The 60,948-nt window shown below is 41.9% G+C and overlaps 5 protein-coding genes across 7 annotated transcripts in view; 2 read left to right on the top strand and 3 right to left on the bottom strand.

The window, feature by feature from the left end:
* Positions 1-3,053: 3,053 nt before the first annotated feature.
* Positions 3,054-5,507, bottom strand: LOC311054136 (lymphoid-specific helicase-like; the record flags this gene model as incomplete). Its single annotated transcript, XM_084070015.1, has 1 exon — positions 3,054-5,507. The coding sequence occupies one exon, from the start codon at positions 5,505-5,507 to the stop codon at positions 3,054-3,056; it is 2,454 nt and encodes an 817-aa protein (XP_083926141.1).
* A 15,569-nt stretch (positions 5,508-21,076) lies between these two features.
* On the top strand, positions 21,077-39,639 carry LOC311054135 (cytosolic 5'-nucleotidase 1A-like; the record flags this gene model as incomplete). The annotated part of the gene is made up of 2 exons (XM_084070014.1): positions 21,077-21,312; positions 38,484-39,639. 2 exons carry the CDS (start codon positions 21,077-21,079, stop codon positions 39,637-39,639), a joined length of 1,392 nt encoding a protein of 463 aa, XP_083926140.1.
* Positions 39,640-45,180: 5,541 nt separating this feature from the next.
* Positions 45,181-46,176, bottom strand: LOC311054134 (cytosolic 5'-nucleotidase 1A-like; the record flags this gene model as incomplete). The annotated part of the gene is made up of 1 exon (XM_084070013.1): positions 45,181-46,176. The coding sequence occupies one exon, from the start codon at positions 46,174-46,176 to the stop codon at positions 45,181-45,183; it is 996 nt and encodes a 331-aa protein (XP_083926139.1).
* A 6,773-nt stretch (positions 46,177-52,949) lies between these two features.
* Positions 52,950-53,936, top strand: LOC311054133 (3-dehydrosphinganine reductase-like; the record flags this gene model as incomplete). The annotated part of the gene is made up of 1 exon (XM_084070012.1): positions 52,950-53,936. The coding sequence occupies one exon, from the start codon at positions 52,950-52,952 to the stop codon at positions 53,934-53,936; it is 987 nt and encodes a 328-aa protein (XP_083926138.1).
* A 2,939-nt stretch (positions 53,937-56,875) lies between these two features.
* Positions 56,876-60,948, bottom strand: part of brpf3b (bromodomain and PHD finger containing, 3b) — a 15,919-nt gene continuing 11,846 nt past the window's right edge. For all 3 annotated transcript variants that reach the window (XM_084069232.1, XM_084069234.1, XM_084069233.1), the window contains exons 11-13: positions 60,546-60,643; positions 59,775-59,929; positions 56,876-58,223 (exon numbers count right to left, since the gene is read on the bottom strand). In XM_084069232.1, coding sequence (XP_083925358.1) covers positions 58,040-58,223; positions 59,775-59,929; positions 60,546-60,643 — 437 coding nt within the window. In that variant the 3' untranslated portion in view covers positions 56,876-58,039. The remainder of the gene's footprint in view (positions 58,224-59,774; positions 59,930-60,545; positions 60,644-60,948) is intronic.

Raw genomic sequence — 60,948 nt, 5'->3', positions numbered from 1 at the left:
TTAAATATCTTAATATCATTACAAGTGTATATTAATACCGTAATCGTAATCATTAAACCAAAACTTATGCCATTTGTGTTACATTAGAAACATTAGAATATAATATAAACTACAAATGCATCTTGAACTCTGCTAAAACTGTGAGCCTGCGTCTCGTGCAAGGAATATGAAATGACAAGTTGTGATAATAATCATCACAACTTGAATCAATGAGTGAGTAATTCTTGATTGTAAGCAACTCTGATGCATGGAGAATATTTAAGGCATGATATCCATACCAGTTTCACTTTCATAAAAGTCTTAAGTGATTGGTCAACTAGATAGATTACACATAAGTCTACTTTTGTTTTTTAAATACATTCCTAAAGTGTGCTACTTTTCTCTTGCCTTATGACTCTGTTTGCACTTCTGGGTTTACTTGTAGTTGTTTCTGTTTATGTGAATGTTTGTTTATGTTTTATGTTGTGTATGTTGCAACTTTGTACTGCTGATCGTAAACGAGATCTTGTATCTCAATGGAAATTTCTCCTGTATAAATAAAGGTTAAATAAAAAATCATACCCTGTGTGAAGGTAGCGGCGCCTTTGATACATTATGTCATCGATATGTGTTTATAATGTGTTTATAGCCATGTGTCACGTGAAGCTTGACCAATCACTTTGTTGACGGGTCTGACCAATCAGAACGTTGACGGGTCTGACCAATCAGAACGTTGACGGGTCTGACCAATCAGAACGTTGACGGTGAACACGGACAAAGTCAGGTATAGAGCAGGATCCGCTCTATACCTAAAGGTATAGAGCGGCTAGCGCCGCTAAAAATGATAAGTAAAAAAAAAGATCCTCCTTGCCTTTCAGGTTATATCTTTATATCTTTATCAATCTTTTCCATTGGAGGACATTTCTTTTAAGCATTGTCCAATTTTAGGGCTGGTTATATTTTTCGGAGAGTCAAGTCATGTCCAATTTATAGCACATTTTATACGACAAGTGCAGACTCAGAGAACTGCTGATGCGATCGGCTTCACGGCGAGTTTGAAGTCAATCAGTCAGTCTGCATGCTTTTATTGACTACTATGCCCGTTGGGAACGATGCCCCCCTCTGGTTATGCAGTAGTCGTCGTACCTGTTGAGTACTTAGTGCATCTCCATACACATTCCCATATATGGCCATATTTATGAGAGGGGAAATATGCCCATATAAGGGCATAGGCCTAATGGATTATGTGCCCATATATGGGCATGTAGAATGGGAAGAGCGGTTCTGGACAACCGCCGATCTGACCGACTTCACACTGGCCAACGCACTCCCGTGGTCCTCACGATACGCAGTCCGAGTTTGAAGTTGATTGGTCAGACGGTTCTTGAGATACGCGAAGGACACACCATAACACGCACAGAGATTTGCATAATTTATAACGAACGATGGAAGTTGGAAATGCATGCCCCACCTGGTTATGCAATACCTATTGTATCCATTGTCACAGATTGGTACAGCGGGTACGCTGTACCAATCTGTCTGTCTGTGTCCCTTCTATGGCCATATATGGAGATCGTAATTGTCTGTCTCTGCCTGTTTCCTTTTATGCCCATATATGGAGAACCTGACGTCATCAGTATATGCCGATACATGGGAATGCCCATATATAGGCATATTGGGCGGTGGTTCAGGATTACTGGATCTCATATATGCCTATTGCCTATACTGTACATGGGCATAATGATCGGATCAGTGGTTCTGGACAACCGCATATCTGACTAACTTGACACCGGACACTACAGTCCCTCTAGTCCTCTGTGCTGAGTTTGAAGTTGATTGGTCGGACCGTTCTCAAGATATGTGAAGGACGGATACACTCACATAAACACACATACGCAGAGATTCCACACATAGTATATAGGGCAAATTTAAGTCTTATTCTAGTGGATTAGCTTGTTTACTTACAACAATAAGAATATTACTATAATTAGACTGCAGTTATATAGCAATAATAGTATTACAATTTTAAGATGGGACATTTTTAGAAGTACTGACGTATTGTGAGTTTGTAGACCGGCAGATTTGGGCAAAGATATTTGGTGCGGAGGGAAGAAATGAGAGGGACAAGTACAGACCCCGGTCAACAAGTACAGTGTTGAAAACGTTAAGGTACAGAATTAGGAAAATAAAATCTTACCAACAAGTTTAGTTCACAAACAGCAGTAGTTTCAGGACATTTCCACAACAAGCTTTATTATACATGCAGAACTACAGTCTTTATTACCAGTGCAATTGATCCAGCCTGAGGTTTAATTTCCTTTGTTCTGTAAGTGAATGTTCTCAGGAGCACTGTGGGGGCTGAGCTGTCTATAGGGTCTGTGTGCCTGTGAATCAGTGGATCCCCACATGAAGGCATACCGTTATTAGATCCCGTTTCAGGTGTTTTTCTCTGCCCCTGTTTTGTCGTCTTGCCTTGTATTAGTGGTTCTCAACCTTTTTAGGCTCCAGTATCCCCTTTCCCTGACTGCTGAATCCAAGTACCCCCTTTAAATGACTACACTTTGCAAGGAAACCTGGGAAACCATAGCTGGCATATGATGCTATGAATGAGAACCCACTTCTTGACAAACATTACAAACAACAAATGGAGTTCCAATTACTGCCACCTGAGCAGATTTATTCAGAACTGTGGCCATAACATTTCACTAAGTCCAGTCAACATGTTCAGATTATGAATGAATACTTCAATAGGTATTGCTTCTATTCAATAACAGTTGTGCTGGTCAAGTCTTCTATAAAATACATTTTTACATTTTCCACTTCCTGTCTCGTACAGTTACACATACCTTCATTTGAGAAACACGAAGTAAGCAATGTACATATACATACCACTCACATAGTACTCTCACTGTACAGGGCTCACAGAGACCCAACCCCACCTCTGTCAGAGACAACACCTTTTGCTAATTGAGGGGAGGTGGAGGGCTGCACTGTATTTTCTTCTTTCACTGTTCTAAACCAGAAACCAGAAACCTGTTCTAAACCAGAGACCTGAGCAGAAACATCTGCTCAGGTCAAACCGATATCTCTGATGTCTCGTTGGACTCGATCACTCTGAAGACTCCCACCCTCTCCAGCTTTGAGGTCCTTTTCTCGTCCAGCAAGTCACTTCGATCCAGTAGGGTCTCCAGGTCCTTGTCACTAATCACCTTCCCCTCTATACTTTTCATCTCCTTTGCAGTGTCCCTGTTTTTTAACATTTCCATCAGCTCATCCAGATCAATACAGCTCTTAGGCTGGTTCAGTTCTGTCCGTGCTCCTTTGAACTTGTTCCTGTGGATGATCATCTGTTCCAGCTTTCTCTTGGCCGAGGCACGCTCCAGAATGGTCTGGTCAACGGTGCCGGCTGTCACCAAGCGGTACACTACAACCGGCTTGGTCTGTCCTATGCGGTGGCAACGATCCTGGGCCTGCAGGTCCGCTTGTGGGTTCCAGTCACTGTCAAAGATGATAACGGTGTCTGCAGCTGTGAGATTGATGCCCAGGCCTCCTGCTCTGGTACTCAGCAGGAACAGGAACACCTCTGGGTCTGTGGAAAACTTGGTCATGTTCTGATCTCTCTCTGCGTAGGACATGCTGCCATCCAGTCGGCTGTACTGGAATCCTCTCAGGTAGCAGTAATCCACCAGGAGGTCCAAGATGGATATCATCTGACTGAAGACCAGTACCTTGTGGCCTCTTTTCTTCAGCTCAGGCATCAGTCTGTCCAGGATGAGAAACTTCCCTGAACTCGTAACCAGCTCTTCATCAATCTTGAACTCATGCGTAGTGGGGTCCAGTGGATACTCCAGCAGGTAAGGGTGGTTGCAGCACTTTCTCAGCAACATGAGGATGTTATTAAGCTTCAGGTTAATCTCGGCATCCAAAGGGGTCTGCACCTCCACAACAGTGCTAAAGCTTTCCTCGTACTCGTTGCAGGCCTTCTCCAGGTAATTCTCCATATTGCCGTTTGCCATCTGGTTGCTGTAGTTCACCAACTTCCGTGTTTGGCGACGTGATCTGCCAATACTCGTCAGCTCCACTGGTTTCTCCTTCTCCTGTCCGAGCATCTTGGCGATAGTCTTGTTGACCACTGCTGTGTAGAAGGTGTCCTGTTTGACTGTCAGAGGAGCATAGACAATGATCTCCTTCTTGGGAGGAACATCCAGCGTCACGTCTGACTTCAACCTCCTCAGGAGGAATGGAGTCAGGATCTGATGGAGCATGCTCAGTATGTTCTGCTCCCGCTCATTGGCCACTACATTCTCCGCCTCTGCACGAATAGTGTCGATGTCGAACCACGACTCAAAACTCTTTAGGTCATCAAAGACCTCAGGCAGGAGGAAGTTGAGGAGGGACCAGAGCTCAGCCAAGTTGTTCTGCAGTGGTGTCCCCGTCAATAGCAGTTTGTTGCTGGTGGGGAGAGACTTCAGCTCACGCACCAGACGGCAGTTCAAGTTCTTGATCCGATGACCCTCGTCTATGATCAGGTACTTCCAGGGGTAACACTGTAGCATCTTATTGTCAATCATGGCGATTTCGAAAGAGGTGATGACAACTGGACACATTTGGAGGGGGCCCTGAGGCCTGCCAATTTGCTTGAGGAGTTGAGCCCTGTCCTTCGGGTTGCCATGGTAGAGCTGTACAGTCACCTCTGGTGTGAACCGCTTGAACTCGTTGACCCAGTTGGGCAGGGTGGAGAGTGGGGCCACCACCAGGAAAGGCCCCTTCACCATGTTCTCGATCATCATGGCGATGTGGCCGATGCATTGGATGGTCTTTCCCAGTCCCATCTCATCAGCAAGTATCCCATTGATACCGTTCTGCCATAGCATTCTCAGCCATTCGATGCCCTCTATCTGGTACCACCTCATCACCCCTCCAGAAAAGAGTGTGGGCTGTTGGGCAGGAACTGGCTGGCCGTTCACCTTCCTGACGGAGTCCAGGAAATGCTTGGTGTTGTCCTGCATGGTCTCAGAGAGACGGGCCTTCATGTCATTGTTAGAGTCTGTTAGCTTCTTGGTGTCATTCACATTCAGTGACCTGGATGCAGCAGACTGCTCCTTGTCCTCCGTTTTAATTATCTTTGCCTTGGACATGATTTCTTCTTTAGACATGACACCAGCAATTTTATAGCTGTCATCTCTTTTCCTTTTCTTATTGTCAACGTCCTTGGCTACTGTTCCGTCAGTGCTCTGTAACTTGATACCTTTCTTCTCAAGCCTCTTCTTCTTGCGTTTCTCCTCCTGCTGTTGCTGTTCCATTTTGGTCAGCAGGTAATTGGAATAGATGTTGCTCTTCTCCAGAAGGTGCTGCAACCTCTTGAAACGCAACTCATGAGACTCACCCTGCAAGGATTCCTTCGCCTTGCCCATGAACTCCTTCTCCTTTCTCTCACTTTCCTTCATTAACTTCTCCTCTTCCATTTCCATTTGCTTGGTGATAACTTCTGTCCCCTCAGATTTCACAGCGTCATTAAGTCTCTCCATAGAACTTATATTTCCTGTCACAACACTGGCACTGTGGCTCTGAACCTTGCACTCTTCCACATTGTCAGGTTGTAGGCATTGGGTGAATGCACTTTGAGATTCATGCTTTACAAAGCTCATGATTGCTGCCATGTCCCAAAGTCAACAATATGAAGGCTAATTTGTTTCTTTTTCAGTAAAATTAATTCAGGGTGCCGTTCTCCTTGCGCAAAATAGCACTGCTCTCCCCCGTTGTGCAATGTAAACTATTTTATGTTAGTGGTGATCTTAGTTCCGACCTCAATTGTGATTGGCTGAAAGACATTGCCAATGTCTCCAACTTTGGAAATATATAGCTTGTTTATTCCTTTCCTGATGTCAGTACCCGTTGTCAGAGTACTTACTCTATGATGTCAGTTCATCTCACAGCTGTGGTGCATCAACTTGGAGGCCAAGTCTATGATGTCATCTATCCTATATTAAAATTGCTTAAGGGAGGGCCGGTCGGATGGCCGGCGGACCTCTGACACCACGTTCATGTTACCGTGACTCAGCCATAACCATATAAGGAGTTCCCAATGCAGCTACACACAAATATGGAGTGTGTTGTCTAACCTCGATGTGTCGTCATGGCATCAGGCACAAACAAATCAGTCAGCTCCATATATGGGCACAAAAGGGGGAATGCCCATATATGGGCATATACTGATGACATTAGGGATCTCCATATATGGGCATAAAAGGGACAAGGACTGACAGATACAGAGATCTCCATATATGGGCATAAAAGGGACAAGGACTGACAGATACAGAGATCTCCATATATGGGCATAAAAGGGACATAGACTGACAGACACAGAGATCTCCATATATGGGCATATCAGTCGGATCGGCGGTGCAACGTAGGTGTGAGGGCCACTATGCGGCCTGAACCTCTAGTGATTTAAATTCTATGACGTCCGACACCCAGCGCTACCCTGGTTATTGCACAGGTGAAATAGTCACAAATGTCCCTGAGGCCAGTCTATGACGTCAGTTATGTGACGTCAGGTGTGTCCAGACAGACAGACTGACTGGCTAACCCCCTCAGTACCATGGAGTAAAAACAACAAAGAGGGTCATATACTAGTATCCATCAGTTTCTTTATCGAAGCACAAGACCTTGACCCTTTTTCAACGTTATCTTATAATACCTATAATTGGTCCTTACTAATGCACATAAGATGGTACCATCTGGGATGTGGACCGTTCATAAACCTGCACCTGTACTGCAAGACAGCATCTCTTTTCAGAAGGATGCTATTATTTAATGAACAATAATGTCTGATTTTTTTTTCTCAGTTGGAGTTGCTCTTTATTGATTTTGCACAGAGTAGCAGACATTTGAAGTTGATGCTTACACAATTATGTTATCTAAAACCCAAATACCCCCGCCCCATCCCTACTCATACTCCATTTCCCACCTACACCAAAACTTGAAAGTTCCCACGCGGCGCTTACCCAGAAATCAAACTCACACACGCCTGTACTGTATACCACCAGTACAAGCTGGGTATTAAGCAATCTCGGAACCCAGCGACACACTAAAAAGGAAAAACAGCGACCTCTGCTGTTCTTCCTCCTGAGTGTGACTCTGGGACAATGGCGACGCAGCACATGTGCGCAAGGAAACAGGGTTTAAGTCTGCCTTCACCGCTCCACTTCCGGTGGTGAGCTTGCGTTTTCATTCCGACTAGATAACATTTCTACACGGAATACTAACACCACTTCTCCCAGAGAACATGGATGGTTTTGGTTATAAGCCCACTTGTTTCTATGATGAAACAGTAAGTTCAAATGTGAATATCTTTCCGTGGTTGTCTGCTCCGCGGACGCTATTGTTAAATTAGTTTCGGTTTAAGTTTCGAGTCGGGAAGGATGACGGACACGTGAATCCCGCCCACTACATTTGATTGGATAAAGCGCGGCCTCTGAAGCCACGCCCACTCCCACACAGTGTGTACACGTTCTGACGAACCTTCAAGACAGATTCCAACGCAGTGCAGAATCTGTTCTTGAGAGATTAGGTATTAAGTGATAAAAACAAGTGAAACATCTAGAATCTAGAGGACAATTTGGAAATTGGGGTAATGATGTTTCACGAAGCACCTAATCTTAAACAAGTGAAACAAGTGAAAATTTGGACAGTTAAATTAATTGATAAATCTGTAAAAAATAAATAAAACACCAACATAAAGGACATTAAAGGAGTAGTTCACCCCAAAGATGACTTATTTTCTATCAATTACACACCCCATGAAGCCTTGAATTCATGGATTTTTTTCCCCCCGCATTACCTAAGCCAATAATTTGATGACCGGGTGTATTTCCGGTAGGAGACACACTCTACTTTGTGTCTCATACCGGATACATGACCATCTTCTGGCCGGTAATTACATTATTGGCTTAAGAATGTGACCCAAAAAAAAAAATGAATTCAAGGCTTCATGGGGTGTGCAATTGATATAAAAGCTCTCTGCAGCTCACTGCTCAGCCTGTCCTCTACCACAGATTTGTCTGAGTGTGCGACCATCAAGACAGAGTCATCCACGTACAAAAAGAGATCACATGTAACAGCAGCTTAAACATCAATAAATAAATGACAAATAAAGTAAGGGACCAAGTATACTTCCTTCCATGGTGTCCCCATGCGGGACACCAAAGCAAGTCTTTTCATTACATCACATTACAGTCATTTAGCAGACACTTTTATCCAAAGCGACTTACAATAAGTGCATTCAACATAGGTAGGGAACAAAAACTACTAATCACCAGAAGCATTTAGTGCATTCTCTTCTAAAACAAGCAACCAAGAGTATACCTAGCGCTAAAGTAAAAGTGCAATATATCAGCTACCTACTTTCATAAACAGATGAGACAAAGTAGGAAAATCAAATGAGCAAGAGCTAAAACAATAAGTGTATTGAATTAACAAGATCCAATAAAACAATAAAACAAGAGTTCGTACAACTAGTTAACAACAAGTAGGCAAGGCGAAGAGGAAGCGTAGTGTTTCCTGAAGAGGTGGGTTTTCAGCCTGCGGTGAAAGATGGGCAGTGACTCTGCTGTCCTGACATCAGTGGGGAGTTCATTCCACCACTGTGGGGCCAGAACAGAAAAAAGTTGTGACGGTGTAGATCGGCCAGAAGGACCCTTGAGCGACGAGGCAATCAGTCGCCCTGAGGTGGCCGACCGAAGTGGTCGGGCAGGGTTGTAAGCATCGACCATAGCCCGGAGGTAAGAAGGAGCTGTTCCTTTCACTGCCCTATAGGCTAGCACCAGGGTTTTAAACTGGATGCGAGCTGCTACGGGGAGCCAGTGTAGAGAACGGAGAAGGATAGCTGTGTGGGAGAACTTGGGGCGGTTGAACACCAGACGAGCCGCAGCTTTCTGAATAAGCTCCAGAGGTCTGATGGCAGATGCCGGGGCACCAGCAAGGAGGGAGTTGCAGTAGTCCAGGCGGGAGATGACAAGAGCCTGGATGAGCACTGGGCTGCCTTCTCCGTGAGGAAGGGGCGAATCCTCCTGATGTTGTAGAGGAGGAATCTGAAGGACCGTGTCACTGATGCGATGTTTGCCGAGAACGACAGTTGATCGTCCAGGGTCACACCCAGATTCTTCACAGTCCGAGTTGACGTCACCACAGCATTATCAATGGTGATGGCCATGTCTCGGTGCGGACAGCCCTTCCCCGGGAGGAACATCAGCTCGGTCTTGTCCAGGTTGAGCTTCAGGTGGTGCGTCGACATCCACTCTGAGATGTCAGCCAGACAAGCAGCAATGCGTGCCTCCACTTGTGTGTCAGAGGGGGGGAATGAGAGGATCAGCTGGGTGTCATCGGCATAGCAGTGGTAGGAAAAGCCATGGGAGTGGATGACAGCACCAAGAGATGTAGTGTAGAGAGAGAAAAGAAGAGGACCCAGAACCGAGCCTTGGGGAACCCCAGTAGTGAGCCTGTGTGGTTCTGACACAGACCCTCTCAGCATCACCTGGTAGGTGCGACCTGTCAGGTAGGATGCAAACAGGGAGAGTGCAGAGCCTGAGACACCGATCCCCTCAAGGGTGGAGAGGAGGATCTGATGGTTCACTGTGTCGAACGCTGCGGACAGGTCCAGGAGTATCAGGACGGAGGAGAGAGAGTTCGCTCTAGCGGCATGGAGCGACTCCGTCACTCGGTCGAGTGACCCACTTTGAACCCAGACTGGTGGGAGTCCAGGAGGTTGTTCTGGTGGAGGTACGAGGACAGTTGTTTGAAGACAGCACGTTCGAGAGTTTTAGATAGGAAGGATAGAAGGGAAACCGGTCTGTAGTTCTTGATTTCAGAGGGGTCAAGTGTCGGTTTCTTCAGGAGGGGGGTGACTCTGGCAGTCTTGAAAGCAGAGGGAAAGTAACCAGACGTCAGAGAGGTGTTAATAAGGTGGGTTAAGAAGGGAAGTTCAGGTGCAGTGGACTGCAGCAGAGTGGATGGGACCGGGTCCAGGGAGCATGAGGTGGGGCGACTAGAGGTAACAAGGAGAAGGACCTCGTTAGGGGAGAGGGGAGAAAAGTGCGATAGAGAGGGGGAGAGGGAGGGAAGAGGAGTAGATGAAGGTAGAGAGGGAGGGGTGGAAGGCAGACAGATGTCGGTAGTGCGCAGGGCACCAGCCGGGGGAGGAGGGAAGAAGGATCGGATATCGTTCACCTTCTTGTCAAAGAAGTTGGCGAAATCGTCAGGGAGGAGGGACGAGGAGGGAGAAGGGGGTGGTGGTTGTAGGAGAGAGGAGAACGTTTCAAAGAGTTTTTTTGGGGTTGGAAGCAGAAGCCTGAATTTTAGTGTAGAAGAAAGCAGCTTTAGCAGCTGATAGAGAGGAGAAAAAAGTAGAAAGGAGAGATTGGAAGGTAAGAAGGTCCTCCGGGAGGTTGCCATTTCTCCATTTGCGCTCAGCCGCTCTCAGGCTCCGTCTCTCAGTTCGCACTGAGTCCGACAAGTTGACAAATCAAAATACTGGGTAAATTATACACTTTGGGCTTTTAAATTCACTGCTGTCCCGACCTCTGTCCCTAATACACACACAAGAAATAAACAAACAAATCAACAATCAATACTTATTTCTCAAGCCCCTCCCAACCCAACCAATTCCCAGATCCCTTAACTCACAGACTTAACGCAAACAATAAACAAAATCACAACAAGGTAGACACGCTACTGACGTCAGACATTACTCGCTTTACACAACGATAACAAACAGTCCCACGTTAAACGGTTTCTTCACACCGCGGTCCCGAGAAAGTCTATTATGTCTTTGATCCAAAACGAAACGCAACGTCTCCTCAGCATGAAGCGGCCGAAATAATAAATAAGGTTCGGTGTAACCCTGTTATTTGTAATCCAAAAGAACTGGTCGCTTGGTTTTATCTCACCGGCCGCGGCTCCTCCCGTCTCCATTCACCGACCGGCGTCTCATTCATAAAACCCCAGCGCCCGGCCTCGCCGTCCCGCAGCAGCAATAAAGTACAACTGCTAGTAACTTGCTAAATAAGAAAAATGCTATACTCACTACCCAGAGTTTCACTTGAGAGTCCCATTTGAGTATGGTTTACAAGGTACCTCACCCAGTGCCATCTCATTGAAACCCATTGCTCTCAATTTAGTGATTAAAATACCACAATGTACCGTATTGCCTTCTGTAAATCCAACATGACCATACCACATAACTTTCCATCATCAACCACTCCCCTAATTCGACCAGTTAGGTACACTAAGCAAGTCAAGTTGTGTGCGCTTTCCTGAAACCTGACCAAATTAAATATTGTTCTTTGTTATAAAATCATAAATCTGTCCCTGAACAAGCGTTTCCATTATTTTTTGACAGAGCACTTAAAATAGAAACCGGTCTATAGTTATTTGGGTCGCAGCACAATTTACGGTACACTAATTTGACATAAGCCGTTATTACAAATAATGTGTTTCTTATTAGCAATAATGTTCTTTTATTAGAAAGAAACAAACGTTGTTATACCCTTATTTTCCACTATTATCCCTTAATTGTTTTAATTAGAAATTGAATGAAACGTAACAAAAGGCGTTATTAGAAATGGTGTTCTCTGCTATTAGACAGAAACAAACAAACACAGTTATACGCTAATTATGGAACATAATTCCTAGAGCATAATAAGCATAATAAGACCTAACAAAGCCTATTAAGATGTTATTTCCACTTACTTGGCCGTCACATTACAACCCCGCAACTACTAACTACACGATGTGATGTTAGGCTAGTGTACTATAAGGGTTTCGTTAGAACAATGTGTTCTTTATTAGGCCTTTATTTAATGTTATTTCCACTCACTTCAAGTTACTTTATATCTAATTTCAACAGAACTGTACTGTAAATTGTACATCAGCCATTCTGGGCTAACTTCATGACCCATTATACTTCTGCCTATACCTTTTTGCTTAATAAAAAATATTTTGTTGTTATTAGGAACAAATTACCTCTCATTACCACAGAACTGTACCATAAATTGTACACCAGCTATTCCGTGCTAACGTCATGACACATTATACTTCTGCCTACCTTTTTGCTTAATAAAAATTAATATGTTGTTATTAGGTGCTTTTATTTTTCTTACCTCTAAAAATAGACTAAGAAGTCATCATATGACCAGACCACAGACCAAACAAAGTCACTACAAATGGTACTACCAATCAACTCTAAATTGCCTGAAACATACTCCTAACAGGTTTTTGGGGGGACGATTTTGGCCTCCACACTTAGTGATTTTTTCGGATTTAACTTTCGTTTCGGTAGTGACCAACTTTCGTTTCGGTAGACCCAATGGTTAAAAAATAAATTGACGAAGTCCAGAGCTCGATGAATGCTAGGGACCAAAAAAAGTCACTACAAATGGTACTACCAATCAACTCTAAATTGCCTGAAACGTACTCCTAACAGGTTTTTGGGGGGACAATTTTGGCCTCCACACTTAGTGATTTTTTCAGATTTAACTTTCATTTCGGTAGTGACCAACTTTCGTTTCGGTAGTGACCCAATGGTGAAAAAATAAATTGACTAAGTCCAGAGCTCGATGAATGTTAGGGACCAAAAAAAGTCACTACAAATGGTACTACCAATCAACTCTAAATTGCCTGAAACGTACTCCTAACAGGCTTTTGGGGGGACGATTTTGGCCTCCACACTTAGTGATTTTTTTTTAATGATGGGAGCGAATTTTCCATAAGTGAAAAAATGCAGAAGTTAGGAGCCAATGGCTGTTTTTCATATAATTCAAAATGGTGGGCGATCTAAAGGTCAGAGGTCAAAAGTCAGACCACAAAAGTTGTCGGGCATGAAGAGACGCATCTGTCTATCGAAGTTTCATGGTTGTAGGTCAAACAGGGCATGAGTTGTACCTGTTCAAAGTTGGCACTTTCAATTGAGTGCTATAGCGCCACCCTTTGACGAATGAGTGTGAGAATTATTTCTTGGTAGTTTTTCATGAGCATCTATCATATGGCCGAGTTTCGTAAAAAGCGTATGCACGGTTAAGCCAGAACTGGCAAAAACAAGTATTTTTCAAACTGCTCAAAATTGCGGAAAATCTAAGGGCGGAGCTTAATGGTCAAATCGATACGTGTGTTCCTCATGAGTCAAGGCACATGTGTAAGCAAGTTTCACGACTTTCGGCCAAACGAGGCATGACTTATGCCTGTTTAAAGTCTGCATTTTCAAAAAATTGCTATAGCGCCCCCCTTTGGCCAATTGGAGTAAGATTGGTTTCAGTGATATTTGGAATGACCCTGTACATTTCTGCAAAGTTTCAAAGAAATGTGAGTCTGCATGTATGTTTTAGGCGCAGATGAATAATTTTCATAAAACTGCAATAGTTAAAATCTATGGAATCCTAGGATTTTGGAGCAATCTGCACGAAACCTTTAACACTTGAACTTTGGACCTCTGCCGACAACTTCTAGGCGGCGGAATTTCCATAAGTGAAAAAATGCAGAAGTTAGGAGCCAATGACTGTTTTTCATATAATTCAAAATGGTGGGAGATCTAAAGGTCAGAGGTCAAAAGTCAGAGTGTGAAAGTTGTTCAACATGAGGAGACGCATGTGTGCATCGAAGTTTCATGGCTGTAGGTCAAACAGAGCATGAGTTGTACCTGTTCAAAGTTGGCATTTTCAATTGAGTGCTATAGCGCCACCTTTGGACGAAAGATTGTGAGAATTATTTTTTGAATCGATTTTCATGACCATCTACCATATGGCCGAGTTTCGTAAAAAGCGACTGCACGGTTCATCCAGAACTGCGAAAAGTGGCAGAAGAAGAAGAAGAAGTGACAGAATACTGCCAATAATAAAACAGGTACAGAGCTGAGAGCTCTGTCCCTGTAATTAATGATACTAGACCATACCCGGTCGGCGCAGCGCATCCGTGGGGGGATATGCGCACATGATCTGGCAACCCGGGAGGCAGTTCGTCCCATAGCTGGGCAGCCCCGTAACCATGGCGACAGTGTTTGACACAAAAACGCTAATAAGAAGCTAAGATTTGATGAAATTGAAAAACGGGCTTCACAGTTGCGTTCAGCTGGTAATGGTCAATGGCTGTGTGCAAAATCAGAGCAATTGGTCCAGCCAGTGAGGAGAACCGGGTATCTTCACTCACGTACTCACCACCACTACAGAGGTTACTAGAATTATAGTATGACTAGACCATACCCGTCGGCGCAGCGCATCCGTGGGGGGATATGCGCACATGATCTGGCAACCCGGGAGGCAGTTCGTCCCATAGCTGGGCAGGCCCGTAACCATGGCGACAGTGTTTGACAGAAAAACGCTAATAAGAAGCTGAGATTTGATGAAATTGAAAAACGGGCTTCACAGTTGCGTGATAGTATGATAGTATGATTACAACCCCTAATCCAAACACATTTCTCGCGCTCATGCTCATATACGCACAATGAGCTTTTCCCCGGAGAGCTGCATTGCTGTGTGAAAATAGCTAGCCGATCTACAGATCGGCTATTCTCAAATAGGTTTGAAGTGCTATGTGGACTATAGTCGCTTCTAATCCACCATGGAAATGGAAATGCAACGCAAACCATGAGCAGGGCACCACAGGGATTTGAACCCTGTCTTAGTAAAACCAGGAGAACCAGACCAGTGCCTTTTGTGTTGTTTTGGTTTGTTGCGTTTGTTTTTTATGGCGCAACACAAGTGACCTAGTCATCGGATATTAGCTAATAGTGGGCAAGTGTGGATTTAGCATAGCTTTGACCTAACCAAATACAGTTTATCATGACATCATCAGCACTACTAAAACAAGACAGGTCTCGACATTAACTTTTCTATTTTCATTTGATTTTATTATTAGTACAGTGCTTTCTCACCGTCAACAAACAGTATAGTGCTTTCTCACCGTCAACAAACAGTATAGTGCTTTCTCACCGTCAACAAACAGTACAGTGCTTTCTCACCGTCAACAAACAGTATAGTGCTTTCTCACCGTCAACAAACAGTATAGTGCTTTCTCACCGTAAACAAACAGTATAGTGCTTTCTCACCGTCAACAAATAGTACAGTGCTTTCTCACCGTAAACAAACAGTATAGTGCTTTCTCACCGTAAACAAACAGTATAGTGCTTTCTCACCGTCAACAAACAGTATAGTGCTTTCTCACCTTCAAACAGTATAGTGCTTTCTCACCTTCAACAAACAGTATAGTGCTTTCTCACCTTCAACAAACAGTATAGTGCCTTCTCACCGTCAACAAACAGTATAGTACTTTCTCACCTTCAACAAACAGTATAGTGCCTTCTCACCGTCAACAAACAGTATAGTGCTTTCTCACCTTCAACAAACAGTATAGTGCTTTCTCACCTTCAAACAGTATATTGCTTTCTCACCGTAAACAAACAGTATAGTGCTTTCTCACTGTCAACAAACAGTATAGTGCTTTCACACCTTCAAACAGTATAGTGCTTTCTCACCTTCAACAAACAGTATAGTGCTCTCTCACCTTCAACAAACAGTATAGTGCCTTCTCACCGTCAACAAACAATATAGTGCTTTCTCACCTTCAACAAACAGTATAGTGCTTTCTCACCTTCAAACAGTATAGTGCTTTCTCACCTTCAACAAACAGTATAGTGCTTTCTCACCTTCAACAAACAGTAGTGCTTTCTCACCTTCAAACAGTATAGTGCTTTCTCACCTTCAACAAACAGTATAGTGCTTTCTCACCTTCAACAAACAGTATAGTGCCTTCTCACCGTCAACAAACAATATAGTGCTTTCTCACCGTCAACAAACAGTACAGTGCTTTCTCACCGTCAACAAACAGTATAGTGCTTTCTCACCGTCAACAAACAGTATAGTGCTTTCTCACCGTAAACAAACAGTATAGTGCTTTCTCACCGTCAACAAACAGTACAGTGCTTTCTCACCGTAAACAAACAGTATAGTGCTTTCTCACCGTAAACAAACAGTATAGTGCTTTCTCACCGTCAACAAACAGTATAGTGCTTTCTCACCTTCAAACAGTATAGTGCTTTCTCACCTTCAACAAACAGTATAGTGCTTTCTCACCTTCAACAAACAGTATAGTGCCTTCTCACCGTAAACAAACAGTATAGTGCTTTCTCACCTTCAACAAACAGTATAGTGCCTTCTCACCGTCAACATACAGTATAGTGCTTTCTCACCTTCAACAAACAGTATAGTGCTTTCTCACCTTCAAACAGTATATTGCTTTCTCACCGTAAACAAACAGTATAGTGCTTTCTCACTGTCAACAAACAGTATAGTGCTTTCACACCTTCAAACAGTATAGTGCTTTCTCACCTTCAACAAACAGTATAGTGCTCTCTCACCTTCAACAAACAGTATAGTGCCTTCTCACCGTCAACAAACAATATAGTGCTTTCTCACCTTCAACAAACAGTATAGTGCTTTCTCACCTTCAAACAGTATAGTGCTTTCTCACCTTCAACAAACAGTATAGTGCTTTCTCACCTTCAACAAACAGTAGTGCTTTCTCACCTTCAAACAGTATAGTGCTTTCTCACCTTCAACAAACAGTATAGTGCTTTCTCACCTTCAACAAACAGTATAGTGCCTTCTCACCGTCAACAAACAATATAGTGCTTTCTCACCGTCAACAAACAGTATAGTGCTTTCTCACCGTCAACAAACAGTATAGTGCTTTCTCACGTCAGCAAACAGTATAGTGCTTTCTCACCGTCAACAAACAGTATAGTGCTTTCTCACCGTCAACAAACATTATAGTGTTTTCTCACCGTCAACAAACAGTATAGTGCTTTCTCACAGTCAGCAAACAGTATAGTGCTTTCTCACCGTCAACAAACAGTATAGTGCTTTCTCACCGTCAACAAACAGTATAGTGCTTTCTCACAGTCAGCAAACAGTATAGTGCTTTCTCACCGTCAACAGTATAGTGCTTTCTCACCGTAAACAAACAGTATAGTGCTTTTCTCACCGTTCTCAAAGGGAGACGGAATGGAATATACATTAAAAATTAGGTACACAAGAAAAGAAATTAGCAAAGTAAATACAGCATATGGAAATACAATTTAAAATTAATAATATTACAACCCCTAATCCAAACACATTTCTCGCGCTCATGCTCATATACGCACAATGAGCTTTTCCCCGGAGAGCTGCATTGCTGTTTGAAAATAGCTAGCCGATCTACAGATCGGCTATTCTCAAATAGGTTTGAAGTGCTATGTGGACTATAGTCGCTTCTAATCCACCATGGAAATGGAAATGCAACGCAAACCATGAGCAGGGCACCACAGGGATTTGAACCCTGTCTTAGTAAAACCAGGAGAACCAGACCAGTGCCTTTTGTGTCGTTTTGGTTTGTTGCGTTTGTTTTTTATGGCGCAACACAAGTGACCTAGTCATCGGATATTAGCTAATAGTGGGCAAGGGTGGATTTAGCATAGCTTTGACCTAACCAAATACAGTTTTTCATGACATCATCAGCACTACTAAAACAAGACAGGTCTCGACATTAACTTTTCTATTTTCATTTGATTTTATTATTAGCTTTTGTATTATTATTTATGCATGTAGAATTTCTTTTTACTATTTATTGCATAGCAATAAAAGACAATATGTCTCAAAAACACTGGCTTACAGTTGAATTATTGGCAATAAAATAAATAGGAACTCAAGAAATTAAGACAAATACTGACAATGCCTCTGAACATTGGCTTGCAGTTATTCCACATGCAATAATGATAGTAGGCTCGTCATCGAGGATGGAAAATAAAGTTGTCCTTTTGAGGAGCAGTGGAACTTCTCTTAAGGAGTAGGAGTAGTTCACCCAAAAATGACTTATTTTCTATCAATTGCACACCCCATGATTGTTTTTGTGGCATTCCTAAGCCAATAATTTGATTCCCGTCTCCTACCGGCTAATGTATCCGGTAGGAGACACAAAGTAGATCATTTGCGTCTCCTACCAGATACACACCCGGTCATCAAAGTATTGGCTTAGGAATGCCACAAAAAAATAAATCCATCAATTCAAGGTTTCATGGGGTGTGCAATTGATAGAAAATAAGTCATTTATTTGGGTGAACTCCTCCTTTAAGTAGGCCTACAATGTTGAGGTATTTTTTACTTGTGGAGTATTTCCAATTTTCAATACTTTTACTTCTATTCCATACATCTCAGAGGCAAATATTATACTTTTACTCCACTGCAATCATTTAAAATTTTTAGTTACTAGTTACTTTGTAGATTTTGATTATCATTGTAGATTTTGATCATCATTACAAAAAATACATTATCCACTTCAGCCCTATTTGGCTATAGCTGATCTACAAGCTTGCGACGCGTTGTGAGCTTGTAGTGAGCTCCACCCAGAAGAGATGTGTTAAGTGCCCATTACTCAGATTGTTTACTGAAATAAAAGTATCAATACTGCAATGCAGAAATACTGTTACAAGTAAAAGTCCCGGAATTCAACATTTACTTGAGTAAAAGTAGAAAAGTATTGGTATAAAAATCTACTCAAAGTACCAAAAATAGAAATTATTGAAAATATTTATGCAGAATGTCAGATGTTTTCAAATGTATGAAATATATAAAATAATTTTGGAAATAGTGGATCTACAAGCTCACAATGCATATTGTGAGCGTGTTAGATCGTCTATTTTCAAATGGCCAAAATGTATATAGTGGTTAATGTATGTTTTGTAATGATCAAAATCTACAAATTAACAAGTATCTAAAGCTTTCAAATAATTGCAGTGGAGTAAAAATATAATATTTACATTTGAGATGTAGTGGAGTAGAAGAAAAAATAGTGAACATTGGAAATGCTCCAGTAAAGTAAAAAAAATAACTCAATTTTACTTAAGGACAGTACTTGAGTAAATGTGGTTAAATGGCCTGTCTTGGTTTAAAGCCCACTCACCACGACAAGGTGCAGGCCGAGAGTGGGGACCCCCCTCCCCCGCCCCCCCCCCCCCCGGAGGGGGGCGATCAACAATTGGGACGAGACAACATGAAACATTTATTACAAACATAGCAAACAGATATTTCATAATTGTATGAGACTTGGGCGTCTTCTTCTTTCGTGTATCATCATCAGATGTCCAGCTCAATGACGTGCAGCAACGCTCTCGTCTCAGGTCCCACATCAAAGAGACCGGCCTCCGATGGTGATCTGTAGAGGACACAGAGAGGTGATTATGTGATCAGCCGTCTGCTAAAGCATACTGTGCTGCCGGCCCAACATCTTCATGCACGTTTTGAAGTGTCGAACCCCAGTACGCAGTCGGTTCAGCTAGGTCAATTGCCGGCGTGGCAGATCTTCCTCCTTTGATGCCGTCTCCTGGGTCCCAGATCTAGCGGTGACAACGTGTGGGCCCATGCAGAAGACTCCCCACTCCTGTTTCCAGGATGCCTCCCATCCATGCCTTTGTAGACAGGTCCTCAGGGATAGAACTGAGCATCTCTTGTTGAATGGGCGGCGGGACTTGAGTCTGTTTGGAGGCAACGCTGTCATAGAGGTGTCATGCAGGATATGCCAATCATGTTTCTGGGCTTTCCTTGGGGCGAGGATGTGAGGGCAGCAGCCTCTCGTTGGAGTCCGGTTGAGGCAATTCCTGCTAGGATTGGGAAGTAGAACATTCAGGCGGGATTCAGGCAACCAGTTATGATCCGGAGAACGTAGCTAAATGGCAGCATCAACCTTTTTGGCATGTGGGCTCCTACACCAGGCTGAGGCACAGTGTTTGGCTGCAGCGAAGACCAGGGCTTGCGTGGGGATTCGTAGTACCTTGGCAGAGGAATCTCAGGACGTACCAGCGAGACATCAGATTGGCGAGACCCTTGATGACACTTTGGCCTCTGGGTGTTGCTTAAAAGACAGTGTCCTATCCATATACCTTGGGGCTTGCTGGAACTCCAGCTGGTTGTTGTCCATGAACACATCCGGTTCCCTTTCTGCTTCACTGTTGTTGAGGTGATATGCTGCCAACACCGTCTTGCCAATGCTGAGCTGCAGGCGCCACCAGCAAAAGTAGGCTGCCAAGATGTCCATGTGGACATGATGGAGGTCATTGGGGTAGAGCAGCTTAGTTGGATTTTACAGACCAGGAGTGTTAGTATAGGGAGAGGCATGGCTGAAGAGCTTTGCACATCACTCACTTCTTGCTGATGCCGAAGTCAAAACACAGTATATACCTCATTGTGATAGCTGTATGTCTGCAGTACACCTCACTGGTGGCAATTGCCTGGTTGTGATGCGTAGATGTGATCAATCAGGGTAAGCTCTTTGGTCGTTGCAGTGGAGATAAGCTAATTTGTTGTTGCATTTTTTAGAGATATTTCACTTTGAATTTCCCCATTGAAATTAATGGGATTTTCCACCCGTTCCATCCTTAATTATTTTAGCTACAAACTCTGTTCCAACTCTACAACGTTTGGCCTACTTAGGACATGTCGGCTACCATTTGAATTTTTGAAATCATTTGTACTTTTAAACCTTTTGAACCTTTCCAACCTTTACATGTTTCAAACCTTTAGAACCTCTTAAACCTTTTACATGTTTCAAACCTTTAGAACCTCTAAAACCTTTAAAACCTTAAACCTTTTAAAACCTTAAAAAACCTTAAACCTTTAAAAACCTTAGACCTTTAAAAACCTTAGACTTTTAAAAACCTTAGACCTTTAAAAACCTTAGACCTTTTAAACCTTAAACCTTTAAAACCTTAAACCTTTAAAACCTTAAACCTTTTAAAACCTTAAAAAACCTTAGACCTTTAAAAACCTTAGACCTTTAAAAACCTTAGACCTTTAAAAACCTTAGACCTTTAAAACCTTAAACCTTTAAAACCTCACCAGTTGAGATATTTGTTGCGGCATTTGTGGTCTTTTTAAATAATTTTGATCACATACACGCATCACAACCAGGCTATTGCCACCAGTCAGGTGTACTGCAGACTTAGAGCTATCACAATGAGGGAAATACTGTGTTTTGACTTCGGCATCAGCAAGAAGTGAGTGATGGGCAAAGCTCTTCGGCCATGCCTCTACCTATACCAACACTCCTGGTCTGTAAAATCCAACTCAGCCGCTCTACCCCAAATGACTTCCATCATGTCCACATTGACATCTTAGGAGCCTACCTTCGTAGGTGGCGCCTGCAGCTCAGCATTGGGAGGACAGTGTTGGCAGCATATCACGTCAACAACAGCGAAGCAAAACGGGAACTGGACGTGTTCATGGACCACAATCACTTGGAGTTCCAGCAAGCCCCAAGGTACCTGGATAGGACACTGTCTTCTAAGCAACACCCAGAGGCCAAAGTGTCATCAAAGGTCTCGCCAATCTGATGTCTCGCTGGTACGTCCTGAGATTCCTCTGCCAAAGTACTACGAATCCCCACGCAAGCCCTGGTCTTTGCTGCAGCCAAACACTGTGCCATAGCTTGGTGTGGAAGCCCACGTGCCAAAAAAGTTGATGCTGCCATTAACAATGTTCTCCGGATTATAACTGGTTGCCTGAGTCCCACCCCTATATTCTACTTCCCAATGCTAGCAGGAATTGCCTCAACCGGCCTCCAACGAGAGACTGCTACCCTCACATCCTCGCCCCAAGGAAAGCCCAGAAAGATGACTGGCATATCCTGCATGACAACACTATGACAGCATTGCCTTCAAAACAGACTCAAGTCCCGCCAACCCATACAACAAGAGATGCTCAGTTCTATCCCTGAGGACCTGTCTACAAAGGCATGGATGGAGGCATCCTGGAAGCAGGAGTGGGAGTCTTCTGCATGGGCCCACACGTTGTCGCCGCTACATCTGGGACCCAGGAGACGGCATAAGGAGGGAGATCTGCTATGCTGGAAATTGACAGACTGAACAGACTGCGTACTGGGGTTGGACACTTCAAAACATACATGAAGAAGTGGGCCTGGTAGACAGCACAGTATGCTTGTGCAAACTGCTGATCACTTGTATTGCTATTGGATTGTATAGCTACCTTGCGATGATGTAACTCCAAAGGTGGGCAAGAAATACAAAATAGTTGCTCCATTGGTTAGACATTTGTCATTCAAAATGTACATCTCGTTGACTCAGTTCAGGTATGTTGGGACACATCGACATGATGTTCTTGATCTTGTTCTTCTTCGGGCAAGAAATGAAAACTTTTAAATGGAAAAACGTAGATCATCTTGATTAAAATGTAGCAGCTCCATGTGATTCTTGTTCTTCTTTGGGCAAGAAATAAAATGTAGCAGCTTCATATGATTCTTGTTCTTCTTTGGGCAAGAAATTAGACAGTTCCCCCCACCGCGACTTAACACCCAAAAAAAGTGACTTTTCAAATGACGAGGTCTTTTGGAACTTTTCAAATGACCAGGTAGGGGCCCGGATTTACAAAGGCCTATGTCTAAAAACCTGAAAAAAAACCCCAGCAGGTTAGGGTTAGGGTTAGAACAGCATACGCCACAAGTAGCATCCAACACAAACACTTCATCCTTTGCTGTATGCTGCAGCATGAAGCAACTGCAGCATACAGCAAAGGAAAAGGAAAAATTAGGACCGTCACAATTATTACATAATCGCAAGTATTTCAGATAATCGCAATACTATTTTGGGGATAATAGTTATAATTGTCATAATCGTTTCCATGTTGAAAAATATTTTGATATATTTTCAAAATATTGTGGAAATAGCCAAACTACACGCTCAAAACGCATCACCACGTGATGCGTTTTGAGCTTGTAGTTCGGCTTTTGTTTACGAATTCAGAAAAAAGTTCAAAATGTTACCACAACGCAATTAAAAACGCTAATCGCAACTATTTGAGCGACAATTAATCAAGCGTCAAGTTAATCATAATCGTGACAGCCCTAAAGAGGTTCCTACTTTGAGCAGTCTTCAGAGGAAACCCCCCGCGGGCCGAGGTCTTTGGCGGAGCCAGCGGTAGTTTCACAGGAGGGTGCAGCCTGGGTCGGTTCACAGGAGGGTGCAGCCTGGGTCGGTTCACAGGAGGGTGCAGCCTGGGTCGGTTCACAGGAGGGTGCAGGCTGGGTCGGTTCACAGTGTGATGAATACATCCAAGGATGTGCCTTCTATTTTTTGCCTTAGTGTACCGGAATGGCTTCTTCTCGTCTGAAAGAAAGCTACCAAACATAAAAAAGAAAAATGCTCATTATTAGAGTGTGTGTGTGTGTGTGTGTGTGTGTGTGTGTGTGTGTGTGTGTGTGTGTGTGTGTGTGTGTGTGTGTGTGTGTGTGTGTGTGTGTGTGTGTGTGTGTGTGTATTGTATAGTTACCTTGCTGTGATTTCACTCCACGGGTGGGCGAGTGGCATTGGTTAGAAATTGAACAACGTGATCTTTTAAGATGACCAGGTCCAGGCCCGGATTTATACAGTTCCCCCCCATCCCAGCCAGAAAAAGGTGACTTTTGGTACCGACCAAAAAGTGACTTTTGGGACCTACCAAACAGTGTCCTTTTGGTACCTACCAAAAAGTGACCTTTGGTCTTATGGACCACCAGGTCCAAATCCTGGATTTGCCACATCAAAATAAATATTGAATGCAAACTAAACAAACTACACTACCAACATAGTCTTAGATTCAACGTCAGCCTTGAAATCTGAAAAAAGAGCACACATCTTTAACCACATCAACAGACATCCGACAATTCGTATTTCATACATCCAACCAGTATGAAATACACCAAAAGCATCATCCACCACGAGCATCATCCATTACAAACTGCAGCATGAAGCAACTGCAGCATCCAGCAAAGGAAAAGGAAAATTGTCATTGTCTTTAGGACCGTCACAATTATTACATAATCGCAAGTATTTGAGATAATCGCAATACTTTTTTGGGGATAAGTCATAATCGTTTCCATGTTGAAAAATGTTCATACAATTTCAAACATTTTCCAATCATTGTGGAAATAGCCGACCTACACGCTCAAAGCTTGTAGTTTTGAGCTTGTAGTTCGGCTTTTGTTTACAAAGCCTAAAAAAGCCGGACAAAGTTTTATTCAAAATGTTACTACGACGCAATTAAAATAGTTAATCGCAACTATTTGAGCGACAATCAATCAAGCGTCAAGTTAAATGTCATAATCGTGACAGCCCTAAAGAGGTTCCTACCTTAAGGCGTCTTCAGAGGAAACCCCCATGCAGCTAAATCCAAGGATAGAGAGAGTCACAGGAGGTGTAGACAGAGGCTCTTCAAAAGACTTGTAGACAGAGGCTCTTCAAAAGACTTTGTACAAAGCGGCTCTTCGAAAGACTTTGTAGACAGCGGCTCTTCGAAAGACTTTGTAGACAGCGGCTCCTCCTCGAAAGACTTTGTAGACAGCGGCTCCTCCTCGAAAGATTTTGTAGACAGCGGCTCTTCACAAGACTTACCTTAGTGTAGAGTCTACACTAAGGTAAGTCTTGTGAAGAGCCGCTGTCTACAAAGTCTTGTGAAGAGCCTCTGTCTACAGACAGAGGCTCTTCACAAGACTTTGTAGACAGCGGCTCCTCCTCGAAAGACTTTGTAGACAGCGGCTCCTCCTAGAAAGACTTTGTAGACAGCGGCTCCTCCTCGAAAGATTTTGCAGACAGCGGCTCTTCGAAAGACTTTGCAGACAACGGCTCTTCGAAAGACTTTGTAGACAGCGGCTCTTCGAAAGACTTTGTAGACAGCGGCTCCTCCTCGAAAGACTTTGTAGACAGCGGCTCCTCCTAGAAAGACTTTGTAGACAGCGGCTCCTCCTCGAAAGATTTTGCAGACAGCGGCTCTTCGAAAGACTTTGCAGACAACGGCTCTTCGAAAGACTTTGTAGACAGCGGCTCTTCGAAAGACTTTGTAGACAGCGGCTCCTCCTCGAAAGACTTTGTAGACAGCGGCTCCTCCTCGAAAGACTTTGTAGACAGCGGCTCCTCCTCGAAAGATTTTGTAGACATCCCCCCCCCCCCCTGCAACACCTCTGCCAGGATGTATACTTGAGTATCTGAAAGAAAACAAACAAAGAAATAAAGATTTATTCAAGTGACCGAGAGCCACATTTAGGATACGTATACTGTATCCTGGTTTTAACATCAGGGGATCGATCATACTGGAGATAAATATTCTGTGACTACTTGAAACGGTAACAAAATTGAAAAATCGCTGGCAGTGGGCAAACACAGCCAGAAATAAGTCTGGCACTGAATCGCACTATAAGAGTTAACTTAATGGCAATATGGCCGATGTTTGAAAATGGTCTATTGACGGTTTAAGTGGTTAAATGTCTGCCACTAATTTACAAAACACTGAGAGTCAATGAATCTATGAAATCTATGGAAAAACTTTAATCTGCAACACAATTTTACACAATATGTAGTGGGGGGGTCCCTGCTTCATCTCTCAGCCTGAAAAACGTTGAAGACCCCTGGCGTTAGTTGAGAGAAAGATGAAGCAGGGACCCCTTAGCTGAGAGAGAGAAATGAAGCGGGGACCCCTTAGCTGAGAGAGAGATGAAGCGGGGACCCCTTAGCTGAGAGACAGAGAGATGAAGCGGGGACCCCTTAGCTGAGAGAGAGAGAGATGAAGCGGGGACCCATTAGCTGAGAGAGAGAGATGAAGCAGGGACCCCTTAGCTGAGAGAGAGATGAAGCGGGGACCCCTTAGCTGAGAGAGAGATGAAGCAGGGACCCCTTAGCTGAGAGAGGGATGAAGCAGGGACCCCTCGACTACATATTGTATAACATTGTGTTGCAGATTAACCCATTAAGACCGGGAACGCGTCTGAGTGTCATGTTTTTAGATTTCTTTGGGCTATTAAAAAATAACAGATCTACAAGCTCATAGTGCGACACCGAGTGCCACGCTATGAGCTTGTATATCTGCTTTTTTTTAGAAAAATCCTGAAAATGTGTGCAAATCTTTGAATTCGATTTTTTTTTAACTGCATTTTTAACTCAAATATTTGCTTATGGGGGTCCCTGGAACAAAAAATGTATATCAAAGACCCCCAAAATTATACGTATTTTTGATCTCAAAATGCGTTGTTCCAGGGACCCTCAGAGTTCTGCTCCATTGACTTCCTGGTTAAGGTATTTGGGAAATATTCTATCTTGGCTCTTGTGTTCTACCATGTATTTTTGGCGAGACATGCTATTTTCAACGTATAACAAACTTTCGCGGAAGCACAGTGAAACCCTCCGTGATTAGCAACTATCAGGGGATCAATCATAGAGGAGATACATATTCTGCGACTACTTGAAAAGGTAAGAAAATCGAAAAATCATTGGCAGTGGGCAAACACCAGAAATAAGTCTAGCACTGAATGAGTTAACTTGGCAATATGGTAGCTGTGTGAATATGGTCTATTGACAGAGAGTCAATGAATCTATGAAAAAACTTGAATCTGCAACATAATTTTACACAATATGTAGTGGGGGTCCCTGCTGTGGGGGTCCCTGCTTCATCTCTCAGCTAAGGGGTCCTTGGCCTGAAAAACGTTGAAGACTCTTGGTGTAAGCTATGCCTAGGGCTGTGACAATTAAAACATTTAAGTTGACGCCTGTCATACAAATACATGTGATTAACCATTTAGTTGTGTTTTTTGGCATTGGAACATATGGACAGTGGTGTAAAGTAAGTAAGTACATTTACTCAAGTAGGCAAGGCAACTTTATTTATATAGCACTTTTCATACACAGGGCAATTCAAAGTGCTTTACAGAATAAAAGTATTGTACTTAAGTACAGTTGCGAGGTATTTTCACTTTACTGGAGTATTTCCAATTTTCAGTACTTTTACTCCAGTCCACATCTCAGAGGCAAATATTGTACTTTAACCCCACAACAATTATTTGAAAACTTTAGTTTACTAGTTACTTTGCATATATAAATTATTATGTCATAAAACATACATTAACTGCTTTATCCATATTTTATACCTAGGCTATTTAGAAAATAGCCGATCTACAAGCTGTAGTGAGCTTGTAGACCTGCTATTTTCAAACATTTTAGTACTTTTACTTTTGGTACTTTAAGTATATTTTGATGCCAATACTGTTGTACTTTTACTCAAGTACATTTTGAATTCCAGGACTTTTACTTGTAAGGGCGCGCTCCCACCGCACTTTTATTTTACCTCTGGGGCAAAATCTGCCAATGCTTTGTCAATGCAAATGCGTGGATTCACGCAAGAGCAGATTTTTCCGCTTATCGCGCAGACCTTGCGTTTATCCGCTCTACACGAAGAAGCATAAAACCGCTGGAGGCAGGAGCTGAATTTCCCCCTCTGTCCAATCGGGTGAGTCGAAGGCGGACCGTCCCAAGACTCAGGCTTCGTCCACACGTACACGGGTATTTTCATAAACGTAGCTTTTTATATGCGTTTTGGGGGGTTCGTCCACACGCAAACGCGTTTTTGCTCCATGTAAACGCATCTTTTGGAAAACTCCTGCCACAGTGTAGATTTTTAAAAACTCCGGCTATGTGTTCCCGTGTGGACACGGTAAACGGAGTTTTTGCATGGGTCGTTTAACGTTTAGCCGTTGTCGTGTGGACAGAGAGATTTTTTTAAACAGGGCCGTGTAGACGCGGAGGTTTTCAAAAACGAAAACGAAATATCTGCGTTTATGAAAATACCCGTGTACGTGTGGACGAAGCTTCAGGAAGCAACATGGTGCTCTCAGTGGACCAACTGGTTGTAGCTGTTGCATCTCACCCAGTACTTTATGATTTGTGCACTTGGGGTTCGTACATCTACATACACATTCAGATTTAAAATATAAAGTGCTTACCCCATGGCCACGGATTTTACAATCATGTACGGGCCCTCAGAAGTACCCGTATCTTCCGTATTGTTCAATAAAAAGCATTTTAATGCGATTGGTGGCCATTTTCCCATAGAGTTATAATGTACCAACAGTGCAATACACCTCTTTAACCGCTATGGTCGCGCAGTTGAAAGCATACGGAGAAAATGACCACTGATTGGATTAAAATGCTTTTTATTGAACAATACAGAAGATACAGATACTTATGTGGGCCCGTACATGATTGTAACATCCGTGGCCATGGGGTAAGTACTTTATATTTTAAATCTGAATGTGTATGTAGATGTATGAACCCCAAGTGTGAAAGTGCAAAGACATTTTTTTGTCTAGTGGCTAGTGTCTAGTGGCGGTGCGGGCTACGGGGACAGTCTTGAATGTGAGTGACAGGTGCGTCACAGCGTTTTTCTAGAATCCGCTGGCAGACAACTTTTGGTGAGAGCGCGCCCTAAGGGCGCGCTCTCACCAAAAGTTGGCTGGCCGCTGTTAAACGCAGGTTGTGCGCGGCCACAGTTTTTTTGCAGCCAGCGGATTCTAAAAAAACGCTGTGACGCACCTGTCACTCACATTCAAGACCGTCCCCGTAGCCCCGCACCGCCTTCTGCCTTGACGTTGCCAGGCAACCACTGACGCACATCAGCATCTGTCTTTGCACTTTCACACTTGGGGTTTGTACATCTACATACACATTCAGATTTAAAATATAAAGTACTTACCCCATGGCCACGGATGTTACAATCATGTACGGGCCCTCATAAGTATCCGTATCTTCCGTATTGTTCAATAAAAAGCATTTGAATCCAATCAGTCGTCATTTTCTCTGTATGCTTTCAACTGCGCGACCCTAGTGGTTGAGAGGTGTATTGCACTGTTGGTACATTATAACTCTATGGGGAAATGGCCACCAATCGGATTAAAATGCTTTTTATTGAACAATAGCTAAACCCTCAGTCAGCTACCTTGGTTGTCAGCTAGATCGCAGGCTGGGTGGTGAAACAATGGCTCTTAAGACCATCAGTAAGGTGAATGGCAGAACCAAATTCTTAGCCAGGGAAGCGCAGTTTCTGGACTCGGCCAGTCTTCGCATATTAGCAAACTCACTGGTTTTATGTTGTTTCGACTATGCTATTAGCTCATGGTACAGTGGCCTAACCAAAGCCCTAAAAGAGAAGTTGCAGGTTTCTCAAAATAGGTTGGTCAGGCTTGTCTTGGGGCTGTCTGCAAGGGACCATGTTGGAAAACATAATTTCCACCAACATAATTTCCACCAGTTGGGTTGGCTCCCTCTGGCAGCCAGGTCAGTTCAACTACAGCTGAACCTGGTGCATAACATCTACGTAAACAGCGCCCCTGTGTACCTATGTAAGCTCTTTCAGAAGCGTAGCGAAGCCCATTCCAACCTAACCAAAGCCAGCATAGCAGACCTGACCATGCCCACGTTCACCACTGAAGTGGGAAAACGCTCATTTAGATTTGGAGGAGCAGTCAACTGGAACCCTCTACCCCTGACTATAAAGAGCACCAGCAGCCATCTCCTTTTTAAGATAAGGGTCAAAGCATGGCTTTTAGAAAATGTTGCCGAATAGTAGGGTCACCTATGTGTTAGCAATGCGATTATATGTATTTATGCTGTAGGTAGTGTAGCTTTTGATTGTTTTATTTATTACTGTACTGTCTAACTGTATGTATTCTGTTGCAGTGCTGTCTGTTTGTCTCAGACCAAGGACCACAATGAAAATACTTTTATGCGTCTGTATCCTTGACGTTTCTACGATGAACATGATGTAACATATGTTTTTCCTGTATAACGTCTAATAAAATAAAATAAAATCAAGGGATGGGGCGATAATCGTTATCATTAAAAACACACACAATAATCGTAGAGATTTTAATTTATTGTGAAATTGTCCTCCGTCATACACAAGGATGAATTAGCTTTTGTTGAGCGTCAAATCCAGTACCACTTAAACCCTCTGTACTTGATAACACAGACCTGTAAAAACTGCATTTTATTTGGTATGCTCTTCTTTCACTCTACACAAATCGAGTCGCCAAAAATGGCCAATCTACAAGGTCACAACACGCTGCGTGCATTGTGAGCTTGTACTTAGTTTACACCACTGCACACTTTGTCCTTCAACGGTCAAGTGACAGGGGTTTGCACAATCATGTTTCTTCCAGCTCAGGAACGTTGCTAAAATCAAGTCAAATTTGCATTCATGCCTTCATGTCATCACACTTAATACTGCAATTAGTCCATGAGACAAGATTTCATTATCGAAAGAGTGGGCAAAACCATACCTATATAAATTGTTTATAGGGTCAATATAAGTAAATACATATATGATAACCTTTCCACAGGAGCAGCTTTTTCATATTTATCACACATTTTGTTATTTTCCCCATACGTACATGACAGGTGAAAAAATGTCAAAATTTAAAACATAGTTATCATAATGAAACTTCCCCAGTTGATTACTTACATGAAGACAATGATTTATCGTATTACAAGTTATGCAAAAATATGCATAACTAATAATTTGCATAACTTTCCAGAATCAACATTGGACAAAGCCAGAGTCAACATTCTTATTTAATTTTGTTAAGATGTTGGAGTCAAAGGTTTTTTTAACGAGGGAATATTCAATATCTGGCTACATTTTGGGGCTCTGGCTCATGGACTAAATGTACAAGTTACAAGTAAATGTCATTTCCAAACTTAGGACCAAGTTCTGCGAGACTGGTGAAGTCAACAAGGAAGATAACAACCAAAGACCCCTTAATTGCTTCACTGAGGAACCATAGATTTACAGGCAAGATTTGCACAACGGTACCAAAGACAGATGTCAAAGTTGCAGGACCCATGCTCAGGTGCCAGTCTCTCTCTCACACACACACACACACACACACACACACACACACACACACACACACACACACACACACACACACACACACACACACACACACACACCTGTGCCTGGCACACACCTGCCTGCAAATGGTACCAGGGCTGACACCAAATAATGCGTAATCTGCATAACGGAACACCAGCATCACTTGCCCTTACACACAGCACATCTAACCAATTGAAGCCTGAGGTTCCGATTCTGCCAAATGTCAAAGGTTCTCTGAAAAACGTATGTTTCTATATCAGTGGTTTTCAAACCTTTTCATGTGAAGGACCCCCAAAATGACATGAATTTGGCCGCGGACCCCCCCCCCCCCCACACGCACACACACACACCTCAAAATATTTTGTTCCAGGGACCCCCCAGAAGCAAAGATTTGAGTTAATGTTTGCTTTAAAAGAAAAATATATACATACATATACATACATACATATTCACGATTTTTCTAAAATAGCAGATCTACAAGCTCATAGCGCGGCACAGTGTATATCTGCTATTTTGGAAAAGCCAAAGTGTAAAATGATGCTTTTTAAGCTCAAATGAAAAAGTGACACAGATGCGTTCCAGGTCTTAATGGGTTCAAAACATCAGAAGCTGTGCAAAGTGCCGTACAATGTTTAGGCAAACAGCATCAACAGGCATCCATCGGTGCACACATGTGTGCATATTTATAAACCCATTAGAGCAGAGGTCTTCAACAGGGGGTCCGGGACCCCTAGGGGGTCCTCAGAGTTACTACAGGGGGTCCGCCAAATCATTGTGTGATAGGATTTATTTTTTTTTGTACATTAACCACTTGAATATTATATCGCTATTCTGAGGGGAACATTAGCCGAAAATAGCCGATCTACAAGCTTTGTGAGCTTGTAGATATTTTCGGCAAAGAGAGGGGGAAAAGAGCACACTAAGTACAGAGTGAAAGTTTACTTAGTGTTGATGGTTTAAGTGGTTAAATGTCTGAAAATACACATTAACATGAAACCAATGAAAAGCAACACAAGTTTATGCAATATAAGGATGAATTAGCTTTTGTTGAGCGTCAAATCCAGTACCACTGGACTTGTACTTTACTTGAGTATTTCCAATACTCCACTACATCTCATATGCAAATATTGTACTTTTACTCCACAATTCCTACAATTATTTGAAAACATTAGTATAACTTTACTTTAGCTTTCATTTTGATTATTATTATTATTGCAAAACATACATCCACTTCAGCCCTATATACATTTCGGCCATTTGAAAATAGCCCATCTACAAGCTCACAATGTGTCACATCATTACGAATTGTGAGCTTGTAGATCTGCTATTTTCATATGTTATACATTTGAGAACTTGAAATGGGACATTGTGCACAATGAGTACTTTACTTTTGGTACTTTAATGCCAATACTTTTGTACTTTTTGCATAAGTACATTTTGAATTCACACACACACACACACACACACACACACACACACACACACACACACACACACACACACACACATTAATGTTTAGGGCTGAAGTGGTTAGTCCATGTTTTGTAATAATCAAAAGCTACAAAATAACTAACTCAAGTTTTCATATCATTGTAGTGGAGTAAAAGTACAATATTTATCTCTGAGATATAGTGGAGTAGAAGTAATGTATTGAAAATTGGATCTCCAGTTAAGTAAAAGTTTCTCAAAATTGTACTCAAGTACAGTACTTGAGTACATGTACTTAGTTACTTTACACCGTACTAGGCCTGCAAAGCTGGTGTCAGCATCACGACCGTCAACCTTGTGTTTGCACCTTCCCCATTTACGGCCTGTACATCTACATAAACATTCAAATTTCAAATATAAAGTGCTTAATTCATGGCCACGGATGTTATAATTATGTACGAGCCCTCCAACGTACCTGCATCTTCCGTATTGTTCATTAAAAAGCATTTTAATCCGATCGGTGGCCATTTTCCTCAGAGTTATAATGTAGCATAGTGCAATACACCTCCCAGCCGATAGGGTAGCGTAGTTTAAAGCATATGGTGAATAGACGGAGAAAATGGCCACCAATCAGATTAAAATGCTTTTTATTGAGAAATACGGAGGATATAGGTACTTCTGAGGGCCCGTACACTAGAATAACATCCGTGGCCACGAAGTAAGCACTTTATATTTGAAATATGATCGTTAATGTAGATGTACGGACCGTAAATGGAGAAATTGCAAACACCAGGTTGAAGTTAATCCATGACTGTCATGATATGACAATCAGTCATGTTTCAGGACTAAAACAAAGACGGTTCATATTCACTTCACACAGCAATGCTTCATCCTCACTAGTTGTTGCTTTTTTACCAAGTCAAATAACAGTGAAATGACACGCAATTCCATCAATTCCTTAATGCTAAGCAGTTAATTAGCTAAGCTAAGTAGCTAACACACATCTGCAGAACACTTACCTGTTTTGTGGTCTGGATGGAGATGTTTTCACAGTCTGGTCACAGTGTGTTTTAACAGCTTTTTTCACCAACCTGTTCAACACTGATAACTCTACTCGACGTCCCTGTGGAGTAACGTTACTTTAGGAGTTGTTTATTTCACTATAAGAGTATTTTTCCTTGGAAACAGAGTGGGTCCTTTTAACTCTATGAGTGGGTCACAAACATTTGTGATTGCTGGAAGGTGTGAGGGGGAGGGGCTGACAATTAAAGGACTCTCCCTGTCCTTTAATTGGCCCCTCCCTGCTTCCTAGAGCTGTGGTTCTCAACCTGTGGGTCTGGACCCCACATGATTTTTTTTGAGGGGGGGGGGGGTGGGGGGTTCCCTGACAGTGAAGTGACAAATAAAGGACTTTTAAGACCTTTTTAATACCAAAAACACAAGTACTACATCAAAAGTAATCAACAAACCCAACATCAACAAAATACTATAAAAACTGGTCAAACATTGGCCAAATTGTCAAATAATATAAAATAGCCCAAAAAAATAGCCAATCTGCAAGCTCACAACGCCTCGCGTTGTGAGGCGTTGTGATCTGTTATTTTCACAATATTTATCTGTGGAGTCAAACTAAATGTAACGCCTCAACTCCTACTTTCCAAGTTCTTGTCAGGGTGGGGGGTCCCCAGTTCAAATATGATTATTTTGGGGGGTCCCCAGTTCAAATATGATTATTTTGGGGGGTCCCCAGTTCAAATATGATTATTTTGGAAGGTCACGGCCTGAAAAAGTTGAGAACCACTGTCCAAGGGCAGGGTTTCTCAAAGTAGGTGCCCCGGCCCCCGTTGCACCCTAGGGTGCCGTGACACAAGTCCAGGGCCCAGGGTGGGCGCAGAAAACGTTGATAATATTTGCAAATCATCAATATATCACTTCAGTTTAACCACTTCACCTCACTGCGTTCTTTTTCCATCTACTGTACACCAAATCTCTTTGCCAAAAATAGCCGATCTACAAGCTCACAACACGTGATGTTCCCCCCACACAGTGGTGGAAAAAGTACTCAAATGTTTTACTTAAGTAAAAGTATCAATACTGCAATCTAGAAGTACTCTGTTACAAGTAAAAGTCCGGAATTCAAAATGTTACTTGAGTAAAAGTACAAAAGTATTGGCATCAAAATATACTTGAAGTACCAAAAGTAAAAGTACTCGAATGTTTGAAAATAGCAGATCTACAAGCTCGCGACGCGTTGTGAGCTTGTAGATCGGCTATTTTCAAATAGCCTATGTATAAAATAGAGCTAAAGTGGTTCATGTATGTTTAATATTATCATAATCAATGTCTGAAAAGTAACTAGTAACTAAAGTTTTCAAATAATTGTTGTGGAGTAAAAGTACAATATTTGCCTCTGAGATGTAGTGGAGTAGAAGTAAAAGTACTGAAAATTGGAAATACTCCAGTGAAGTAAAAATTCCTCAAAAGTGTACTTAAGTACAGTACTTGAGTAAATGTACTTAGTTACTTTACACCACTGCCCCCACAATAGGGATGCTGGGGTTCAGGTGGTTAAACGACGAGTATAAAGTCCTTTTCAATCTGTCCTAATTTAAAGGAAACTGATATTCTGATATGAAGTTTTCCCCGTGACATGCTGTATCTTTGGGGGAAAGACTGTAAGAATGTAAGGCGCTTTAAAGTAACATTGTCATTCAGGTGGTGCCGTGGATGGAAAAGTTATTTACAGGATGCAAACAGAGCTACAGTATAACTACAGTACAGTGGTGGAAAAAGTACTCAAATGTTTTAATTAAGTAAAGGTATCAATACTGCAATGTAGAAGTAGCCTACTCTCTTACAAGTAAAAGTCAGGAATTCAAAATTTTACTTGAGTAAAAGTACAAAAGTATTGGCATCAAAATATACTTAAAGTACCAAAAGTAAAAGTACTCGAATGTTTGAAAATAGCAGATCTACAAGCTCACAACGTGTCGCACCGCAACGCGTTGTGAGCTTGTAGATCGTCTATTTTCAAATAGCCTAGGTATAAAGTGGTTCATGTATGTTTTATAATGTAATAATTTATATCTGTGTTACGTCCCAGATGGTGGTCCAGGAGGAAGGGACGGTAACATATACCCAGATTATATACTTGAGACAGACATAGGATGAGGTTAAAGTAAAGTTGTTTATTAACCAACTGAAGTGAACAGAAATAAATGCCAAGTAACAAATACAGGGAGGGTCAGGTGGTGCCAAAGGAAAGAATGTAGTAAACTCAAGAGAAACAAAAATCCTTCCTACTCCAACAATTAATGGAAAATACAATGGGTGGCACTCACCTCTAGACTAGTGGGATTAAACACGGGAATTACCTACATGCAATATGTACAGGGTACCCCAGAGCTAAACTACCCCCCCTGTACTAAACGTTTGGCAAAAAGGTCAACAAGTCTTTAAGAGACTGGAGGTGAATTAGTTAGGACATGTGCATGGAGCAAACAAATGATCTGGTGGAAGCATGATGGGGAAAGAGAAAGATGGCCGCCGTCACAGGTGCTTTATATCTGATGACGATGGAGGTGATTGGTGGAGTGATGAGGGGAAGGACCAACCGGTGGTGAGAGGCGGAGTTGAGTTGAGTGAATGGGCTGGACCTGAGAGTGAGTGAACAGAGAAGCAGGCAGAGTGTAGCAGGGAGAAAAACAGCATACACAGTCTCCCCATAAACATACAGTCTCCCCTTAACCATACCCGTAACAATCTGCAAAGTGACTATAGTAACTTCAAATAATTGTACTGGAGTAAAAGTACAATATTTGCCTCTGAGATGTAGTGAAGTAGAAGTAAAAGTATAGACAACTGGAAATACTTCGGTAAAATAAAAGTACCTCAACATTTTACTTAATTACAGTACTTGAGTAAATGTACTTAGACACTTTACACCACTGCAAACCAGGAAGTACAAAAATAAGCTTTGGAAAATGCTAATCACCACACAGGAAGTACAGGATGCACAGGAAGTCACCATCAAGTCAAGTAATCTTTATGTACAGTATATAGCATACTTGGGCATAAAGAAACGATAGGAGTTGACCCAAAGTTCTTTCCAATCGAGGATGGCCAAATGAAACACACGATAACCATAATAAATTGTAAAATCCACAAAAGCAAGACTAAAATGTAAAGCACATACCAGTAAATCACAAGACTATTAAGAGTAACTAAACAAAACAAACAACTGATTAAAACGCTGTAAGGTATTACAAATAAATTAAATTAAATACATTCAGTGGACTCGAGAAAACATCAAAGGTGGGGCAACCTCAAACTAAGCTAAAACCACGAGAAAAGGGTGGGTCTTTAGATTTGATTTAAAATCGTCAACGGGGCAGAAATTAACAGTGGTACAGAATGTTATGTTTCTCAAAACAGATTCTCAATCATAGAGCCATGCATAAAGAGAATTAAAGAGTCCCTAAAACTGGGGGATGCCACATGGCAGAGTATGACAAGGTCCCTGATGTCAAAGTTTCAATCTTTAAATAAAGGCCTAATAAAGAACACATTTGTTCTAACGAAACCCTTACAGTAGACTAATAGTAGCCTTACATCACATCGTCTAGTTAGTAGTTGCGGGGTTGTAATGTGACGGTCAAGTAAGTGGAAATAACATCTTATTAGGCTTTGTTAGGTCTTATTAGGCTTTGTTAGCCTCTAGGAATTATGTTCCATAATTAGCGTATAACTGTGTTTGTTTGTTTCTGTCTAATAGCAGAGAACACCATTTCTAATAACACCTTTTGTTACGTTTCATTTCTAATTAGAACATAATTAAGGGATAATAGTGGAAAATAAGGGTATAACAACGTTTGTTTCTTTCTAATAAAAAACATTATTGCTAATAAGAAACACATTATTTGTAATAACGGCTTATTATGTCAAATTAGTGTACCGTAAATTGTGCTGAGACCGTTATTTGGGTCAAGTTCTGTACGCTACTGCCCCATTGTTGGAAAGTGCAATGGAAAATCTGAAATCTGTGTGGTTTAACAGAATCTTTGTAGGTTGAGACTAGTATTGAATTCAAGATCAAGCAAGAAATGTGACGAGGTACCACAGATTGTCACATAACAGAATTAACCAATTGTAAGGTCTCAACTTACAAATATTTGGGTTTTATGTTGGAGGAAAATCTGTAAAACTCACATTGAGAATGTTGTAAAAAAGCTCAGAGTGAAGTTGGGTTTCTTTTATTTTTAGGAGGAAGGATCTGGTTCGTGCAACATTCTCTCATCAGTAATTGATTATGGTGATATTCTTGCTATGAGATGACATCACCATCACCATGATATGCACGCTAACGCATCCTCCTTGAAAATGCTAGATTCTGTCTGTTCGGACACATCACTGCATGTTGTATGAATTGGTTGGTCTTCCTTGCAAAATCGTTGAATGGAGCATTGGTATCACTTTCTTTATAAGGCTGTGTTACACGAACGGCCTTCTTACTTGTGTTCTTTATTGACTCCAAGGCCCACTGGTGTTTTTAACCAGAGATCTGATCGGAAAGTTCATGTACAAAATTCCCACTTCTAAATAGTCTTTGGTGAAACTGCTTTTAATGTATACAGCATGATCTTGGTGTAAGCTACAGAATCTTGAACTGAGTTCTCTTGTTAGCATGGCTGTTTTTTAACCTGTCTGCTCATGTCCTGGCATTAAAACATCATACCTCTGTTGTAGTTTATTGGATTTTATGTTTTATGTTGATTTTGTGTATTTTTACATGAGTGATTAAACTAAATGTTAATCATCATTACCACTAAAGAGATCATTTTATTCTTCTCTCTCTCTTGTATATTCTCATGCTTTCGACTGGTACTGCATAAAGCCTGGTAATGCGAGGTGAGGCGAGGAGAGTTCTCTCTGTTTGGCAGTTCAGCCTGAGAAAATCAGAGAATGGCAAAAGACAGCACCTTTCAGCTTGTTTATTTATTGGTCTTTTTTGGTTCAGATCTTTGGATGTAGGTCATTGGAATTGATGACGTAAAATGGGTGGGTCTGACCACATGAGACTCAATCTAGGTTATACATGCCTCACCATTTGTGACGTCATGAGGTGACGTTGAGTGGTTGATACATTTAGTCCTTAAATAAAAGGCACGTCACAACCATACAGTTCTCAGAGTGTAATCTAGTCTTGGAGTTACAGAACAAAACAGAACACAAGGAAAGTAAAGTTGTCTACAGCAACCTTCAATTGGTTAGACAATTTGTAAAAATGAATGAAAAAAACCCATTTTTCCAACTAAGCTGCAATGATGAGAAGAAAAAAGCACCGTTACCACCTGACCCAAGAAATGCTGTTACTATAGCCATCTCCCCTCGCACCTTATTCAACATGGTATCAGAGAGCTTGATTTATCAGAATGAAGGAGTAGAGAAATACATAGACTATCAGGTGGAGCATGAAAATGAGATCATGGCCAGAGGAGATTCTTTTCCATTTGTGAAGGCATTAATGACAGTCAACCAGAGGCTGAGGGAACTCTACCCAGACAGTGAGGAATTGTTTGACATTGTCCTGATGACTAACAGCCATGCCCAAGTTGGAGTCCGAATCATAAACAGCATTAATCATTACAATTTGACCATAGAGAGATTTTGCATGACTGGAGGGCAGAGTCCCATCGGCTACCTGAAGGCTTACAATACCAACCTTTACCTTTCAAAGGACCCTGAGAAAGTCACAGAGGCAATTAAACAAGACATTGCCGCTGCCACAATGTATTCACCCGACTATGAAAGAGAGTTGAGTGACACCCAGTTGAGAGTGGCCTTTGATGGAGATGCTGTGCTCTTCTCGGATGAGTCTGACAGAGTCATAAAACAAGGCGGCTTGGTCCGGTTCTTTGAGCACGAGAAGAAAAATGAGGACATTCCTCTTGCCCAGGGTCCCCTGAAGGGTTTTCTGGAAGCCCTGGGGAAACTCCAGAAGAAGTTCTATGCTATGGATGAGCGTAATGACTGTCCCATTCGCACTTTCCTGGTCACAGCCCGCAGTGCAGCCAGCTCAGGGGCCCGTGTCATTAAAACACTAAGAAGCTGGGGCCTGGAGATTGACGAGGCTCTGTTCGCGGCTGGGGCCCCGAAAGGACCACTCTTAAGGAAAATAAAACCCCACATCTTCTTTGATGACCAAATGTTCAACATTCAGGCGGCAAAGAAGATGGGAACCATCTCTGCACATGTACCATATGGGATTGGACAGAATTATCAGCCACCGCAGACTGCCCCGAGTTATCAGCAGCAGCAGACTGGCCAGAGTTATCAGCAGCAGCCGACTGGCCAGAGTTATCAGCAGCAGCCGACTGGCCAGAGTTATCAGCAGCCGGCGGCTGGACAAACTTATCAGCAGCAGACCTATCAGCAGATTCAGCAGTCCTATCAGACGCATTTAGCACAGTGAATGATCAGCTTCTCTTGAACACTGAACACCTTGGCATTCAAGTGTCTCCTACCTGACTGTTTGGACCTACCAGGCTTCATGGAAAAGGTTTGCTTTTGTTTGCACGACTGGTCATCAACCTCCCAAAACCTTTCACGTCTCCCCCTGTTCTGTTCCTTCTTTGGCTTCAGGTTGCTGCCTACATCTAGTACAAAACATTGGTGTTGGAGTAGAAGGCAACCAAAGGCATAGCACCCCCTTACCTTGAAGATATGATCAATCCAACCCTACAACCCTTCCCGCTCACTTAGTTGAACTAACACAGGAATGTTGTCCGAGCCTTCTCAAAAACAGCCTGAACAATGATCCACTCGTCTTAGACTCTTTTCCCTCCTGGCTCCCAAACTGTGGATCAAACAACAGTCAGAACTGCAGACTCACTCCCAATTTTCCACCGTACGCTGAAGACTCACCTCTTCAGCTCCACCTCACCCTCTAGCACTTCTCCCTCCTCGTATCCCTTTTTATCAGTTTAGTTCAATAGATGCTAGTTTACTATATTTTTTGTTTTGTCTTAACCACAAATGTTAAGAATGTTATTTAGAAAGCATGTTGTTTAGACATATGCCAGGTTCATTTGTTTACCTGTAATTCTAGTTTATTTGAGGCACTACATTGTTGTGGAACTGTACTGTAGTCAATAAAGACTAGAGTTAATGCTCAAGATCTGCTTATTCGAATCTCGTACTTGTAAGTTGCTCTGGATAAGAGCGTCTGCTAAATGCTTAAATTGTTATTGTAATTACCACTAGAGTAGCCAAAGAATGAGAAATCTTCCACTGGAGTGAATGCATTACTTAATGAAACTTGAAAAGTTCTGAACACACTGCTGCACAAGACAATGCTTCACAGTATTACACAGCAAGAGAAGAGAAGGGCCCTTTGGGTGGTGTAGGGGTCCGGTACCTGTCCACCACCGCAGAGACTCAATTTTTTTTTACTGAAATTGATGAGATGGAGAAGTTCCCCCTCCACTCCAGAGGAAAATAAAATAGCCCAATGTCACGTGTGACAATGACCAGGAAGAAACTAAGAAAGGGGGGGCACAGGTGTGCTCTTACCCAAAAAAGTCTTGTGCATGCAGTCAGTGGGCCATAAGGAAGTACCGCCACCCATTTTGTCACATTGTTTTTTTCATTGAACTTTAATTTTATAATCGAAGTCAATAAATTCGGAGACAAGGTTTCAGACCAATAGGACCTCCATTGAGCAGTATAGGACAAACTGAAAGCTCAGAATCAATAATGGTGTGAAGGTTTCCTTTGGCTAACTTTGGTTGTGGCATTCCTCAGCAGAATGCACAGAAAAGATCTGTGATGAGGTTTGCCTCAATGTGGATGAAATGAGGGCAAGGCCCCAGTGCCCGTCAGTGAGTTCTCCCCACCATATGTATACCCACCATATGTATATAGGCTCTGTAAGAGTCAAGACATCTACAAACATCTGTCTGTCTGTCTTTGGTTTATTTGTTTCTGTCTGTCTGTTCGGAACTAATCCCGCAAACTACTTAGCGGATCAGCGCCATATTTCTTGTGCATACTGTCAATAGGCCAAGGAAGTGGAACTAATCCCGCAAACTACTTAGCGGATCAGCGCCATATTTCTTGTGCATACTGTCAATAGGCCAAGGAAGTACCTTTTTTCAAATCGTTTTTTATATTTTTTTGCCTACAGAAAAGTTAACCCACACACTAATTCTTCACATTCTTATGTCTAAAGAGATATTTTACTACAGTGAGGCCCTAGGCTACTGTTTTGTAATTAAAATGTTATATAATATCGACTTTTCTTTCTCTTGCGTAACTATCGTGTGTAACTATCGTGTGTATTTGTTGACCATTTTAAAATTAAATGGAAGAAGCCTTGCCCAGATTTGGAGTTATACGTCATAGATATATTATAGATAAGTCATAGACGACTGATGTCACAGACTCACAGACTGGTCGGATATCTACATCCTGTTTTTGTTTTTACATGGGGCTCTGTCGGAGGCAAATGGGTCTGTGAGTCCTAGGCTGAACTGCTGTACCTGATCAGCACCAGGTTTCTTGTCCTCGTCAGTAGACCAAGGAAGAACCTCCATGCATTTCTTTACCCACGTCTGTGACCAAATGCCACCAACAGGGGATTGTACAAAACTTTTGAATTTGTGTTTTTTTTTAAGTAGAGAATCAAAGATCACTTGCATTATAATTTGCAAAGCAGCTGAATGGTAAAATTCCACTCTTCACACTTTATTAAGTGACAGTAAATCTTTGAGATTACATAAGCCATACATGATATTCCTGGAATTCCTTCTTCTGTCGCCACGTTGCCTTTTGAGCTGTGCTGCGCTGCACGCTGTGTTACACCACCCACTACATTTTTATTTGTATGCAACATATCAGACAACTAAGGGTTTGCTCATGTAATGAAAAAGGGACAAGAAAGTGTCTTGGGAGGACCAACCTGTGTAAATATTTTAAATGATTTTTGTTGATTTTTGTTCAAATTGTTGAATAGCTCTATACCCTGAGTAATCATTCCTATAGTGTGTTTGTTTGTTCAGTAACGGGAGTCATCCTGTCTCTCCAGCTCTTAAGTAGAAAATGCATTTTCAGGTCGGGATACCAATTTTATCCAATGAGGAGAGGGAACTCATACGGGATAGAGTAGTCTGAATACCAGCCCACACACATCAAATAAGAATAGTACTGTCTGGATACACACACACACACACACACACACACACACACACACACACACCAACTAGAGTAGTACCGTCTGAATACCAGCACAAACTCAAACAGAGTAGTACCGCCTGAATACCAGCATACATTCCAGCACAAACTCAAACAGAGTAGTACTGCCTGAATACCAGCATACATTCATCAAACAGAGTAGTACCGTCTGAATATCAGCACACACTCGTCAAACAGAGCAGGCACCACAGTGGGTGCGATTTTTTTTCTCCTTTCTAACTTTTTTATGTAATCACTCAGTCACTATGCCATTCTTTTTGCAATGTTGATTTGGTCAAGCATGTAATTACTGGTAATATGTACATTGTATGATCATATTAAATATACTTGAACTTGTTTTATCTTTGAAAAACACATCTGTTAATGATCTTTTCCTTTCGTCTGTTCCCTTCAGGGGTCGCCACAGCAAATCGTCTGCTTCCATCTCACCCTGTCCTCTGCCTCCTATTTTCTCACACCAACTAACGTCATGTCCTCTTTCACGACAGTACATCCATAAATCTCCTATTTGGTCTTCCTCTAGGCCTCCTGCCTGGCAGTTCCAACCTCAGCATCCTTCTACCGATGTACTCATTATCCCTCCTCTGTACATGTCCAAACCATCTCAATCTGGCCTCTGGCTTTATCTTCAAAACATCCTATCCATCCTAGTTACTCCCAGAGAGAACCTCAAACATTTTAGTCTCTGCTACCTCCAACTCTGCTTGCTGTCTTTCCTCAGTGCAACTGTCTCTAAAACATACAACATAGATCTCACCACCGTCTTGTACACCTTTCCTTTCATTCTTGCTGACTTTCCTATCACACATCACACCTGACACCTTTCTCCACCCCTTCCAACCTGCTTGCACTCGTTTCTTCACCTCTTCACCTCTTTTCCACACTCTCCATTGCTCTGGAATGTTGCCCTAAGTACTTAAAATCCTCCACATTCTTTAACATTAATATATAATATTTATCTACCATTAATCACATCACAATTGTACAATATTGTTGCTGATTATCTCTAATATACTTTATTTGTCTGTTAGGTTAATTTGTCTTGGTTCATATCCAACTGCCATATACAAATACATACAATCACATTAATGAACATTTAGCTATTTAAACATGTCAGTTTGGTCAAGTTTGTTTCCTGAGGGATAGCCGAGTCCACTAACAGACGGCAGTTAATCTAGTCGGTGAGTGTTTAGGGGCGGAGCAACAGCTATTGTTCACACGCATTACCTGGCTGTGAGAGGTGTCTGATCCATCAGCAGGGAGGGACGGGGGACCATGTGAGGTAAGCACAGTACATTCTCCTTCCGACGTCCAAACCTTTCTTCTGAAAGGGAGGTGACACAACTTCAAATTTACGTCATTCTTAACTTCTAATGGGGCGGTCTCGGAACTTCTTCTCGGACTCGCCAAACAATAGTTCGGAAAGCCTGTCCGAACCGGAAGATTTCCCGACGTCGGGAAGGAGCATGTATTGGTCTCCCGTGGAAACTCCCTAATGTCAGTTGAACTTGAGAATAAGAGGCTGGTGACCCCATATCAGAGGAGCATTGGTGGACAGTAATGAAGTACATTTACTTTACTGTACTTAAGTACAAGTATTTGAGTATTTGTATTTTTGGATACTTTCACTCCACTACATTTCAAAGACAAATATTGTACTTTTGACTCCACTACATTTCTAGGAAGGGAAAAAGTAGTTGAATTAACCGAATTAACCACGTAAGCCCTATCTCAAATATAGTGAAAATAGCAGATCTGCAAGCTCACAATGCCTTGTAACGCGACGCTTTGTGAGCTTGTAGATTGGCTATTTAGAAATGGTCTAACATTTTTAATACAGCAATGCACTGATATTAAAAAGAAAATGTTATTTGTACTTTTTAATAATGTAGTATTTTTAAAAAGTATTTACTTTTGATATTTTTAACTCAAGCCCAAATTTGACTGAGCAACTTTCACCAGTAATATTTGACTTACACAGCCCTGAGTAGGCCACCCGGACAGACCAGGGTTGTAAGTCATGTGTTGCAGCCGTCAGGACCTGAGGAAACGCCAGGCCATCTGCTTAAGGTCACCTGTTTCAGCCCTGGAGTGGGAAGGCAACCAGGCCTGGTGGAGATCTGCATGTTTATAGTACATTTTGTGTTGTAATTCTTCATTAACCGGTTTGTTTTGTCTACCATTTAGTTTGCTAATATTTGTATCTGCCTCTCTACTGGCTCTGTAAATGGTGTAGTATTGCCTGCTTGCTAACCAACACAAAAGGTCTTTGTTGGATGCAAGGCATTTACTTGCCGCATTCACATAGCACAGTAGCGACAAAAAATGTAATCTGATATTCTAGCTGCTGTGGATATTGTACAGATATGGGCAAAATTAGCCTTATTAACAATTGACAGCGACCATTACCAGTGCAATGAATCCTATCCAGTCCGAGGTTTCATTTCCTTTGTTCTGTGAGTGAATGTACTTAGGAGAGTGTTGTTTGATCCACAGTTTGGGAGCCAGGAGGGAAAAGAGTCTAAGACGTGTGGAGCATCGTCCAGGCTGTTTTTGAGAAGGCTCGGACAACATTCCTGTGTTAGTTGACCTGGTAGGTCCCAACAGTCAGGTAGGAGACACTCTTGAGTCCCAGTGATGCCAAGGTCAGAAAGGGTGTTCAGGAGAAGCTGATCATTCACTGTGCCGAATGCATCTGATAGGTCTGCTGCTGATAAGTTTGTCCAGCCAGCTGCTGCTGATAACTCAGGCCAGTCTGCTGCTAATGATAATTCTGTCCAATCCCATATGGTACATGTGCAGAGATGGTTCCCATCTTCCTGGCCCCCTGAATGTTGAACATTTGGTCATCAAAGAAGATGTGGGGTTTTATTTTCCTTAAGAGCGGCCCTTTGGGGGCCCCAGCCGCGAACAGAGCCTCGTCAATCTCCAGGCCCCAGCTTCTTAGTGTTTTAATGACACGGGCCCCTGAGCTGGCTGCACTGCGGGCTGTGACCAGGAAAGTGCGAATGGGACAGTCATTACGCTCATTCATAGCATAGAACTTCTTCTGGAGTTTCCCCAGGGCTTCCAGAAAACCCTTCAGGGGACCCTGGGCAAGAGGAATGTCCTCGTTTTTCTTCTCGTGCTCAAAGAACCCCTCCAAGCCATCTTGTTTCAGGAGTCTCTCAGACTCATCCGAGAAGAGCACAGCATCTCCGTCAAAGGCCACTCTCAACTGGATGTCACTCAACTCTCTTTCATAGTCGGGTGAATACATTGTGGCAGCGGCAATGTCATGTTTAATTGCCTCTGTGACTTTCTCAGGGTCCTTTGAAAGGTAAAGGTTGGTATTGTAAGCCTTCAGGTAGCCGATGGGACTCTGCCCTGCAGTCATGCAAAATCTCTCTATGGTCAAATTGTAATGATTAATGCTGTTTATGATTCGGACTCCAACTTGGGCATGGCTGGTAGTCATCAGGACAATGTCAAACAACTCCTCACTGTCTGGGTAGAGTTCCCTCAGCCTCTGGTTGACTCTCATTAATGCCTTCACAAATGGAAAAGAATCTCCTCTGGCCATGATCTCATTTTCATGCTCCACCTGATAGTTTATGTATTTCTCTACTCCTTCATTCTGATAAATCAAGCTCTCTGATACCATGTTGAATAAGGTGCGAGGGGAGATGGCTATAGTAACAGCATTTCTTGGGTCAGGTGGTAACGGTGCTTTTTCCTCATCATTGCAGCTTAGTTGGAAAAACTGGTTTTCATTCATTTTTACAAATTGTCTAACCAATTGAAGGTTGCTGTAGACAACTTTACTTGTCTTGTGTTCTGTTTTGTTCCGTAACTCGAAGACTAGATTACACTCTGAGAACTCTATGGTTGTGACGTGCCTTTTATTTAAGGACTAAATATATCAACCACTCAAGGTCACCTCATGACGTCACAAATGGCGAGTTGTGGCATGTATAACCTAGATCGAGTCTCATGTGGTCAGACCCACCCATCTTACGTCATCAATTCCAATGACCTACATCTAAAGATCTGAACCAAAAAAGACCATTAAATAAACCAGCAGAAAGGTGCTGTCTTTTGTCATGCTCTGATTTTCTCAGGCTGAACTGCCAAACAGAGAGATATCTCCTGCCTCACCTCGCATTACCAGGCTTTATGCAGTACCAGTCGAAAGCCTGGTTTCTATTCCATTTTGAATCAGTGCCATCTGGTAGAGCCCGCCTACTCCAAAACTGTATCCCATAATGTCCTGAGTTTCTGAAAAGAATAATATCAGATGAGCAGACTGTCAACAGCCGCTCAGCCTTAACAACATGAACCCTAACGTCCCTATTCTGGGGCAAACATTCTGCAAAGATTGCAGATCTGCAAGTTCACAAAGCTTTGTGTCGTGGCGCGTTGTGAGCCTGTATTTTCGGCAGACATTTGGTGTAGAGGGAAAAAAGAGGGGCACCTATTGATTGATTGATTGATCGAATACTTTATTAACAGTTTGCAAAAGGTACAGAGGTACAGTTATACAATAATGTTAAAAGGATTACACAAAAAGCCCTGTGGTCCTGTGTATACAATTCCTCAAGACATACAATACTATACAAGAGATCATCAATACATTGGGGGGTAATTTATTTTGGCAAGCTAGAAGACTTGTCTAGGTCTAGTTGCAAATTGCATGCATGTTTGTTTGTTTGATTGATTTGTTTTTACATTTCCATTGTAATAAAACATTTTAAGCCATTTTGCAATAGGGGGCCAAAGTAAAAGAAGAGTTTTGTACACTCATTTTCCAATTTAGGGGCATTTGAGATCTGTCTGGTTCAAATGGGTTTTGGTGCTGCTTTGAAGTAAGTTTCAAATTAATTATTGAATTATGTTTCTTGAGTAACATAGTTGTTTGTCAACTCTTATTTGGCATTAGTAAAGAAAAACGCGCTTATTACACATAAACGCTATTATGCGTGATATGACTATATAGATTTACCTTGAGATTTTGACTTGCCTTTTGGTGTGCCTTGAGCACAAAATGTTTGATTTAAGTTTTTCTTTCTTTATCGGGTTGTCTATACTCTGTAAAAGTGCTAACCTGCCCGACTGAGTTTGATAAATGAAGATTGGATGGCCGTCATTAAAGCCAGACTATGTGAAAGTTATGAGAAATCATTTTGCATTAGTGATCAATTACAGTAGTCCTTAAAAACAGCCGTGCTGACAAGAGAACTCAGTTTAAGATTCTGTAGCTTACACCAAGATGATGCTGTATACATTAAAAGCAGTTTCACCAAAGACTATTAGATGTGGGAATTTTGTATATGAACTTTCCATCAGATCTCCGGTTAAAAACACTAGTGGGGGTCCAGGCGCATACCACATATCGTCGGTGTCCAGCCGGGACCAGCTAACTCCATTTTCATTTTTTTTCTTTTTTTTTCATAAATCAATGCTATTGAACCCTCTTTACATCTGTGTAAAGTTTTTTTTTATAATAACCTATGAAAAGTATTAAAAAGCGCCTCTGACGAAAACTCCCAACTCCATTGGATCCTCAAACTGTCCGTCAAAAACAAACAACTCCCCCATCCTCTCATGCTCTCCACTGCTGCATACTATATATACAGGGTTTTTGCCAATTGTCAAATATAAATACTACAGATTTAAAAAAACGTAATTCAGACTTTTTTTGGACCAATTGTCAGATATAAATTTGGACTGTTTTCACTGTGTAATTTCAGCGTTAAACCAATATGCAGGATGTGACTGAATATCACTCATGTCAGACTGCATTCATGCTTTACCCTCCACCTTTAGCAGAGACTTTAAGTGAACAGTCATTTGCTCTCGGCTCTGGTCACCGTTTTGTGGGGTGTTTTCACCAACCCAGACTGGAAGGTTTAGGCAACACACAACACACAACAGTGTAATAATAAAATGTTGATGGATAGGTAAATGCAACTGTGGTTGTTATTGTTAGTGCAGTAGGCTACAGATTTGATAGGCTACAGATTCTATTATTCATGAATGTATTTTTTTAATTTATATGCCATTTATTTATTGTTGGTGTGTCATGATTGCTTTTGTTAAATACATTTAGTATTGAGTATTGAGGCAGAATTGTTTGTTGTACTCAACTGTAGAATAACAACAGTGGTAACAGTTAGATCCATGGATGTTTCCAATGCATGTTAAAATAAAAGTTGTTTAAGTACAGTATTCAGCTTGATCTATACTTAGTATATGAGGATGGCGCACACCATAAATAGCTGATCTCCAAGCTCGCAATGCGTTGTGATGTGTTGTGAGCTTTGAGATTCATTGTCAGCTGTTCTTATCAATGATGGACAAAACCTCCTAACTCCACTCAATGATGGACAAAACCTCCTAACTCCACTTGAGCTGGATTTGGGTAAAGTGGTGATAATATAATGACACATGCAAGTATCTGATAATATATAAAGTCACAATACCAAGTTTGATGAGGCAGTATTGCTTTGTTTTAAAAATATAAGGTTTTCTTCATTTTCTGAAAAATTTATATTTTGTTTTTCATTTCCTGAACAATTACCATTTTGGAGTTAGCTGGTTCTGGCCGGACAGCAGAGATATGCTGGTAATCCAGCTTGACAGCGTGTCGTGGGTTCGACTCCCGTTCCCGACGACCTTTGCTGTGTGTCTCCCCCCCATCTCTCTCCCCATTTCCTGTCAGCCTACTGTCCTATCGAAATAAAGGCATAAAAGTCCCAAAAAAATATCTTAAAAAAAAAAAAAAAACACTAGTCGGCCTTGGAGTCAATAAAGAACACAAGTAAGAAGGCCGTTTGTGCAACATAGCCTTAAAAAGAAAGTGATACCAATGCTCCATTCAACGATCTTGCAAAGAAGACCAACCAACCTTCTCATACAACATGCAGTGATGTGTCCGTTTCTATAGAATAAAGCCAACTTCACTCTTTTTGCAAGACTCTCAAAGTGAGTTTTAAACGACAGATTTTCCTCCAACATAAAGATTTAATGCCAGGACATGAGCAGACAGGTTAAAAACAGCCATGCTAACAAGAGAACTCAGTTCAAGATTCTGTAGCTTACACCAAGATGATGCTGTATACATTAAAAGCAGTTTCACCAAAGACTATTTAGAAGTGGGAATTTTGTACACGAACTTTCCGATCAGATCTCTGGTTAAAAACACCAGTGGGCCTTGGAGTCAATAAAGAACACAAGTAAGAAGGCCGTTCGTGTAACACCAATGCTCCATTCAACGATTTTGCAAGGAAGACCAACCAATTCATACAACATGCAGTGATGTGTCCGAAAACCTGAGTAGTGCTGCACAGACAGAATCTAGCATTTTCAAGGAGGATGCGTTAGCGTGCATATCATGGTGATGGTGATGTCATCTCATAGCAAGAATATCACCATAATCAATTACTGATGAGAGAATGTTGCACGAACCAGATCCTTCCTCCTAAAAATAAAAGAAACCCAACTTCACTCTGAGCTTTTTTACAACATTCTCAATGTGAGTTTTAAACGACAGATTTTCCTCCAACATAAAACCCAAATATTTGTAAGTTGAGACCTTACAATTGGTTAATTCTGTTATGTGACAATCTGTGGTACCTCATCACATTTCTTGCTTGATCTTGAATTCAATACTAGTCTCAATCTACAAAGATTCTGTTGAACCACATTGAAAGCAGATTGCAGATTTTCCATTGCACTTTCCAACGATGGGGCAGTAGTGTACAGAACTTGACCCAAATGACTATAGACCGGTTTCTAATTTAAGTGCTTTGTCAAAACATAATGGAAAGGCTTGTTCAGGGACAGATTTATTTTATAACAAAGAACAATATTTAATTTGAGTTCCGATCAGGTTTCAGGAAAGCGCACACAACGGAGACTTGCTTACTGTACCTAACTGATCGAATTAGGGAAGAGGTTAATAATGGAAAGTTCTGTGGTATGGTTACATGTCGCCTTTCCGACATGTCGCCTTTCCGACGTTAACTAACCCTATACCTAACCCTAACCGCACACGGAAGCCACTAGTCGGAGTAGTGTGATGTCGGAATGGAAGGCAGTTCCCCTGTGGTATGGTCATGTTGGATGTACAGAAGGCGATACAGTACATTGTGGTATTTTAATCACTAAAGTTGAGAGCAATGAGTTTCAATGAGATGGCACTGGGTGAGGTCATACCTTGTAAACCGTACTCAAATGGGACTCTCTCAAGTGAAAACAAATGTTTTGGTGTCCTGCATAGGGACACCATGGAAGGAAGTATACTTGGTCCCTTACTTTATTTGTCATTTATTAAATGTTTTTTCTTGATGGTCGCACACTCAGACAAATCTGTGGTAGAGGACAGGCTGAGCAGTGAGCTGCAGAGAGTTTATGGCTTGCTGGCTGATAACAGGCTGTCTCATCATACAGGTAAGAGAGGCCATGATTTTTGAGTACTGCTGGTATTATGGTATTGCTTCTATTCAATAACAGTTGTGCTGGTCACGTCTTTTATCTAAATTACTTTAATACTTTACAGATCAGCTTCACACAGAGTTTGTCAATGTTTTATCGGCAGCGACCATTGCTAGAAGGCAGGTAAGGTAAAAGGTATGAGCTGAGATCTATATTTGGAAACATTGACAATGCATCTCCAATCTGAGGTCAGAACTAATTGTGACGTCGCCCCTGATATAAAAGCTGATGATGGCGCAGCTCTGTTACTCTTTGAGGTTTGCAGTGTTAAGCTTTAGTGCACTGAACAGCACTCAACTGTTTCTTACTGATGCAATTACATTCGCATGTAATTTCATTGTATTGAATTCCATTGGCTTGATTTTTACTTCTTTATTTGGAAGATTGAGATTCCATTAGATTTACCAAGCGGAGAAGTCAAAACAAGCTATTAGCAATGGTGACAGATGTACAGCTGGCCATATTCACCAACATGCTTGCCGTGTCATTATTCCTGCTGGTTTTCATATACCACTACTTTGCCAACACCATGAAAGGGCATTTTGGTAAGGGTGCAGTGGTAGCGTTCCTGGGTTTTGACGTTCTATGCCTTTTCTATGCCTTCATCTCATCACTCTAGGTAGACCTACTCTGTTATAGTTAGCTCTGCCAGGCCGGAAGTGGAGATTATGTTTTTGCCCCTGTCTCCTCTGTGTGTGGCGACCGCTGGACTGATCGGCCTAAGACGTTGCACAATTAGGCTGATCAGCAGGCCAGGGAAGAACTAAGGAATAACCTCCACCCCATGTTTTTTTTTTTTTCAAATTGACCTTATGGTGGTGATATAACAGGCACTTAACGTTTTGGACTATAACTCTTGAACTGTAGGTCGTACAATCAAAATGTTTTTCCTGGATGCTTTGGATCATGATGCCATGCTCATTCCGGCCTGACAGCTGACAAGATGTTCAACCATTTTGCATTTTCTTCAAAACACTTTTTGCTACTACTACAGATTTTGTCCAAAACACACGCAGATTGGTACACATTATCTCTGGAGTCATGTGATCAAGAATTAATTATTAAATAATTAAGAATTGTTCCTATTCCATTATGATTGGCTTCCAAAATGTCCAGGAACAAAATGCCCAAAATCCTGAACGCAACGTCCAATCTGACCCACATTTTTATCACACATCGAAGGGCCTCTAAACAACATAGGGCCAGATGCCATTTCACCCAGTAGGCCAAGGAGGAACCTCCACCCCAAATGCTACAAATGTCACTGTTGCCAAAACATGATTTAGTTTTTCAAACAAATTAGGCAGAATCGTTTGCCTCTAATTGCCTCCACAAATTTGTGGACGGGGCTGATTTCTTAAAAAACAGCATATAGCCAATCATGAACGCAACATCCATTCATACCCAATTTCTAATTGCATGTAGGGCCTCTATAGACTTCCAAAACCGCTTTCAATTCCACCAAAGATGGGCACAGCCTGTCGTACAAACTATTTCCCCTGCAGCTTCCTCATGTCCTGACAGCTGCACCCCACGATTGACACAGCCCTGGGTAAGCAACCCATCCTGCCGGAGAACTGCGCTTAGAGGAGCGCACTTTTCTAGTTGAGCACTAGGTTTAATGGGTGGCTGTCAGAGTTTTATTCTGACAGTTAATCTGGACAAAATGTGGAATGTGACATTCCAGCTAAAATGGCTAATTGCACAGGTAGGCAAAATTAGCCTCACTAACAGAGTTGGCGGTGGTTACTGCTACGATACAATATACAGTAGATGACAAGGTCCGAGTTCTATATTTGGAAAGATTTACAATGCGTCTGAGCCAATCATAATGCGAGTTTAGAACTAATTGTGACGTCGCTGCAAATAATATAAAAGATGTTGATAATGGAGCAGCTAGTGTTTTTTGGTATCATTCCAATCTACAATTACCCAAGTAGTTCCTTTCAGTGTAAACAGTCAGTAGTTGACCAATTCTCTTTTTGGATCTAGGCAGTAGGCCCTTTGTTTTATACCTTTCATACATACACCCGTTATAGTTGAACACCTTTCATTATGCTGCTTGTTGTCATCGCATTTATTGTTGCCTGCGTGTTGTACATGATTTGTACTCGTCCCAAACCTCTGAACCTGAATGGGGCCCACGTTGTGGTGACTGGTGGATCAAGTGGAATTGGAAAATGCATCGCTATGGAGTGCTACAAACAAGGAGCTTTCATCACTTTGGTGGCACGGGACGAGACCAAATTGGTTGAAGCAAAGATGGAGGTGGAGAAATGTGCTATAAATGATGAACAGGCGGTGCTCTGCGTATCTGTGGATGTTTCCAAGTATTATCGTGAAGTGGAGATGGTGATAAAACAGGCTCAAGAGAAGCTGGGCCCTGTGTATATGCTGGTCAACTGTGCAGGAACAGCCATTTCTGCAAAGTTTGATGAAATGGAGGTTGATCGCTTCAGAAGTCTGATGGAGGTGAACTATTTGGGCAGCCTATACCCAACACGGGCCATCATACCCACCATGAAGGAACGTAGAAAGGGACGCATCGTGTTTGTGTCCTCGCAAGCAGGCCAGATTGGCCTCTTTGGTTACACTGCCTACTGTGCTTCCAAGTTTGCTCTCCGTGGCCTGGCAGAGGCACTGCAGATGGAGATAAAGCCATACAATATCTCTGTGACTGTTGCCTACCCGCCTGACACAGACACTCCCGGGCTTGCTGAGCAGAATAAAACAGTGCTGCTAGAGACCAGTTTAATCTCTAAGACCAGTGGGGTTTGGGAACCAGAGCAAGTGGCCAAGATTATCGTCAGGGATGCTGTGCAAGGCAAATTCAACAGCTCTGTGGGCTGTGATGGCTACATGCTTTCAACACTCACCTGTGGAATGTCACCTGTTACTTCTATCATAGAAGGCCTCAAGCAGATAGTGACCATGGGACTGTTTCGGACCATCGGACTCTTCTACCTGAGGGGTTTCAATAGCATTGTGCACCGCTGTATGATCCAGAGAGAGCAGGCCGAAGCTGCCGATAAGAGTAAATGACAATGCATCCGGGTGGCACAGGATAAAGCCCAGACCCAGGCCCAACCGTGGAGAATAGGGGTTTGAACCCTCTGGGCATCCAACTTGGTCGGGCGCTCCAACCAACACAATTGGCCATGATCCAGCAGGGGAGGGCGATCTCTGTTGCTGTTAGCTACTTCTACAGATTGGTCAGGTTATGCGGGCATGTTCAGCAGGTAAGAGGAACTAGGTTGGATAGCGTGTTCCTCTGCATGTGTTACGCCCTACCGGTGAAACTCCTCACTGTCGGGTGAAAAGTGGCTGCAAACTTAACCCTCCAACATAAACAACTCTAGAGATTAGCAGTGACAGGGACTAAACACCTCATTACACTAGGTTATTATAGTCAACTGAAGGAAATAGGCTACCTGGAGTAAGAGAAGTGCTGGGATGAGGGCATTCCTTTTGCCCTATTCGCAGTCCTCGAGGCAGTTAAGTTATCCTTAGGATTCAGCTCAGTTGAACTTTTTTTGGGTGGCCCTGCATAAGACCTCAAAGATACATCCCCCTTGACAGGGTTGTCCCCGGAGATGAATGTGACGAAACTACGGGAGCACATTCCTCAACGGTTTACATCACACCTGTTTCTTTGTAAAGGAAGCGTTCTATCCATCTCTCTACACATCTATCTATCATATACTGTAAAGGCAGTATTTAAAGTTGCTGTATATATTTTTTGGTTAAAACAAAACGTTTGTTAAAAGGTTGGAGGTCTATTCTGATAGAATAGACATTGCTATAGAGTGTTTGTTCTGTAACAAGGGTCTTTCATCTCGTCATCTATTTTTCCCTGCACATCTTTTTGTTTCATCACTTCCAATTTCATTTGTTTATCCTGTGTATGAGTTCTCTCTCCTGATTGGTTGGATTACATTGGTATCCCAACAAAATGTATTTTCTGTTTACTAAAGAGCTGGAGAGAGGGACCCCTGTTACTGAATAAACCCTCTAGCAATGATTGCTATCAGAATATAGAGCTAAATCACTTAATGCACCTTTAATGAAAAAGAGAATTTAAATTTAACTTGGTGATAACTAACCTAAGTTTTCTGCTCAATTGGTAGGGATTCCCAAACATTGTTAAGAGTTTACAGTTCCAAATTGGAGAAATCTCACTTTAAAAACCCCTATGACTCAACTCATACATTTCTTAGAACTTTGAACTTTCATCTAACAAACACCTTCATATGTCTGTTCACATTTTCAATGGAAACCCAGTGAGACGGTCATAGTCTATCACGGATAAACATATTATAAAAGCTTACTGTACCTAATTGAATTAATGTCACTTTAAAATCACCTATAAGACTCATAACACAGACATGTCTCAGAACTTTGAACTTTCATCTAACAAACACCTTCATATGTCTGTTCATTTATCCAATGTAAATCAGGTGAGAGTCATAGTCTATCACTGATAAACATATTATAAAAGCTTACTGTTCCTAATTGAATTAATGTCACTTTAATCACCTATACGACTCAACAGTAACAGACATATTGGCTCTCCTGTTTGCAATTCTGCTAGCCAGGAGTTCAGAGTGAAAAGTGACAGGGACTGGACATTATATCAACACGCTCCGACATATCCAAAGTCTTGCCTGGCCAGCCATGGCACGTGGGTAGATTTTATATGGCCTACAGCTTCCTTCCTAAAATGTATTATTTATGTCTTTTATTTATATTGTATATTTATGGCCCGCCAGTAATTCATTTTTGTAGACCTTTTCACACTGGGTTACATTTGGCTACACTGCCCTTTGAATACAAGACAATGTATTGGACTGTAAATATAAGAGCAATGCAGTGCATGCATGTGGAAAAAAGGCTGAAATAAGGCTGAATGTTTTTTTATTAACAGCACAGATGAATGGCTACATTTTGGCTACACTGCCAATGAAAGACTTTGTGTGTGACTTTATGGTCCAAATGTACAGTATGACAGGAGATGCAGTCAGCCCTATGGTGTCTTCAAATATGGCCGTTGAAAAATATCTGTGGACACCCCTGTGGTAGACACATCACAACAACCCTACTTTCAGAATGTCAGGCACACCTTTTTAAGTCAGTACAAACTCCCTCTCTCCTGTGCAAGAGGAATCAGAAAATGGCCCAATGTATAGAGTAAAAGGAAGCCTGCAGGCGTCAAGTGAAACATTTGAGGTTAAGTGAGCAGTGTAAGGGAGAGAGGTACCACAGGCAGACGCAGCAGAGCAAGAGGGTGTAGTAGTTAGCAGAAAGATGTATGGGGTGGTGGATAGATTCTGCTATCTTGGCTAAATACAGATGGGGGGTGGACCTAGCGTTGACGCCTAGGCTACGGAGCGGATGGAAGACGTTTAGGGAACTCATCCAAGAGCCCATCCCGGAAGATGAAAGGGCAAGTGTACTTACTAGCCTGTGTAAGAAGTTGCATGTGTTACAAAGTGAGACGTGGGGCCCCAAGGGTGGAGCATGAGGGACTGGACAGTGGAGAGATGAGGGTTACATGGATGTGTGGCAGGTCACTGTGGGAGAGAAAGACAAGCGCCTCACTCCTACAAGGTTATGTGAAGAAGGAAATGACATCTACAGAATATGAAGGTAGATAAAATTCGAGAGCTTGCAGATTTTATTTGAACACTGAAACTCACTGAAATTTGACCCTGTAACCTGTGATCCACACAAAGTGCAAATGTCAAACCTACAAGCTCTTTCATTTTGCAACATATCCATCTTTATACAGATATCCTTTCCTTCTTTACATAACCTTGTAGGAGTGAGGATAGAGGAGATAGGACAGAGCAGACTACACCTGAGACACAGCCACCGTCTGACCAAAGACCTGGCAGATGACATGATGATAACACTCTCTATCTACAGTATGTGTGTATAATGCAATACTACTACATACACAATGATTATAGTAAAGGGGTTTCAAAAAAGGTTTTTAATAGCATTTATTTCCCCATATGAGAAAATACCGATTCTTCAGACAAAGTATTGGCGAGTAGGTCAAATCTGCAGTTTTTACAAGCTTATAAAGGTGTATCCTATCCATTTGATGAACTGGGGCTCCTAGGAAGAGTTGACAATAAATAAAGTCTTGTGGCTGATGGTCAGCTTGTTAACTATCTGTATAAACCACTCATCCAATTCCTGTATCTGTAAAACATTGGCTGGATGTTTTAAAACCCTTTTTTTCTCTTTTGTTTTAAATAACAATGTAATTCTCAACTTCAACCAATAAAACTTTATTTCTATAGTTCTGTCTTCCATAAATAAATTATTTTCTCTGTATCAAAAAAAGAGAATTCATATATAAAGAACAGTGGGTCACTGTATTGCGTGCTTACACACGCCACAATGAAATTACATCAAAGACAAGCTAAATACACTCTGCAGCAAATTGGGAGTTCTCTTCACCTCACAAATATACACAGCCTTTAGTTTATCCCTTGCGGGTTGATTGCAATACGCATTTTAAAACCGCAACATTAAATTAAATTGGGTATAATACACATACATATATACATGAAGTGTGTCTTTACAATATACAAGTGTTTCTTTTCGTAAAATATTAAAATGTAAAAAGCTATTATATAAAAGATGGCAGTGATGCATTCATATGTCTTCCATGTTTCATATAAATATGTTGAAATCTCATATCTGACTAATTTGATTCCTTGGCAGTAGCATTATACAAAATAGAAGTAGTCTTATATTTGATCCAGCCACACAAGTCCAAAGTCAGTAAGACAGCGTAAGCGTCGTATACCCCAGAAATTCCTCAACAAGGAATTCATGCTTAAATCATCATTGGGTTACAGATACTTATCTTTCCATACCTGAAGTTATACGTCTCAAAATGACACAAAAGGCATATTACCACCACTCTTACAGTGAGACAATAGTGGTTTGGTAATGAGTGACAGACAGTCCAGAGTTCCCGTACCGCTTGCCGCATGCTTGTCACACCACGGCTGGGATCAGTATACTTAACACTGGCAGTGGGAGACATCTTACATCCCTCCACTGCTTTAAGACCAAGAAGAAATGCATAGTGGCCAACTGTGGGTGTGGTGTACGACATCACTGCTGCTCTACAGGAAACTGGAGGCCACAAAGCCGTGGTCGTGGCTGACTCTGCTTTGGTGGATCATGGCGCGGTCATAGGCCACCTGGACGGACTTGCGGATGCTGGTCTTGCGGCCCTCCATTATGCGGAGCTTGTCGGCCGTGTCGTCGACGCCCAATGGGGTGACTTTGTCCCGTGGCAGCCACTGCCTAGAGCGATACAAAATATTTGTATCGCAAATCACTCATTGTGGTCAGTCATCCTAGAAAACCTGGCCGCACGTTTCGGCCCAAACGCATTCGTGGTTTGCCTGTGCCCCATCTGAATAAAAATAACGTGAGCGCTGGCATTATTTTGCCGATACTGAAATCTTCTGAGCCGTGCACCCGGTAAATAGTTGATTACTTGTGACCGAGTTGTGCTTCTAGTTTGATTCTCTTTTACATCATTGACAATCATTGAGCTACTGTCTATAAGAACGGTCAAAGTACGCCCTGGCTATCGCTGATTTATAATTATTTCATCCGAAAAAACAGATTCATAGCAGCAAACCACACATGGACCGAAATAAGAAATTGTCTTGTCTTATTATTGTATCACAAGCAACAACTGTTTATCTGTTCACATGTAACAAAAATGGGTTTATGGTTTCATTCCCCTTTAAAGGAGTAGTTCACCCAAAAAATTACTTATTTTCTATTAATTACACACCCCATGAACGCTTGAATTCATGGAGATGCATTTGTTTTTGTCACATTCCTAAGCCAATAATTTGATGATAATAATAAAGATGCTTATGTATCCTGTAGGAGACACAAAGGAGACTCTTTGTGTCTCCTACCGGAGAGACTGCCGGTCACCAAATTATTGGCTTAGGAATGCGACAAAAAACAAAAAATCTCCATGAATTCAATGCTTCAAGGGGTGTGTAATTGATAGGAAATAAGTAACTTTTTGGGGTGAACTACTCCTTTAACCACATATTTCATCGTACGAAGAATAGCCAAAATAGAAGCGAGGTTGTAGACATGGATTAAAACATTAAATCTCACGCCTGAAAATGTCCTAATGTGCTATTTGTGAAACCGTGTGACACACACACTAGCGCCGATTCCTAAACAACGAACACAACATGTCAAATTCGGATGCTTTAGTAATAGTGTTCCTGCTGTTCTACATACTGCCAACCATGTGAAGAAATCACAGATTCAGGCTTTAACCTTTATCCGAGACGATTAAGATATTATGGAAGATGCTTCTGAACATATTGCTAGTTTGACCACTTCAAATGCTCTCCACTTCAAATAACCGAAAATATTATTTTTAATATATATTTTTGCTGCGCAACATGTTTCCATTGAAGACATGCTGGCTTCAATGGAATCCACATGACTGAAATCAGTCTTGGCGAGTGAGAACTTTAATCCATGTGTAGATATGCCATTTCTTTTTTTGCAATTTGTGTCAATTTCCGCTTATAATGACAAGCCCAAAATAGGGAAGCCAGTGGTAAATGAGACGAAGAAGAATGAGATTTAATTACATGAACCATAGTGTCCCTAAACTGGGTATAACAGCCAAACATTCCACAAAAATAGGCAAACATTTAGCAAAAATAGGCGAACCATTGATGAAAATATGAGATCTACAAGTAGATGGATTATTTGAACTATTGGAGGTACCATGAAGGAAGTGGTTAAATAAAAGACACAATGAACTTCAGTTGTTTCAACAAGTGGACAGAGTGTGTTGTTCCTCACCACGTCCTCTTGTTGTCAAAGAAGAGCACCAGGTACAGCCTCTCTCCAGCCTCCTCCTGTCTCTGCTCCCCCAGGAGGAGCACTTCTTTGGGAGGTACGGGGATGGGGACGCCGTTGTGAAGCAGCCCATCCTCAGGCATCTCTGGGTCGACAATCTGGGAAGAAGCAGAGAATAATCTAAACCTGACGGCAACTGGTTGGTGGAGGCATACAACCAGGAGTTTCTACTTGGAGCAAATGTACGATGGTGTTTTATTTTCAAACATGTTCAGATCTTACAAATAAAATCAAGGTTAGAGCCCATTTACTTCACTCTGCACACATTTAAAAAGGAATGGTTATGTTGGTTATATTACCTACATGCACACTTGAGTTTGATAACATGCTTCATGGATAGCAATCGTACACAAATTCTCCCTTTAAGAGCAAATTGCACTCATCTGCAAAACTTTATGGGCATTTTTCGCAGCATATCCTTACCTGTCTTTTAAATTGCACCGTAACATGGTGTCCCTATTTTTGGGCATATCATTATAGATTTTAGATAAAATATGTTCCAACAATAGCAGATATACAAGCTCACAACACGTGCGTCGCACTCGTGAGCTGGTAGATGAGCCATTTTCACCATGCGACATCGCTGTATGACGAAGTGTAAAATAGTGGTTAAGACGAAGCAAATAGCGGGTGCAAGTGATGTGCAATTCAAGGTGCCATCAGCAGCTGCAATACATTTTTTGCACGGTCATCCCGAATGAACAATGTACTTACCAGTGCAGGGTAGGAGGGATATCCCCGACATTTAGCCCACACCAGATCCAGAGGTTCCAGCTCTGTGTCCTCCTCTGAGGATGTTTGGCTAGCGTTACCTGCACAGGACAACACATCAAGTGACACCAAATACACTTGTTAAAAGTTCATAGTACAATCTGGAACCCAAAAAGAATTGCATAATCTCTAGTATAATACATCAAAACAATGTGAGAGGTGATGGTTGCGCTACGGCTTGCTGCCTACACAGCTACATTGTCAACTGACTTCACCTTCAAAAGAGACAACTTATTTCCTTGGATGTCTGAGCTTCACAATACCAATAGATTATGGAGAAGTCACAGCCTCAAAGACATTGTGTAGAGTGGTAAAAGAGCCCGACTGATATATCGGCCATTATTTG

The sequence above is a fragment of the Gymnoscopelus microlampas genome (assembly GCF_963454915.1).
Source record: "Gymnoscopelus microlampas genome assembly, chromosome: 10".
Taxonomy (NCBI): Eukaryota; Metazoa; Chordata; class Actinopteri; order Myctophiformes; family Myctophidae; genus Gymnoscopelus; species Gymnoscopelus microlampas.
The sequence above is the reverse complement of the archived record's forward strand: the minus strand, read 5'-3'. Positions and strand labels throughout refer to the sequence as shown.